Source organism: Pyrus communis, chromosome 15 (genome assembly GCF_963583255.1).
Source record: "Pyrus communis chromosome 15, drPyrComm1.1, whole genome shotgun sequence".
In the NCBI taxonomy this organism is placed as follows: Eukaryota; Viridiplantae; Streptophyta; class Magnoliopsida; order Rosales; family Rosaceae; genus Pyrus; species Pyrus communis.
This window is the reverse complement of record NC_084817.1, coordinates 15,900,880-15,971,825: the sequence shown is the minus strand read 5'-3', so window position 1 is coordinate 15,971,825 and position 70,946 is coordinate 15,900,880. Positions and strand designations below refer to the sequence as shown.

The 70,946-nt window shown below is 36.9% G+C and overlaps 5 protein-coding genes, 3 long non-coding RNA genes, 2 other non-coding genes and 1 pseudogene across 12 annotated transcripts; 4 read left to right on the top strand and 7 right to left on the bottom strand.

The window, feature by feature from the left end:
• Positions 1-11,628: 11,628 nt before the first annotated feature.
• Positions 11,629-17,177, top strand: LOC137718129 (filament-like plant protein). Of its 2 annotated transcripts, none has more exons than XM_068457634.1 (5): positions 11,629-11,765; positions 12,837-12,999; positions 14,628-14,820; positions 15,066-16,477; positions 16,600-17,177. In XM_068457634.1, the coding sequence occupies exons 2-5, from the start codon at positions 12,892-12,894 to the stop codon at positions 16,996-16,998; spliced, it is 2,112 nt and encodes a 703-aa protein (XP_068313735.1). In that variant the 5' UTR covers positions 11,629-11,765; positions 12,837-12,891; the 3' UTR covers positions 16,999-17,177. The 2 variants fall into 2 exon arrangements, with proteins under 2 accessions (XP_068313735.1, XP_068313734.1); XM_068457633.1 differs by having other exon boundaries at positions 11,638-12,026.
• A 144-nt stretch (positions 17,178-17,321) lies between these two features.
• On the bottom strand, positions 17,322-17,406 carry TRNAM-CAU (transfer RNA methionine (anticodon CAU)). The gene is given in 2 exon segments: positions 17,322-17,357; positions 17,369-17,406. It is a non-coding gene; the product is annotated as a tRNA-Met (tRNA).
• Positions 17,407-17,958: 552 nt separating this feature from the next.
• Positions 17,959-18,030, top strand: TRNAQ-UUG (transfer RNA glutamine (anticodon UUG)). The gene has a single exon. It is a non-coding gene; the product is annotated as a tRNA-Gln (tRNA).
• Positions 18,031-18,299: 269 nt separating this feature from the next.
• Positions 18,300-24,408, bottom strand: LOC137717096 (uncharacterized; annotated as a pseudogene).
• Positions 24,409-26,746: 2,338 nt separating this feature from the next.
• LOC137717720 (chlorophyllide a oxygenase, chloroplastic-like) lies at positions 26,747-30,419 on the top strand. The gene is made up of 9 exons (XM_068457176.1): positions 26,747-26,893; positions 27,369-27,602; positions 27,799-27,903; positions 28,057-28,332; positions 28,573-28,720; positions 28,835-29,019; positions 29,128-29,240; positions 29,385-29,679; positions 29,772-30,419. Exons 1-9 carry the CDS (start codon positions 26,792-26,794, stop codon positions 29,940-29,942), a joined length of 1,629 nt encoding a protein of 542 aa, XP_068313277.1. The 5' UTR covers positions 26,747-26,791; the 3' UTR covers positions 29,943-30,419.
• Positions 30,420-30,999: 580 nt separating this feature from the next.
• On the bottom strand, positions 31,000-31,647 carry LOC137717095 (uncharacterized). Its single transcript, XM_068456405.1, has one exon. The coding sequence runs from the start codon at positions 31,645-31,647 to the stop codon at positions 31,000-31,002; it is 648 nt and encodes a 215-aa protein (XP_068312506.1).
• Positions 31,648-33,812: 2,165 nt separating this feature from the next.
• LOC137717903 (BTB/POZ domain-containing protein At1g21780) lies at positions 33,813-36,447 on the bottom strand. Its single transcript, XM_068457408.1, has 4 exons — positions 36,091-36,447; positions 35,856-36,001; positions 34,969-35,084; positions 33,813-34,683 (listed from the first exon to the last, which is right to left on the bottom strand). Exons 1-4 carry the CDS (start codon positions 36,201-36,203, stop codon positions 34,078-34,080), a joined length of 981 nt encoding a protein of 326 aa, XP_068313509.1. The 5' UTR covers positions 36,204-36,447; the 3' UTR covers positions 33,813-34,077.
• A 9,696-nt stretch (positions 36,448-46,143) lies between these two features.
• Positions 46,144-48,618, top strand: LOC137718040 (V-type proton ATPase 16 kDa proteolipid subunit-like). The gene is made up of 3 exons (XM_068457560.1): positions 46,144-46,416; positions 46,532-46,817; positions 48,279-48,618. The coding sequence occupies exons 1-3, from the start codon at positions 46,335-46,337 to the stop codon at positions 48,409-48,411; spliced, it is 501 nt and encodes a 166-aa protein (XP_068313661.1). The 5' UTR covers positions 46,144-46,334; the 3' UTR covers positions 48,412-48,618.
• A 6,786-nt stretch (positions 48,619-55,404) lies between these two features.
• LOC137718721 (uncharacterized) lies at positions 55,405-57,015 on the bottom strand. Of its 2 annotated transcripts, XR_011065918.1 has the most exons (4): positions 56,907-57,015; positions 56,555-56,740; positions 56,027-56,237; positions 55,405-55,773 (listed from the first exon to the last, which is right to left on the bottom strand). It is a non-coding gene; the product is annotated as an uncharacterized lncRNA (long non-coding RNA). The 2 variants fall into 2 exon arrangements; XR_011065917.1 differs by having other exon boundaries at positions 56,027-56,740.
• Positions 57,016-57,105: 90 nt separating this feature from the next.
• Positions 57,106-57,750, bottom strand: LOC137718723 (uncharacterized). The gene is made up of 3 exons (XR_011065920.1): positions 57,730-57,750; positions 57,521-57,581; positions 57,106-57,159 (listed from the first exon to the last, which is right to left on the bottom strand). It is a non-coding gene; the product is annotated as an uncharacterized lncRNA (long non-coding RNA).
• A 4,819-nt stretch (positions 57,751-62,569) lies between these two features.
• Positions 62,570-63,669, bottom strand: LOC137718722 (uncharacterized). The gene is made up of 3 exons (XR_011065919.1): positions 63,580-63,669; positions 63,364-63,476; positions 62,570-62,635 (listed from the first exon to the last, which is right to left on the bottom strand). It is a non-coding gene; the product is annotated as an uncharacterized lncRNA (long non-coding RNA).
• Between the last annotated feature and the right edge of the window lie 7,277 nt (positions 63,670-70,946).

The window sequence follows — 70,946 nt, the reverse complement described above, 5'->3', positions numbered from 1 at the left end:
TAGTATACTATAAAAATAAAGGAACTTTAACGAAAAACTTGCGGTACTATTCACTTTACCCTTTATTTTGTCCTTATCATTAAAACTTAAATTTTTTCGTTTTATTTACGTATCATGTTAACAGATCGTGTTAGAAATTGACAGGTCTAGATTTCATGATTGAATGTTTGGCAGATGGTACCATAACTTGTTGGCAGGGCGCTTCTCTTATTGGGCTTTTTATGTGTGCCACTGTTTTTAGTCAATCAAATAGGTGTTTGGAGTACTTGTCTTCAGCTCAATGTGGAAATGAGTCACTGAGATATAAGTAAATTTGTTTGTGGATTAAACAAATTGGCTTGTTAATTATAATATATTGAAAATATAGATAGTTTCGATTATCACACTACAATACATGAGTAACACTTTTTGGGTGATGATCCTTTGATTTTATATCTTCCTTCTCTACTCTCCTTACTAGAAATTTATATTTTCTACTAAAAATAAAAAAATAAAAAAATAAAAATAAAAATAAAAAGTATCCAACCATTCATTTCTTTAGTTGAGAAACTATTTCTTACTAGCCTTCATGCATGGACGTGCAAAAGGTATTTTTTGAATCATGGCGAGTTACACGTGAATTACACGTTTTAAATGTATTTATATGCAGGAAATTGACAAAAGGAAAGTCAAATATTTGAAGTAAATGAATAATCTTAGATCATGCTAGAAGAAACTCCTTATAAACTAATTAAAGCAGCTGAATCCACATAATAAAATCGGTCTCTATAGAATTTACATCAAAAATAAAGAAAATAATATTTAATGAATTGTTGATTGAATCACATTATTGCTAACTTATTGTGAGGTACTAATTAAAAAAAACTGTACAAAAAATTAATTATTAAAAAAACACTGTTAAAATGACGAAAATACTTCTGCCACATTTGATGCATTATTTTGGGTTGCTTTTGAAGTTTTTTGTTTGAGGGACATTTTTGTCCATTTATTTTGGTGAAGCTTGTGACACCAAAAAACACTATTCATTGGGCTTGTTGGCTTTATATATAAGAAAAGGTAAATGAATAATCTTAGATCATGCTAAAAGAAACCCCTCATAAACCAATTAAAGCAGCTAAATTCACATAATAAAATCAGTCTATATATAATTTACATTAAGAATAGAGAAAATATTATTTAATAAACAGCTGATTGAATCACATTATTGCTAGTCTATTGTTAGGTACTAAAAAAAAAATTGTACAAAAAAAAAATAATTATTCAAAATCACTGTTAAAATGACAAAAATACCCCTACCACTTTTGATGCATTATTTTGGGTTGCTTTTGAAGTTTTGATTTGAGGGGCATTTTTGTCCAATTCTTTTTTTTTTTTTTGTGAAGCTTGTGACACCAAAAAAACTTATTAATTGGGCTTGTTGGCTTTATCTATAAGAAGATGTTTACTGTTGTTCTTCAATTTTTCTTTAATTTATTTAGTCCAATAGCCATAATTAGAGAGGATGTGTAGGAGAAAAAATGGAGTGTGATAATCACTTTGAAATATGAGAAATTCTTTTATTCTGAACTAAAATTCTATATCGTTAAAGAAAAAAGATCAAACTAGTGTTTAGTGTTGCACCCCGATCCCGAGATACGTCCATAATCAACACGTGATGTCACCATGTATCTATTCATCTATCATCCCTCGCCTTCAAAGCATGACCAAAAACCTTTGTGTTAGACTGCCTACATACCCTAAGATGAGATCAAGTCATTTGTAGTACTTTCTAGCATTTCTCATGGCTACATCTAATTCTTGTGTTAGACTCGCCGTATGATAAACTCTGACATTTCTTATAGTACTTTATAGCAAAAAAGCATAGAGTTCCAGAATCACTCAATAGAACTCGACTAACATGAATCATTAGATTCCAAACTACATGACAAAACCATTTGCCAACCAGGATTTGTCATTTTGTCATTTATATATATCACAATGTTTTAAGCACAATTCTGCAATCACAACAAATAAGCGATTCCATGAATTAAGGATGCATAATATTAATATTTAACTACACTGATCAATGAACAAGATCAAATATCACTTCACTAATTTAATAAAGCCAACTTTATAAAGTTTGCCATATTTCTCTACTTGAAATCCAATTATCCAACATTGTAACTCTAAGTTAAAACCATAAGCTAAACTTGTCCAACTTCTATGCACAAGAACCTGATGTAATGGACCAACTCAACAGAATCATCCCTAGAGTGCGTATGTTTCCCCAATGTGGATTAACCAAACAACGTTACCCCTATAATGTGTATGGACACCCAATGCCTGTTAACCAAGCAAAACCATATACATGCATCAAATGGTGTGGACCCTCAATGTAGATTAACCAAGTAGGACTACCCATATACCACACTGCTACATAGTTCAATTATATCATCACACATCATACATCATACACCATGCATCATACATAATACATTAATTCACCATGAATCACAATTGTAAGCATACAAATTATTGATTCCACATGACTAACAAATCTTAAATCACATAGACGTACAAGTTTTACGAAATAGTTTTAATATGGTCCCCGACCTATCTCTTCATGCTAGTAGTTGCACGTTGTCATTACTGTCATTTAGAAGCTGTTTGGACTCGATTTTACACTATCAGCTTGTGCAATTAAGGCCGTTGATGAACATAGCTCTTAACAGTTGGATGGCAGAATAGTTAAGATAATTATTATCAAATGATATATTGTGGTTTTAACCATGATATTATCTTTTAATAATATATCAATTGATCTAGACTGAATATGATCAATATCCTGGCGTTTGTTTGGAAATGGGTTTCTCTGCATAGGATAATATTAAAGAAGAATGGTTATATTATAACCAATGGTCAGGAAAAGAATTGCAATTCTCTAGTCGGCACATGCATAGATGTGGAGGGTTGGAATATGTGATCGAGTCGGTTTTTTGAAAATGCATGATTGCACTGGACAGATTTGGTGGAAAGATTAAGAGTTAAACTTGCATTCGAATTACTAGTGGCAATGCCCCCTTTATTGTCGAGTCCCACATGAATGCATGGCTAGGGGATAAACTTGCATATTGATTATTTGCAAGCCTTGGTTCCAGCACCATGAGGTCATCAGATAGGTTGTTGCATGCTAATTATTTGCATGAAATAAGGAGATAATGATGGCATCTAAAAGATAGGTTGTTGGTGTTGGAAGTATGCCCACAAAGCCACTCATTTGATGTAATAGCTTTTTGGAATACTTATTGTGTTAAACTTTTATATGTTTAATAGAGGGCAAAGCTTATTGTTAATCACTATTTATAGTATCTTGTGTTTAAGCAATAAGGGAATCCAAGGAATGTATTTGATCTAAGAGACAAGTGATTTAAGTTAGTTAAATTAACGGGAATCCAAGGAATGTATTTGATCTAAGAGACAAGTGATTTAATTGCCATAGGATTGCCAATTGGGCATTGACAATCCGCTAAGGTTAGTATGTGTTATGTCGACTCAAGCATGAGTATGAACTAGTCTCAAGTCATTTGGTGTTGGACACTAAGGCAAACACATATGTGCTCGAAAGAGTAATCGAGTACACTGAACAACGATCAAACGAGAGTTCGAACATACATGTCATGTGAGAACTCAATAGTTGCAATATGCAAAGTAGTCCTTTGACCTGAGGCATCATTGATGTCTAATGGTTAGGTCCTTGATCTTTGATTATGTCAACGACATTCCATTGGAGTGTCCACGGCATTGTTGGGGTCAAGCTATCTAGTCATGTAGGCATATGAATGCACAACAAGGGATCTCTAACCTTCCATGGTGGAAGGAGAATACTCTAAGATATGATTCGAGAGTCTTTGGCCAAAGCATATGAATATGACTAAGGAAGCTTGTTCCAAATCTTATTCAATTGAATCATATAGAGAAGTATCACATTGGATAGTAGACATGAAACAAACTATCACTTAAACAATGTGATTAAGAGTATTGTATTAGAGAAGGACCGTATTGCATTGTAGTTGTAACTGGATAGGTTCTCCAACCACTTCTACTTAGCTTAGGTAACCATGACATGCTGCTAGGCGTCACCCATGGTTTGTGGAAGCCCTAAAGATTAGCAAACACTAATTTTAAGGGAGAATTGAAATGTGGTTTCAATTCACAATCGATCGTTAAGAGTAACATCGCCCACTACCTCGCTAATTGGAACCTAATGGATCGTACACCGAGTAAGGATATAAGTGAAGAAATTATATGAAATGGATAAGCAATTAAATGGTTTAATTGAAGAATGGTCAAGATTAATTAAATAGTTAATTAATTATACGAAACGTTCTTATTGGGCGTTTAAGTTAGTTTTGGGCTTCGGGGCACAAAAACGTTTTGGTCCACAAGGCCCATTATGTTTAAGTTGTATGACAACTAAAACAAAATGGGCAATTAAGCCCAATAACAACATATGGCCATAAGGGTGAGGGGTAGCAAACTTGTATTAATTACAAGTTTGCCACTCACATGAAATGAAGTGTAAAATCAACATTATAGCTTGGTTTACACATTAAGGGGTTTTCTAATAGAATTTGGGTGAAACATATTCTCTCATTTTTCTACATAGAGGCCGGCCACTTAGGGGAGGAACATCTAGCAATCTTCTTCTTCCCTAAGTCATCCATTTCATCTTCACACTACATCTTTGGTGTGGAGACTTAGAGACACCAAACCTTTGGTGTTTTTGGAGAACAAATCCTCAAATCCTCAAAGAAGAAAAGGAGCACTAAAAGGGAGGAAATCACAAGGAAGATCCGAGGAGCAAGGAGGTGACTTGAAGGCCCTCCACTTGGGTGAATCCCTTGTGTAATCAAGGATGAGCTTCAAGGGTAAAGAATCTCTAAATTCTTATTCTCTTTAATATTGTTAAAGAGTCTTATGGTTCACCATATACTAGGCTTTGAAAGTCATGGGTTTTATGAATTGTTTTTGAATGCATGCCTACTTTAAAGTGTTATTAGTATGCCTATGTATTCAAATATTCTTACATGTTCTTAGCTAGGACAAAATTTTTCCTTCAGTTGGTTACCTTGAGAAGTCTTTCACTGGGACCCTAGCTGATGAGTCTTTAACAGTGCTAAAACTATGAAGTTCATATGATATATCAAGATTCCAATTTAGCTCCACTTAGCCGATTGGACGAATTCCTAGTTCAACTTGATGTGGAACAGATCCTTAAAGCATGTGAAGAAAGGAAAAAATCTTTATCTCAAATGATAAAGGTGAAAGTTCATCACAACTTACAAGATCAATGGTTAAATGAAGATAGGGCTCGATTTAATGCCTAGCTAAATAAAGAACGTTTTCCTTACGTTTCTGACTACCAATCAACTCCCTTTGAAAAATGGTTAAATCTAAAAGCCGGGGGGCAATTTTCCACTTCGGCCACAATCAAAATTTGTCCGAAGAAAATTGTCAAGACGGCTGAAGAAATGCCTAGGCCACCTGTTGTCTCGGTCGAGACTGAAAGTGTGGTAGGCCTAGAAGAAAAAGGTTCAAGTTTCTGAGCAAAAAATCAACTTAAAAAATGATTCATCAGAGGAGTGTTCCAATGACGAACAGGACCGATACACGACTTTAGATGAAAAAACCACATCAATTGATATGGTCATCGGAGACATAGGCCTAGTCGAAAAAACCACGCCAATCAATATGATTATCGGTGATAAAGCCGATATGGAGAAATCCCGTTCGGCTAAGTTGTTCAAGTTAAAAGCCGAAATTGATGAAATTATTATGCCCAGGGGGCTTCATAATTGTTCAATGCATTCGGCGGCTGAGAATAAAAAATATTTTGCCAAGTCAAAAGTATTTGGAAGTGATTCTTTATTCAGCCAAAAGCGAAATCAAATCGAAAATTTTAATGCAAAAAGATCTCGCCTCGGAATAAAGCATCGTTAGCCTCCTCCTCATGGTTTGGCCACTTTTATTTCCGTTTGCTAAAAATAAATAAATAAATAGCGAAGGGATGAATAAATTATTTTCTTACCCATTTGGCCTTTCAGGCCGATGCATAAGAAAGTAGGGGGGCAAACATTATTAGTAGACGTAGGCCATTCTTTGCTCCAATTATTGACTTCGATCGGTGCTAGGTCGAGCTACCAAGAAGCTGCTAAGAATGGTTTGTTTCCCAACCTTGGCCTAAATTTTTCTCGACCTCCAAATTTTTTCTTAACCTCGGCAGTTGAGAGTTACGGCAGCTCTCTCATTTTCTACATTAAATAGAATGCCACCCATGTTGTAGTAGGTCTCCACGTGGCCTAGCCTATTCACCTTGTAATGGGCATTCAATAGGACAAAGAGGGCATTTGGTGGTTAATATCTACAGTGATTTTTCGATTTTATTGTCCTCGACCATATAGCTCGACCGAATCTCACATACGACCAAGTCTTATTGTTTCAATCCTTAATTATTGGTGGTCATTGAGCATTTAGATGGATTGCATTCGGCTGAATCCAGAACAACATTTTGCCGAGTGAATTTTTATTCGGCGATGGATGGTAATGTTTCCTCGACCATATATTTCTAGGTGTCACTCGGAGGTGCTCAATGGTTAGGGAATGTACGATTACTGGTTTTAGTTTTTTCGAACTGACGGTCGTTGAATGCACAGGAGAGTCATCTGCTTCACCGAATCACTTCATTTTCGGTGATATGGGGGATTCTTTAACTGCTCTAATTTCCTTAACCATTTGGCTTACGAGCAATCAAGGTCGTTGATGAACATAGCTCTCAACCGTTGGATGATAGAATAGTTAAGATAATTATTATCGAAGGATATATTGTGGTTTTAACCATGATATTATCTTTTAATAATATATCAATTGATCTAGACTGAATATGATCAATATCCTAGCGTTTGTTTGGAAATGGGTTTCTCTGCATGGGATAATATTAAAGAAGAATGATTATACTATAACCAATGGTCAGGAAAAGAATTGCAATTCATTTGCAATTCTCTAGTCGGCACATGCATAGACGTGGAGGGCTAGAATTTGTGATCGAATCGGTTTTTTGAAAATGCATAATTGCACTGGATAGATATGGTGGAAAGATTAAGAGTTAAAAATTTCATTCGAATTACTAAAGGCAGTGCCCCTTTTATTGCCGAGTCCTGCGAGAATGTATGGCTAGGGGATAAACTTGCATGCTGATTATTTGCATGCCTTGGTTCCAGCACTGTGGAGGTCATCAGATAGGCTGTTGCAATCTAATTATTTGCATGAAACAAGGAGATAATGATGGCATTTAAAAGATAGGTTGTTGCTTACCTTGAGAAGTCTTTGACTGGGACCCTAGCTGAAGAGTTTAAATAGAAATCTAATCCTACACTAGTGTGAAGCTGCGCCATATAACATTTGCTTCTATAAATACAGTGCCACAGACAACATTCAAGGGCCCCTTCCAATTCAACACACAAACTGCCTTGCGCAAACTCTTGCTCTATGCGAAACCTCTCAACAACCTTGAGATTTTTATTTTTCTGCCAACACATCTTCAGTTTGGATAAATAGTACCATGAAGGCAACCGGTGACACTTTCAATTTCGATAAACAACACTGTTGTTGTAGAATTAGCCATCCACGGAGCACCTTCAGTTTGGATAAACAGCACTGCGTTGAGACCGACTGATTGTTTATCCAAGTCTCTGTCGAGAGAGATTTTCAAATCCTTGTTGGCAGAGGTCATCTCATTAGCCTTCTCGGTGAAGTGAGGTGTTACATGGTACTACATTCGGCACATTGAAAGACGAATTTGATCTTGAACTTCGTAGAACTAGCAGCCTTGTCTTCAGGCTCTAGAACTCGAAGAGCGATACATGTTCCTTCCTCGGCCGCAGTCGCAAGATCAAGAAGTCGGCAGTACGCTTAACGCGGCATCAACACATTTTACTCCTCGGCTGAGCTCGGCCGACGAGTTGGCACGCCCAGCACACAAATGAAGGACGTAGTTAGCTTATTATTTACTCGGGATGCGCGCAACGTATGCTTGGTAGTTTTTAGGTTCAACAGAAGCACACGTCACGTAAATCTCGATAAGGTGCCATTTGCACACTAATTGAAGCATACATCCCTCAGGACGGCTCACTAACAAAGATAGGTCCACTAGGCTCTATTGGATATTTAGTAATGTTAATTTCAATATTGAAGAATGATTCAAAACATTTTGACTAAAAGTCAATCCTTGGTCAACGTGGTCAATGATATAGTCAACAACCTTAGTAATCCAATCTGGAAGATCTATACGTCAGATTTCTGATATGTAAAGTCCTAATAGTATCACACTAATCAAATAACAATGTACTATAACTTCATGACGATCCAACAATCAGATCTCCACCTACCACAAAATTCAAGTGGCGGGCCTTAACGAAACTAAGTTCAAACAATGGAATACATCAAACGGATGTCAAAGGGTATCAAAATTAGTCTAGGGAGACAAAGTCGACTCTGGCCATAGGCCACCGGAATCTAAGCACCGCCGAGACTCGTTTTACATCAAATTGAAGCCTCCGAAGAGATGAGTAAGTTTTATACCTGCCAAGATAGTTGGTTCCATCGAAAAAGGCTTGAAAATGGTGAGGTATAGCTAGAAAACTCAAAACCGTCGAATATTGAATTGTCGTTACTGGAGCTTCAAGGGCTCGAAACCTAGCTAGGTTTTGTTGTTAGGGTTGGGATGAGTTGATTACAAGTGGTGCTCGACGTCGGACTGGTCGAAGTTGGGAGATCACCGACCGTGATACTTGGAAAAACGGCGTGCCTCATCCATCTCGAAACAGTGCACAAGCTTACTCGAGTTTGGGTGGAAAATGAAGTTGGAGAAGCACTAAACCGATTGGTGGTGGTGGGTACCCGGTTCATCGTCGTCAAATTTTGCCGGAATTTGCGCTGAAAATTATTGCATGAAATGTGTCAAGAACTAGTATCGCGCGCAGCAAACGGGTTAGTTGCAGACCCATATTTCTAAAACGGGATTTTTCCCCCTTCCACAATCTTCAGATGCTATAAAGCCCAATTTACTAATTTGCCCTCAACTTTATTCGCTCATAATTCCTTTGTTAAAACTCTGTTTCGTGAACGGTTTCCGCCCACGCGTTCGTAGAATCGAACTTATCCAAATATACTAAAAAAGATCCTAACATATCTACGGATTTTTAATGACTAATTACTAAAATATCAAACTCTGTAGCTAGTCAACTAAAAATCAAAACTTAACGAAAATTAAATTAAATTCATAACTATGAAATACGAAACTTGAATAGTGAAATCCAGGGATGGGTTTTATTTATAGTGGTATAAATAATTAACTTGATAAACTATCCAGAAACAAAACAGATGAAGAAGAAAAATACTTTTGGGCTTAATTAACTGTCTGTTGCGTTCATGCTAATCAAATGTTGGTAGTGAAACACTAGAGGCAGTTAGTCAAGTAAATAAATCATGGTGGTGCTTAGAGGGGGAGATAGTGCTAGGTTTACCAGATTTTCTCCCCTGCGTATTTACCAGATTTTCACCCCTGCGTACTTGGGTTCTATGCGCGGGCTGCGCGCGACTTGGCTTAGTTGAATCTCATCCTTTCATTCTTTTAACTAAAAACGAGCGGCTCTGATAAGATTTCAAGCAAAGGGTTGCGACAAAGAATGCAATTATTCTTGTAAAGATAGTTATACAGTGATTCATTCTTTATTGCAGCCAATCTCTTCAAATCTAATCAAAACCGCTTGTTTTCAGGTAAAGGAATGAAAGATTGAGATTTGACAAAGCCAAGTCGTGTGTAGCCCGTGCGTAGAACCCATGTGAGTTGGGGAGAACATCTAAGAACGTATTCTCTCTAAAAAGATAATGACTTACATAGAAAGGTTTACCTTCACTTGGCGTTCCTTATTTAATAAGGCATTTTTATGTATAAGTTTTTCTAAAAGTAAAATGTATGATTGGGTCGGGATGCTAAGTGACAATAAATCAGTTCCATATAAGTTACTATCCTCTAAAAAGGTGGAGCAATTTGTACAACTGCAAACATTTTACAAATCTCAAATTCGATGGTGTAGATTTATCTGAACCCCAAATTTAGTATACCAATTAGACTACTTGATGACTAAGAACCTATTAAAAAATAATCAACATTCTTTTAAACGAATTATTAAATATTTTAAAGTAGTAAACTTAAAAAAAGAAAAATGGCACCATTATCACAAATATGAATTGCTTTTTAGGAGAGAAAGAGTCATGACTTGTCTTAAAATTACTAAAATGCTCGATCATTTGAGTGTCACATGCCTTCTTCATTAACTAAATGAAGGAAAAATGTGATGTGTTCTTGAACTTTATCGTTTGATAAACTACAAGGACTAAAATTGAGAAATTAAAATTACAATCACCAATTAAATTTCAACTAAATTACATGATTTAAAAGTGAGATTTGGCCTTTATTTTACATAATCCTGAAGTCTACGTTTGGTATGCGGAAAAGAGAGCTTGAAAATGGAAAAGTGTTGTCTTTTTCATATTTGGTAAGGCTTGGGAAATGATTTTCTGAGTCATGAGAAAATAGAGGGGAAAGTGAAGCCCTCCGTCCTCACTTTCCTTCCCCTTGGGAAACCGAAAAAAACACCAGTTAACTGTTATCTGTTTATAACAAATATATCCTAACATAAAATGATCATTATATCCCATAAAATGGTATTTCCTGCTTAATTTTGCATCGTTAGTAAACATTGAAAAGGAATTTTGCATTTTCCTTTCTCAAGGAAAAGACATGGGAAGTTAATTTTCATGAATTCCTTTTAGTGTACCAAACACAATCGAAGTAACAAGCACCCGTGAATTTTGATAAGAAAGAAAAAAAATCATTTCCCAAAAAGAGAAAATTCCCCCAAAGTTTTTTTCTCCACCATTGGATCATGAAATGGGAGAAGATGTAGGGCCCGGTTTCATGCTAAAGATTCCTTCACTGTGCCCGTGGCCCACCGACCAATACAAAACAATATAAAAGAGTTTTGAAAAACGAATGAGGATCCTCTTTATGAGAATTAGGACCACCTTCTCTGCAACATAAATTATTGCATAAACAAAAAACAGTTTAATTGCCATTGAAACAATAATTTAGAAAACTAAAAAACAAAAATTTGTCAAATAATAGAATTACTATACTAAATTAACCGTATCCATGTGCCGAACACGAAATACGCTGCTTTAGCTAATTTAGTTAAACCGAGTCTGGAAAAATAAAACTTGCTAGTGAGCTACATTTGCTACAAAATTACAAGTAATGAATCGCCATTATAGGCGGGAATAAGGGCTCAGCTCCATTTCAAAGTCCAAAAGAAAAATGGTACACAAAATTGCCCTTTTGATATTTTTTTTAAGAAACGAAATTATCTACATTAAGGGAGAGAAGGTCGACTAAACCACACAATAAATTAGTAATAATACTATTTAAATTTGTTTTTTACGAGAATCGAACATACCTCTCACTTACAATAAGAGTAACTCTTTTTGAAATTTGAATAAAAAAAGGAAAAAGCTGTAGAAAAACAAAAAGTGGAATTTTGAGGTTTCTGGAGGGGATCCAATTCCCCCTCTCTTCTCTCTCAACCTTCTCAGAGCTTGATATCCACAAAGAAGCACATGCTCTTCTCTTGTTTACTAATATAATAATACTAATGAGAGTACCCAAAAAGGTAAAGTAGAAAACAAGAAATGCAAACCCAACCCAATCCACATTATCCATGCTTCTGCTTTTGGTTGTTCATCTGACATTCTACAGAGATTTTTGCAGCCTTTCTTGTTTATTTATTGCTCTCTATCATTTTTAATTGCTGGCCTGTAAAATCTTCAGTCTCAAGTTTTGAAGTTTGAATCTTTACATTTACTTTATTACTGGCTTGTTGGCTGGCTGGCTTCCAACTAACTCTTGAGGTTGCTGTGGTCTCCAGTCAAAGGTATTTTGATCTGGGTCTTCTTCCTTTTAATCTTTCTTAGTTGAACTTCAGTCCATTAAAATCTTGATTATTATTTGAATTCGAGTTTTTGGGTTGCTCTTCAATTGGAGCTTCTGTGTTGGCCACTTTTGTTTTTTCAATTTTTTTGCTGCTTTTTCTGGTGCAAGCACTGTTCCATTCATCCGTAATTTGGCTTCTGAAACTGGATTTTCTGCAAAACTTCATAAATTTATCAATTGGGTTGTTCTGGTTTGTAATTTCAAGAACTGGGTTGTTCTGGTTTGTAATTTCAAGAACTGGGTTGTTCTTCTTTCGTGATTTCATGAATTGGGCTGTTCTTCTTTTGCGATTTCAGCAATTGGGTCTTCAGTGATTGCACAATTTCATGATATTTTCACTATTTCAAAAGCAATTGATTGAGTTGGATGTGATGCTGCTGGAGTTGCAAATCGTTGAGTCTTCAGAGCGAGCGAGTTTGCAGAGATCCATTTTGTTTTCATTCTTATATAAAGTGATAATATTTTGTTTGGGTTAGATGGTTTTTGGAGTGGATTTGAAGCAAAGCTGAGAGAATGCGATAAGCGAAGTCATTCTTTTTTACTCAAATGCTTTGGATTTGGTGGAAAGAATATTGCTTTCTGATTTTGAAAGGCTTGGCTGTATTGGTTGGAGTTGAGTTGTGCAGCAAAAATTGACAAAGATTTGGGTGTCGGCTATCTATTTTTTGCTTTCTTGTTTTGTTTTCTGCAACTTTGAAGAGGATTCGTGGTGGTTTTTCAATGACACGTCTGTAAACTTGTAATTGGACAGATGAACACATTGTGAAGTGCTAGTTGAGGAGTTGAGAATTGAACAGTAACAATAGATGGAGCGCAAGTGGTTGTGGAAGAAGAAGCCTTTGGAGAAGAGCTCTGGAGAAACTGATAGTTCAGGTTCAGTATCTTCGAACTCGGAGAGGTACTCCGATGAACAGGTGGGTAGCTGAACCCTGATTACCACAATATTTGAGTTCAACTTTACTTCTGCAAAGCTTGTACACATTGTTCTTTTGGCATTTAACTAAGTAACTAACGTATATTGTCCTCAATTTTACATAAACGGCTTTGCTCCCTACCCCTTTAAAGCCTTGCTTTATTGATGAATTTTTATGTCCTTCAGAAGTTGAAGATTGCATTTACAGTGGAAGTTTTCTGTCCATTTCTTTGTTGTCTGGATAGACTCTTAATGATGTGAGGAGACAAATAATGTACCGTAACTACCATTGCTTATCCGCACACTGATTGCTTTAGTTTACTATCCTACATATTTTTCTCATTTCTGAAACATATATCCAAAACATAGTAATATGCACCTATGCTAATCAATTGCCTTCAATGACCGAGTGTTCTAAACAACCATTAGATAGATTAGGCTGTTCTGATTTGGAATTTGTGTTTCGTATTCTTTGTAGCCCTGCACAAGGACTTTCTGCCTGCCCGTGTAACCAAACAATTAGGTTGCATTTCCTGTTTGAGATACCATTATCATATCTAGCTAGTTGGTGTCGTAGAAAGGCTTATGACCTATATGTTTCCTCCCTCTTGCTTGTTTGTTGTCTTCATTGCCTTGAGTGGCAGATACTTGATGCCAACTGAGTTTTATAACGTTTAAAATTTTGGTACTCTTGAAGTTTCATTTTGTTAACAACCGCTTAGAAAACGAAGTTTGGCTGATGAACTTTTAAATTTGTAACCCAAACAGGCTTGGTTGAGTACACAGGGCTGTGGTAGTTGTGAAATGTGGTAGAAAATTTTTGAAATTGTTATCTCAAGTAGGGGGAATTAAAAAATCGAAGTTTTGGTCTAGTTGACTAGGTTTGAGGCATCATGTTGGAGAATAGAGGGTGTAGTTTATAATTTATGGGTCCTACTTTTGGATTTATTACCTACACTGACCCCTCCTATGGTGGCTAAAAACTGAATAATTACTAGTATTACAGGACACCTTGCAGGCTCCAAAGGAAGATAAATGGTAGCTTCTAGTGTGACCACATGTATACAAACTAATAGCAGCCACTTTGATTTAGCCAATTATAGGATGGCTTATTATTAGCTCCGCCCCTTAGAACTTGAATTTAATCTCACTTTGCTCCTTGTAACTCAAAAGTCGCCACTCTACTCCCTGAAACTCAAGGTTCTCTTCACTTTGCCTCCTGGAACTTGATTTTGATTCCATTTTTTCCCTTGAAACTTGAAAGTTGTCTCTATAAAACTCAAAATTTGCTCCACATTGCCTTAAGATCTGTTAAGAGAGAGAGTCCACAAGTCAAAGTGGAACGAATTTTGAGTTTCAGGGAGTAAAGTGGTGACTTTTGAGTTACCGGGGGCAAAGTGAGATCAAAATGGAGTTCCAGGAACATAGCTAAAAATAAGCCCTTAAGTTTTCAGACTGTTTCATATCACTCTAAGAGACCGGCAATATTTCCTTTCCTGTTCTTACAATAAGCCTTTTGGTGCATTTACAACGCTCTCAATTAGGTGCTTTTTGTTGTTTGTGCAATCCGAACTATGATTTTATGCATGTTTAACTATGGTCGAATATCTTATGATATCATTCTAGCAGGATGCACAAAAGGCATCTCCGAATCATGATGCTCAATCACCTGAAGTCACATCAAAAGCAGCATCCAGTGCTGACCATGTTAATTATAGTCTGAAGAGTCTAACGGAGAGATTATCAGCTGCTCTTGTGAATGTTAGCGCCAAAGAAGACTTGGTGAAGCAGCATGCCAAAGTTGCTGAAGAAGCTGTCGCAGGTAATAGTCATATAACATGGTAATTCTGCTAATTTCTCTTTACACAGATATTTTATCTACATAATGATGGCGATGAATTTTAAAGATTTGTGAAATTCCTAACGGCAATGGATAATCTTTCCAAATAGAAGAGAACAATACGTTTATCAAATCTCAACCATGATCTATAGTTTTGTTTTCCAAGGATTTTATATAATTGTCATGTTTTTCTATCTTAAACCATTCTGTTTTTTATGTTATTATAGGCTGGGAAAAGGCTGAAAATGAGGCTGCGGTTTTTAAGTCAGAACTTGAAGTTACAGTTCAACAAAACTCGGCTTTGGAAGATCGTGTAAGCCATCTAGATGGGGCCCTCAAGGAATGCGTTAGACAGCTTAGACAAGCGAGAGAGGAGCAGGAACAAACCATACAGGAAGCTGTGCTGAAGAAAACCCGTGACTGGGAGTCCACCAAGTTGAAGCTTGAAAGTCGGATTATTGAGCTACAGAGAAAAGCAGAAGTGAATAGATCTGAAGCTTCTGCTTTTGTCGATCCTCATCTTTCTCATAAGCTGCAATCTTTAGAAAAAGAAAACTCGGCCCTAAAGCATGAGCTACTGACTCAAGCAGAGGAGTTGGAAATCATGACAATTGAAAGGGACTTAAGTACTCAAGCAGCTGAAACGGCCAGTAAGCAACATTTAGAGAGTATAAAAAAGGTTGCAAGGCTTGAATCCGAGTGCCGGAGGCTAAAAGCTTTGGGTAGTAAAATACCTACTGTCATTGATCACAAGTCCAGTGCTGCTTCTTCAATGTACGTGGAGTCTTGCATGGATAGTCAATCGGACAGTGGAGAGCGGCTAAACATGATGGAGATAGATTCTCAAAAGATGAATGGCTCAGAGGCAAACAAGCGTGACCTGACTTTCTCTGACTGTTGGGCTTCGGCCCTGGTTGCTGAGCTTGATCAATTCAAGAATGAAAAGGCTGTAAGCAGAAATTTGCCTGCCCCTTCCATTGATGTTGATCTCATGGACGATTTCCTAGAGATGGAACGACTTGCTTCGTTGCCACAGACTGAGAATGAAGCTAGTTATCTGGAATCCGAAGCCATAGTTAATCAAACCAATAATGAAGAACGTGCCTTGAGAGCTGAACTTGAAGCCATGAGTCATCGGATGGCCGAACTTGAGGACAAGTTAGAAAAGCTTGAAGTAGAGAAAGAAAAGTTAGAGGTAGAGAATGCTGAAATTGAAGCTATGAGTCATCGGGCAGCCGAATTAGAAGACATGTTAGAAAAGAAGGAAGTCGAGAGAGAAAATTTGGAAGTAGAGAAAGCTAAAATAAAAACCGCTTTAGCCAAAAGTCAAGAATGTTATGCGGCAGCAGAGTTTCAGCTTAAAGAAGCAGAAATGAAGTTGGAGGAGTTACAAAAGGAGCTAAGTATTGCAAATGAATCAAGGCAGACTATTGAGTCTCAGCTCATTAGCATGGAAGCAGAGGCGCGGACCATGTCTGCTAAGGTTGATTCTTTGGAAGCAGAGGTTCAAAGGGAGAAGGCTTTGTCAACAGAAATTGCCATCAGATGTCAGGATTTAGAGGAGGAGCTATCAAGAAAAAACGAAGAATTCAAGCTTCAGAAAACTGCTTGCTCGAACAGTGAATTGAAGAGAAAGCAGGTTGGTGATCAAGGACTTACCCATCTACATTACGTCTTTTGGTATTCGATTATTCAAGCCATTTACCTAGTTAAAACAAATGAATATGCCGTAATTTAATGTTGTGGTGACTAATTTTCCAGGAAGACCTAGCTGTAGCAGCTGGAAAGCTTGCTGAGTGCCAGAAGACAATAGCATCGCTAGGAAATCAACTCAAATCTCTAGCGACACTAGAAGATTTCCTGATAGACTCCGAAAGCCTCCCAGGGTTCACTGGTGTTGCGCCGCAGATTCCTCAGGCTGATGAACAGTGGAAGTTGCATTCCAATGTGACATTTTCACCTAAACGAGATTCTGTATCAAAACCAGCCGATGAGAGTTGTGGTCCTTCAACAAATAGAAATGAGGACAACTCCCCACCATCTTCGTCTGCATCAACCTCATCCACTGTGTTGTCGACTCATGTCAGCTCTGAGAAGAATCGAAATGGGTTTGCGAAGTTCTTCTCCCGAACCAAGAGTGGGATACGACTAGAAATTTAGGCGAGGTTAATTCTTTAGTAGAGAAAACAAGAACATAATTGGTTTGTGGGGTTTGTATTACAGCAGGGAAGTTAGTGCTTCAGTTTATTTGCAAGAGATTCTCAGCTCTTATAATTTTATCCTTTTTGGGGCATATCAGATGCGTTCTTGTGAGATTATGTAAAGATGAGCAAACTAAGGAACCGAGTCGAGTTGTTATGGTCATGGAATGTCGCGACTCAACGGCCACACAGCTAGAAAAATGGAAACTCCTCCAGGATGGTAAACAGTGGTGCAAAGAGAGATTTTACCCTAAAAAGAGAGTAAAAAAAATGAAAAGCTTTTGGGGCGAGAGAGGCTCGAACTCTCGACCTCAGGATCACTCAGATGCTATGAGACCTACGCGCTAGCCAACTGCGCCACCGCCCCTGGGTGAACACTTGTCGAATAAATGATACCTATCGTGAATCCATTTGAATTTTAAATTACTAAAAAGCTCCCGGTACTGCTTATCTTAACGAAAAATCACATTTTTACACTAAAAAATCAATCTTGGTACCATTCATTTTACCCTTTATTTTGTCCCTATCCTTAAAACTCAAAATTTTCAAGTCATTTTCATTAGTTTTCCTCTTTAAATTTTGTGTTCAAATGTTAAGCGTAGCATGATCAACATTTGTTAATTGAACCACACTTCTAGCTGATGTGGATCCCATCCGGATCCTCACATCCTATCCATTGCTTCTAAAAATCGTTATGAAAATTTTAATTTAAAATTAAAAACAAATAGTACCTAACAAAAATGAGCTGTACAATGTACGATAAACGGGTATAATGTCTGATCCTCACAAAGAGGATCCGGAGAGAATTCTCATCCATCTCTAGCAGCGCCAAACGACACAGCATTGGCCCTAAAGGATTCATATTTAATTGGGTTAGCTTACCCTTTTATTTCATCTGGTGTAATGATCAAGCAAATTGGGTTCTATGGTGTAGTGGTTAGCACTCTGGACTTTGAATCCAGCGACCTGGGTTCGACTCCCGGTAGGACCTCTTTTCAATTTGTCCTGATTTTTTTTTTTTTTTCATCTCTTAGGACCCAAATAAACTAAATGATTTGATACCAAAACATAAAAAATAATAATAAAAAAAATAAAACTTAGATGGAAACAAACCATATTTTTCGTATAATCACATAATTTACATTGTTTATTTTCTCAAAGAAACGACGATGATTTCATGTGCAAAATCAAATAAATTAAACAACAGAAACCAAAATTATTTGCAACTCTTTGTTTCGGCCTTGTCATTCATGATGAGCATTAGCATGCTGAGAATTCCTCTCTCTTGAAGGCATGGAAGAGGTCAATGCCAAGAGAAGCATTCAGAAAGTTCATTCCGAACATCCCAAACAGCGCAAGCGGCAGCTCTATACCCTTTTCCGAATTTTGGAGCATCGCAGAAGAGCTTGGCTGTAATGAGAAGGTGAGCTGCCGTCCTTGCGAAAGTGAAGGTTACCCAATTAAGAACCCACTCTGCCTTTACAAGTTTGCTTCTAGCGTCACGAATGCCAGCCATCCGCCGTGCTTTCCTCACCTGCAGAAAGATAGAATGCAGCTGTTGAAAGAAACAGAAATATCATAACCAATTTCATGTTGTGTAGAATTCACATTATGAGTCTAAATCCCTCTTAAGATTTTAAATTCTTAGCATTTATTTGAAGTTACCATGTTTTACATATTATTATTTCAACATCGAAATATTTCATTTCGAGGTTGTAGTTACTTTAACTAGATAAATCTTAGTGAAGGAATAATCAAGACAATTCTTTTACAAGGGAAAATAACTTAGAAACCCAGTAAACCTGAGCACCTCAATGAGAAATAAATTAAACGAGACTTTCCATCCCTCGTTCAAACAAAATCAGGAGACAAAAAAAAGAAAGAGGTTGCTGACATTTTCGTTATCTCCTACCATTATGCAATATGTTACGAAATAATCACAACATAACAGTACTTTCGCATGAGGACACAACGATGGATTCAAATCGTCTTTGGGTCCAATTGGCTCACAGTTCAACCGAGCAGTTTACACTTTGGATGAATTTTCTTTACACTAAGAAATATTATCTGAAGAAGAAACGGAAAGCCTAAGGAAAAGAAAGCTTTTAAGTGCTAATTAGAGCTTATCTTTGGGGCTTAATTTTCTGATATCAGAGTGATTTACAAGGAAAGAAATAAACATCAAATAACCTAATTACAATCTGATTATAAGGACTCAAAAAAAAGGTAACTAAACTAATTACAAAAGTCAACTCACCAACACTCCCCCTCAAGTTGGTGCATAAATGTCGTTCATACCCAACTTGATAAGAGAGTTGTAGAACGCTTGACTTGCAATAGCTTTAGTTAAGATATCCGCTAATTGATCCTGACTTTACAAACGGGAATTGAATAATATTCCCATCCAACTTCTCCTTAATGAAGTGTCTGTCAACTTCCACGTGTTTTGTGCGATCATGTTGAATTGGGTTGTGTGAGATATCGATAGCTGCTTTATTATCACAAAATAAATCTGAGGCTGAATTCGAAGGATACCCAAGTTCACCAAGTAACCTCTGAAGCCATAATAGTTCACATACTCCTTTTGCCATACCCTTGTATTCCGCCTCTGCACTTGATAAAACAACCATTTCTGTTTCTTACTCTGCCAAGTCACTAAGTTTCCTCCCATAAATGTAAAGTAACCAGATGTGGACCGACGATCGGTAATGTTGCCTGCCCAATCTGCATCAGTGTAACCCTCTATTCGGCAATGATCATTCTTGGAAAACATGATACCTCTACCTGGTGAGGACTTCAGGTATCGTAGGATGCGCTCAACTGCACCCATATGTGCCTCACTCGGAGAATGCATAAATTGACTAACAACACTTATTGCGTATGCAATATCAAGCCTGGTGTGAGATAAATAAATTAACCTCCCAACTAACCTTTGATAATGATCTCTGTTAATGGGAACTTGATCAAGGTGCATGGCAAGATGGTGATTTTGGACTATAGGGGTGTCAGCTGGTTTACAATCAAGCATTTCGGTTTCAACTAACAAGTCAAGAACATATTTTCTTTGAGATAGAAATATACCCTGTTTAGATCAAGCTACTTCTATACCCAAGAAATATTTCAATCCACCAAGATCTTTCATCTCGAACTCAGTTGCTAAGTAATCTTTCAGCCTTGAGATTTCCTCTTTATCATCACCTGTAACAATTATATCATCCACATAAATAATAAGTGTCATCAATTTACCCATTCAACATTTCAAGAAAAGTGTATGATCGAAATTGCTCTACCTAAACCCATACTTCCTCATAGTTGTTCATAACCTACCAAACCATGCCCGAGGTGATTGTTTCAATCTATACAATGCTTTATTCAACTTACACACCAGTCTGGGTTGTGAAACCAATGCATAACCAGGTGGAATATCCATATACACTTATTCTTTAACATTACCATGTAAGAAAGCATTTTTCACATCAAATTGCTGTAATGGCCAATCCAAGTTAGCCGCCAATGAAAGTAACACTCTTACCGTATTAATCTTTGCTACCGGAGCAAATGTTTCTGTATAATGAACACCATACATCTGAGTGTATCCTTTGGCCACCAATCATGCTTTGTATCGTTCAATCGACCCATCAGCTTTGTACTTGATGGTGTACACCCATCGATATCCCACTCTCTTTTTTCCTTGGAGTAGCAGAACTAAATCCCATGTTTGATTTTTCTGAAGTGCATCCATTTCTTCCTCCATTGCCTTGGTTCATCGATCATCAGATAGTGCCTCCTTCAATGAACTTGGTGTGCTATCATTGGATATTTGTTGTACAAAAGCTTTGTCGGGTTCTGATAATTTATGTGATGACACATAGTTGGCAATGGGATATTTAGAGCCTTTCGTTGTTTCTGATGAATATCGATTGGGTGGCTTTCCCTGGTTGTGCCTGAAAGGTAACTGATAATTCGGAACATCGGATACTTCAATAAGGATAGTAGATCTTACCTCAGGAATATTCTCTGGAATATGGTCATCTGGTGGTACTATATTTTGAGACGAGGGGGAGTGGTATCAATAGAAGTCTCAAGATCGGTAAGTGGCAACACTGTTGCCGTGGGTGAGCACGGCACTGCAGTGTCTGCCGCTAGTTCTGTGGGCAGCGATGCTACTTCTATTGGCTAGGCTGGCAATGCAGCCAATGCGGGCTCGGCTAACAGTGGCAATGAAAGATCAGTGGTAGCAGCAGCCATGGTCCAAACCTGCTTGTCAGTGTCTCCCCCTGAAGATGAGGGTTAGAAGAAGCCGAAGAGTAATACATCTCAGACTCAAAAAAAGTAACATCCATGGTAGTATACATCCGACATGAAGAAGGGTGGTAGCATGGTACCCTTTCTGATGTAATCCATACCCCATGAAAACACACCAGAGAGCACATGGGTCAAGTTTTGTCCGTTGATTTTTATGTAGATGAACAAAGGCAACACATCCAAAAACTCGCAGTGCGAGCACCAAAATAGACGGTAGAGGCACGAATGTAGCAAGAACTTGCAAAGGTGTCAGAAAATTCAATACTTTGGATAACATACGATTGATAAGGTAAGTGGCAGTCTAAAGAGAAACATCCCAAGATGAGCGGGGAACATCCGTCCCAATCAATAGCAATCGAGCTGTTTCTAATAGATGGCAATTTTAGCGCTCAGCCACCCCATTCTGTTGAGGAGGCTGAGGACAAGTAGTCTTGTGGCAGATTCCGTGATTAATTAAATAATGTGTAAAATCATTATTAACATATTCACCACCATTATCAGAATGCAAAATCCAAATTTTAGTAGAAAACTGTGGCTAAATCATGGTGTGGAATGTCTTAAATGCCAGCAACACATCACTTTTATGCTTAAGAAGGTATAACCATGTCATCCATGTGCAATCATCTATGAACGTTACAAACCACCTAATACCAGATGAAGTAGTAATCGGAGATGGTCCCCAAACATCTGAATGAACAAGACCAAAAGGAATATCACTTTTATTATAATTCAACGAATAAGAGACACGGTGACTCTTGGCAAGTACGCAAGTGTCACATTTAAAGTCTGAAACCGAACAACCAACAAATAAATTCGGAAACATATGCTGTAAATAACTGAAAGACGGATGACCCAAACGATGATGCCATAACCATATCTGACGCCGTTTGTGATCAACGGCTCTTTGGGCGAGATTGACCCTTCCTGTACTGACATCGTCCACAAAATAGAGATCCCCCCTCTTAGTACCACGACCAATTATCTAATTCGTGAGAATATCTTGAATAAGACAAAACTTTAGATACAATAGTACACAACAATTCAATTGCTTAGGAGCTTGGCTAGGAGACATTAATTTATGCTTTAGTGAAGGTACAAGTAGTGTATGCAGCAAAGAGAGGGTAGGCGTGAGGCGTACAGTGCCAGCACCAGTTACCGGTGAGGTGACACCATTAGCATTAGTAATATTTCGTCGAAGTGGAACAGTATCACAAGATAAATCAGTGGGGTTATAGGTCATATGATATGTGGCACCGGAGTCAATAATCCAATCGGACTGAGTATCACAATTATTCATATTAAAAGCATAACCATAGTTACCTGAGGACTCCGGAGGCATGTCGAAAGAACTCAAAACAGGAGGATTCATGGTAGGGTCAGTTAGGGTAGTAGTGTTTAGTATAGGGGTAGGATCGGTTAGGATAAATTGTTTCCACTGTGAAGTGGTGGTAGGTTCTTCATGGGAAGGCTGAGTTTGCTTGAGGGAACGAGCAGAGCAAAAATCCTAGGATCTCTGCTCTGATACCATGCTAATTAGAGCTTATCTTTGGGGCTTAATTTTCCAATATCATTCTTCTCACCAATGAGGAAAATATATAATGTACAAGAGTGATTTACAAGGAAAGAAATAAACATCAAATAACCTAATTACAATCTGATTATAAGGACTAAAAAAAAAAGGTAACTAAACTAAGTACAAAAGTCAACTCTCCAACATTAAGAAGATAGTTCAACGTACCTCACAAATGAGAGTCAGAATTGATGGTGACATTCTAATACAAAGCAAGAGTAAGGTAAATGAGGAGAACCAGATGATGCATCAAGATGGAAGGGATCCAACCACTATATAACCCATAATGCAGCATATCCCACTGATCATATGCAAAGTAACCGCATGAGAAGCACAAAGCTGGGTATGCCCATGGCCAAGTACATCCAACCAACTTCGAGTGCTCAAACATTCCAACCGAACCATTTCTTAAACACTGATTAACCAAAATGAATACCACTGCAAAAATAAACACACTTAACTTACCATCCAATATAATAGGAATGAAGAAAGATACACTCACGCTAGTTACAAAAAGAAGTTAAAAAACTCGTTTGGAAATGTATTGTAGGGGACTTGAAAATTTAATTGATCATACAAATGTCGAAAGCTAAGTACCTTGATTTTGAAACTTCAACTCAAAATGTTCTTCAATTTAGCTATTGCAAGTTCTTATCTTTATCCTATATGCAGGCACCTATTTCGTCCGTTGCCCAAAAATCTATAACATTGCAGTTAAGTACTCATACTATAAAATTCTACTTTTACAAATATTACAGGGAATAGTTTCTCTACACCCTGGGTTGCCACCATGGCCTTCGGACCAATGACACAATGCCATTGGTCCGGGGGACCAGAAAGCCATGGTGGCATTTCAGGGTTGTAGTGAAGTCTCTCCGTGCTGCCACCATAGCCTTTGGGCCAGTGATACAATGCCATTGGTCCGGGGAACCAGAAGGCCATGGTGGCATCTCGGGTTGTAGCGAAGTCTCTCTGTGCTCAGAGACCCCATCATATCCAATCTAATCAAAGAAACAATGGCTTCCAAACCAGCCTCAATCATAAGACGACAAAAATCTAGGCACATAGGCAACCTTGATACCAAGTTACAACCTGCTAACCTGCTAGTGATGAACTGGGTTTTGAGTTAACAAAGTTCAAATGTTAATTTCAGTACAAAGATTCCATCTTTTGTTAAACTACGGAGCATACTCTATAGCCCATCAGACATTTTCAAAACGCAAAAGTTAGAGAGAGAGAGAGACCTGAAGCGGAAGTTATGGAGGAGTGGAGGAGAGAAACGGAGGTGTTGACAAAGAAAGGGTCACGAGAGACGAAACTGCAAACAACCCAGTTGGCCAATTGGTAAAAGAAGTAGCCGGCAACAATGGCGAGCAGCTCCGATCGCCGGTGGAAGAGTATTTCGAACAGGACCGAGACGAACCAAAGCAACAGAGTGGCCAAGAAGAAAGGTCCCGCCTTGTCCTCTTTCGGACCTCTCGTTGTTTTGCTCATTATATTCTCTCTCCCTCGCTCTACTTTCTCTCTCTACAGTAACTCCATTAAAAGTTAAAACGGGATGGCAAAGATATTTTAGAGGTTGTTCGTACTCGTAGTAGTTGAAAAAAAAAATTAATGAAAAGAACTCGAGAAATGTTTGTCTGATTGTCTGTCTGATTGGAGGTTGCTTGCTTCTTTTACCAGCAATCTAATGTTGGGCACCGAGCTGTGACTGTCGGTTTAGATATTGTTTCATTTATTTTGTTTTGGACAGGATTATTTACATAATCGTTTTTATTTTTATATACCCTTGTTAATTTATAGACATTGATTTTTTTTAAAGTTATTTAATCTAAGGATCAAATTGAGAAAGAGTGTGAGAAATAAAAATAATGTGTAAATAACACTATTCTAACATTATTTTTATTTTGTGCCAATATTACATTCAACCATAGTTGCACTGTTTGCACTTTGTTGTCCAATTAACTCTGATAATCGTACCAATGTCAATGTAAGAGTTTCTCTATTTCTTATTCATCATTTAAGGAATGTCTTAGTAGAATATCAATCACTTTGATGATTATCATCCATATGTGTCAAACTAATGATACTTCATCATAAGAATGTAAATTGTTACTATACTTATCAATTTGTTCTATGCATAAAGATAACTTACCAAGTTCCTATTAATTAATGATTTAAGCAGATAAGCCTGAATTTTGAAATTTATACAATTAAAGTACGTTATTCACACATGAGTGAACAAGAAGCACACCCGTAAGGTGGATGCAAATTTGTCCTTCACTTTGAGTTGCCTACTTACTCTATCTCATCCTCCTCCCTCCGTTCACCACCTTCTCTCTTCACCTCTTCCTCTTTTTTTTGTCTTCACCTTTGCTTCTCTTGCAATCTTTTTATCTTCTCCTCTATTCTCCAAACCAAACAAAATCGATCTGACTTTAGCCAAAACCAAACCAAATTCATAGACTTTCTAGAAGTAATTCCCAAAAAAGCGCATAGAATGTGCTTATGTAAAAAGCACTAAAAATATTTTCTACCAAATTTTCTCTTAAGAGCTTTTAGTATCTAAAAGAACAAACAACACGAATTGTAACACTTTTCTCATTGGATAATGCTTGTTCCCCCATGGCCAGACTTACTTTGCCCTTTACTTATGATTAACGAATCTTTATTGTATTAATTAAAATTGGAACTATTCAATCTCTTTATCATCATCTAAAGATCATATTTGTAGAAAAATCATTCAATGGAGATCATTTAGTTATTCATAGTGTAAAACCCAATCAACAATTTTCGTAACATATAGCAACTTGTGACTGTCTATTTGTTTTATGCATATGAATGGTTGAATGAACTAGAAATTGGATAATTTTTTGCATGTCTGATCTTTAAATGATAATAAAATGAATGAACAATTTCAATTATAATGGTGGGACGGTAAAAGTTTGTTAGTGGCAAGTGGGAGGACAAGTAAGTCTCCCCATAAAAGAGACAAATATTATCCTTTTGCATCCCATCCCACAAGGCATAACAACGATCAAACCATTTCAGCGAGCAAATGCTCGGCCCAAAGTTGACGCTGTACCGACCCGACCGCGAAATTGAGCCCAACCCATTAAGCATGTCAAAGCACATACTCTCTCTTTTCAAATTTTTAATTGACTTGAAAATAAGATGCTACACACTAAGCACCCATCACAATTCACAACCATCAACATCTTTGATCACAAACAATCACCCCTTGCCAATCAATTTATCATTTTTTTTTTTTTTTAAAAGGGGACATATGATGGCAAGTTTCGATTATTTAGTCATTTTAGGTACAATTATGGGGAATTTCACTATATCCGTGAGCCATGGTCACAGTTAAGCAGAAGAACATCGAACCCGGAACCTCCCACATTTAAAAAATTAGCATATGACCCTTTACTACAGTGATGAAAATAACTTAAACCCTTGCATGATGACGTGGGTTTGAAGTTCATCGGTAACTAATCTAACAAATTTATCATTTAATACAAAAATAAAATAAAATTAGAGGTGAAGCACCCACCGACTTCGAAACCCAACCCACTTGAAAAATCGAAGTGCCTAAATACACTAAACGGGGTGGGTAGATAAAGATATCTTGGTCATCCGAGCTGGCAAGATATATGGGCCCCACTTCTGCCAGATACTCCTCGACACAAGCAAAAAGCATGTGGAACTAGAGCTTGCCACGTGTGATGAACTGCATCCACGTGGCGCGTCGTGGGAGGAGAACTGAGATCGCGGGCTACAGGAGCCACTTATCAACAAAACTTTCCAACAATAAATTTGAAACACCAATATCTCTTACGTTTCTCTCTCTCTCTCTCTCTCTCTCTCTATCTATGCCATGAGTCTGTCAGCTTCAAACGCCATGACCATTGTAGCCACAGCTGCAGCTCTATCTCTGCCAATATCTTTTTGCAGAACAACCAAGCTTAGCACCAGGAAGGTACGAATTCATACTTCACTTATCAAATCTGAGAGACTTGTACGTTGAAATGTGGAATAATGCATGTTAGGGGCCTTTTTTCGAAAGCGATTTTAGATAATCAAAAGCGCTTATGATAATTTTTGGTATGACAGATTAAAAGTGTTCATGTATTGCAAAAGCGACTTTTAGGGTTTTTATTTGAAGTTTCGGTCGTTCTTCAAAGTTCAAACTGCTTATGTGGATAAGTGTTTTCTGAATAAGCATTTCCAAACAAGCCCATAATCTAGTGTGTTTGTTAAGTGCTTAAAAGTAAACAAATTTGGATAGGTTTCACCTTTATTTAAGTGGGCACAAGCTAATTTTAAAGGGGAATTTAGTTGGTTTGTTGGTTAATTGAGTTGTCGATTGAAACTAGTGCTTATGATCTTTATCTAATGAATATAGACCAAATTATCATGTAGTGGCTTAGGTGGTTGGGTTTGTTAAATTTCAGGGTGTGAAAGGAGGATTTCGAGTATTTGCTGTATTCGGAGAGCAGTCAGAGATAGAGAAGAAGAATGCTTGGAGCACACTCTTTGATGTGGAGGATCCGAGGTCGAAATTTCCACAATCTAAAGGCAAGTTTCTGGATGCAAACCAGGCCTTGGAAGTTGCTAGATTTGATATACAGTATTGTGATTGGCGAGCTCGACAAGATGTGCTCGCAATCATGCTCCTCCATGAAAAGGTCAGAGTGCTAAGATGAGTAACTTCTATCTGGATTCTAGACGATATATCAAGTTCGAATCTCAAAATCTTGAAAAATTCTAGTGATGCGCATTGAGCATTGATTCATGGGGGGAAACTATTGTTTAGTTAGTAATTATCTTTTTAGCTTTTGAAAATTTCCGTTGGGATTCTTACACTCGAGTATGGCTGCTCAGGTTGTGGACGTTCTAAATCCTCTAGCCCGAGAATATAAGTCTATAGGTACTGTCAAAAAGGAGCTCGCGGAGTTGCAAGAAGAACTAGGAAAGGCTCATAGACAGGTACATAATTTTTTAACACCTGAAGATATAAAACCTTGTAACTTGCAAATAACTTGAAATTTCCTTCCATTTATCCGCCTTGAAAATTGAGTAGCACTTACGAAGATTAAACTATTCAGCTGATCAGATACTATTGAAATTGAATTACAACAGGTTCATATATCGGAAGCAAGGGTTTCCACAGCGTTGGATAAATTGGCTTACATGGAAGAATTAGTGAATGATAAGCTGTTACAAGATAGAGCAACTACATCTTCCGAGGAAGCATCCCCTTCTCCCAGCACTTCTACGCAATCTCTAGATTCTGTAAAAAGGAAGCCTCCTCGAAAATGCTTGAACGTTTCAGGTCCAGTTCAATCCTACCATCCCCGATTGAAGAATTTTTGGTATCCTGTTGCCTTCACCACTGACCTGAAAGATGATACCATGGTAGGCTAGTTCTTCGAATTTGTCATTCATTATTTGTGCATTAGCTACATTAGCATTAACAACAACAACAAAAAACATAGTTAGTTCAGCGGCATAGGTTTTCGTTGCTATATTATAGTTTGAACATTATGGAGTTTGATATTATCTATCGGTTACACTTCTTCTGCGGAGTTAATCTTTTGAAGAACTTGTTATCTAGCATGTCTTATAGCAAAAGTCTCGTCGGTTTTCTTTTTTCAGGTTCCACTTGATTGTTTTGAGGAACCATGGGTTCTCTTTCGTGGAAAAGATGGGAAACCTGGATGTGTGCAGAATACTTGTGCGCACAGAGCTTGCCCTCTTGACCTCGGCTCAGTAAATGAGGGCCGTATCACGTGCCCTTACCATGGTTAGTGACATCTTTAAACGGCATTGCCATTTGCGCTTATTTAGGTCATAACAATGGACATTTTATGATTCTAGGACTCAACATTTTGACAGCATTGTGATGGATAAATTTCAGGGTGGGAGTATTCAACCGATGGAACATGTGAAAAAATGCCATCTACGCGATTACACAAAGTGAAGATTAAGTCATTGCCATGTTTCGAGAAAGATGGAATGCTGTGGATTTGGCCCGGTGCTGATCCTCCGTCAGCCACTCTTCCTTCTTTACAACCTCCTGCAGGATTTCAAATCCATGCCGAGGTATGCTACAGATAAAATTCTTATCCTTTTAGCTCTTCTAAAACAAGGTTTAGTGATTGTTTCTATACGTGGACGAGTGTTGTAACATTTTTCTACTGTTCTTGGCAGCTCGTCATAGAACTCCCAGTGGAACATGGGCTGCTTCTTGATAACCTTTTAGATCTCGCTCATGCTCCTTTCACTCACACGTCCACCTTTGCGAAGGGATGGAGTGTTCCTAGGTTTGTTTTAGGTTTGTTTCTTTTTTCTTTTTCGAAGAATCGAAGATCTATCCATCAGTGTGGAATTGCTTCTGTTGTAGCGCGTTGTTTCACAACAAATCCTTTCCATCAGGATTTAATGTGGTGAATGATCTGAATTTTCAGCTTCGTGAAATTCTTGACGCCTGCGTCTGGCCTCCAAGGATATTGGGACCCTTACCCTATAGATATGGAATTTCGACCACCTTGTATGGTAAATTCAACCATCGGGATCTCAAAACCGGGAAAACTGCAAGGACAGAGTGCTAAACAGTGTTCCACACATCTTCATCAACTCCATGTATGCTTACCTTCTTCGAGAGGTAAGACAAGATTATTATACAGAATGTCGCTGGATTTTGCGCCCGTGCTGAAGCACGTTCCCTTCATGAACTTTATGTGGAGGCATTTTGCCCAACAGGTAAACAAAATTGTTTGCGACGTACTTTACTTTTCACATAACCATTGTTTCTCGCATTCCTGCTTACAAAATTTGTTGTGTTCAATCCACAGGTTTTGAATGAGGATCTAAGGCTCGTCCTAGGTCAACAAGAGCGAATGAACAACGGGGCAAATGTATGGAATTCGCCGGTGACCTATGACAAGCTAGGAGTGAGGTACAGGCAATGGAGAGACGCCTTGGAACGAGGAGATAAACAACTACCCTTCACCAAATCAACTTAAACCCGAATCCAAAACAACAAATCCCTCTTTGCGATGAAAAACTCTGGAACCAACCTGCTTGCTTGAATGGTCTCCTCCGGCACAAACTTGCAAATAACATGATCATCCAGTAACTGGCTGACAAGCCCTTGCAGTTTGGTACTCCTTGGCTCAAATAAACCAATCCAAGAGCGACGCGGCGGGAACTTTAAACTGATCTGAGGCAAAGAAGAAAATAGTATCTGCATAGAAACACCCTTGTACAATTGAAGAGAAGAAGCTGTGCACTACTTTTTTTTTTTTTTTTTTTTTTTTTTTTGCTTTCTTTTTTGTGTACAGTGTTAATATCTTTTTCCTTTTTCTCCTTAAATGCCTTCGATTTGTAACGTAAGCAACGCGTTCGTTCATGGTAAAGAGGACAAAAATCTTTTAGCATTGTCGATAACGAATACAATGAGATTCGTCTTTGCCAAGACTCAAGAAACTACTCTTACATTACACATTGCATATCAACTTCTGCTGCATTTTCTATTTACCTTAAAACTATCAACGCCGAAATTTATCTATTTAGCCTTCGTGCACCTAGCTCAGATACTCATAGCAGCTGGCTAATGCATCAAGTCCCCTGCACTTCAGTACCAAGCACAACACCGGAAACTTTCCATAAGACTCCCTCCATTGTCGGTAACATAGCAGAAAGCTGAATGGCTCAACGCAATCAATTAAATCATTAGTTCCTTCGTGTTGGTTAGAAACATGGATTGACCTTTGGTTAAAAGTGATATACAAATCAACAATTGCTATGGATTTATATGAATGATCACATATCAACACACAAACACACAAAATTTATACAGAAGCGGCCATACCAAGACAAGAACCTTGCCATCAACTATCAAACACCGCGATTTCGACCATAATCTCGTTAGGCCAATGTGATCAAGCCAGCAGGTGTGGCAACTGAGAAACACCAACAGGTTGATAATAATCACGTCAATCACTAATCCAATCCAATACAAGATATCCCAAATTCAAGTCCAAGAATTTACCTTTCGCAATCCAATCCAATCCAGTGCAATCAAGTGGGCATCTTGAAGCGGCAATAGGGGCACATGTGACTTCTCTTCAGCCATTCAACAATGCAATCTTTATGATACAGATGATTGCAGGGCATGAGCACAACCTCCAATCCGGTCGAAAGCTCCTCCAAACAGATGCTACATTCCTTGCTCACACCCAAATTCTCAATGTTTACAGTCTTTAGTCCGGCACCCAATGACTTGGCGCCCGGGACAGGATTATAAACCCGCCCAGATTCCACAATAGCCCTCTCAATCTGTTCCCGGTCATCAAAAGGGGTCACAGCAAGGACATCCAAATCCAGCGGGACTACTATCGGCTCAGCATATTCAGAGTCCCGGGTAATCTCCACAGCCAAAGCATAAACTTCCGGCACCAGAGTCTCCACAAAGTCCATGGAAACTCCAGTCCCGGATAGAATGGTCTGGATTGTTTCTCGGGTCTGTGAGAAAAACACATGAAAGGGGACAAGGAACGATTGTTGGATTGAATTGAGTGGGACAATCAGGTCCTGGGGGAAGAACAGTTGCAGTTGGTGGGTGAAGTTGAAGCGGAAGATGAAACAGTCGCAGGATAGGAGGTGGTGGGTGTTTGGTAGGACTTGGTTTTGCTGAGTGATTGAGTATTGGTAGAGGGTGGAAGCCATTGGAGAGCTCAAAGAAACAAACTGTGCGGAAGGGGAAGTAGCGAAGGGGTTCGTTCTAAAAGTTTTGGGAAAATTCTTTTGGTCTGTAATTTGATCGAGATCGTCGAAAAAGTATCGAATTGTGTGAATTTATGTGTTACTTACTTAGTCCAGTCGGTTTGCTGGGCTACCCAGGTTCCAAGTAACATTACCAATTGGCGAAGAAAAAAGTGTGAATTGCCGATTTTCCCCTAAAGTTTCACTTAATTTTTTATTTATCTCTAAATTTTTAAAGAGGCTTTTAGATCCAGGTCCAAAAATGTAGAATGTTTTTAGGAGTAAGTCCAGTTATCTAATTATATGTTTTTATTTCTTTTATACTCATTTTATATTTTCTAAAAATATTAAAAATCAATTAAAATCTTCTAATATTATGTATTTTCCAACTCCAAAAGAATATATTTAATATCTTATAACAAAAAAACTAATATACTAACATAAATTTATCTGCAAAACATTCTACCCTAACTCAAGTAACAAATATATGAATGTATATAATACCTATACGTGAGATATGAAACCTAATTAAAAGGTAGGAAAAAACATAACATACCTACAAGCAAGACACATTAATCTGTGACAGGTTGATTATAAAAAAAGAATGTGTTATATAGGTAAACAAATATAATTAACCTGTGATATAGGTTGATTATAAAAATTAAAAATAAAATCTATAAATGGGGTTTAAAGTAGGAGGAAGGACGAGAAATAACAAAAAGATAAATAAAAAGAAATAAGCAAAGAGATAATTGGGAAGAAATTTGATTTTTGTAATAAATCTTATCATTGAACAGATAACTATTGATAATTAAATAATTAAATACAACAAATTGGACTTATTTTAATAAATTGGACTATTCCTACTATTGGCTCAAAAAATTGGACTTATATCAAGTTTCCCCATTTTTAAATTGGAAAATCATGGATTTGAACTAATTTTTCTGACCAATTTCTCCTGCTGTTAGTTTTTTTATTCATTCCATCTAAATTTATGTTAAATGAAAATATGTGCACAATGTATGAGAGTAGTTTGATCGCTTCATTCTTTGAAATAATTGAAAACCCTAGATTTCTAAAGTGTTGACTTGTGCAAATATGTGTGAATCTCTAAAGGTCTAGTGAAGTATCGTTTTTATTTTCAAATGAGAGTCACGTGGTGTGCACAAGATAAGAGTTAACGTTAATTTGGATGAAATCTATGGAAAACTAACAGTAAGGGAGAAATGGTAAAACAATATCTACTTACTAGATATCCTCTAAGATTCTCCTGGCTTAGAACGAGGATTCTATCGTGAAAAAAAAAAAAAAAAAAAAAATCTCTCTCAAGGTATAAATACACCCATCTAGAGTTCATGTACGGTAAAACAATCTACCCACTTGAATTCTCTGGCCCATTGCTTGACTCAAATCATTCACTAACTTGACTGTCGGAGAGCATTTGGCCAGCACACCTCTGGTCTAAGGTTTGCTTACGGTTGTTTTAATGTTTTGCAGGTTGCTCAGGTTTACTCGGTTTTGTGCTCAATCACCGCTCATAGATGTGCGCAAATTTGGTTCCAACAATCATCAACTAAATATGTTTATAATTTCATTTGCTTGTACACGTTCTGGATATAGTTAAGAGATCAACATCGAAAATTTTTCACTCTTCATAGTACACATACCAAGTCCCCACATACTCCCTTCTTCGCCATTCTATAATGTGGTTCATTCATTGAAATTGTTCATTCTTAATGTACCTTGTAAATAATTGTTCTTGAAAAATAATCAGACGTCGAAAATTGTTTGATGATTAAAAATGTTCATACAGGCACAATACATCATATAAATATAAAATATCATTAAAAATGTTCATACATGTACAATACATCACATAAATATAAAATGACACCGACAAAATTCAATTTGAGTGAATGTTTGAGGAGCGGTACAATAGAATGAAAACCTAAAGGATAGATTATTTTGATAATAGATCTCAATTCATCATAATATATATATTTTTTCCTTCTTTTTTAAAAAAAAAAAAAAAAAAAGGAAGACAACTGTAGCAAACCACAATTATCCACCCATTTTAACCCCCGAGAGGCCATGAGAAATTTCACCCTGCCTGTGACCACAATCAAGTAGAAATAAAATGGTTATCCAACAACCCTTAGCTTTTAAAGCTTTCAAAACAGAAATACGCAGATTCATTACAAGATTCAATATTGGCTTCAACAACATACATTATCTCACTCAAACAACAATTGAGAGCCAAAACTAAACTTCAAACTAACAACTCTCTTATGAGATCACAACATCCTCATATATGCATATAACCAAAGGACTCACAAATGTATATACATGTATCTTTCACCTGATTTCATATGACACTAAGAATACCATGGTAACCTACACAGGCTTCCAAACAGTAAGCACCTCCTGAAACATTTCCGTCATCAATTCTCGGTCTGCATGCCTGAAAAAGTTACTTACTTCTTCTCTCACGTCATATATTTTTCCAAAATCAAACAAGTACATCAAGCATCCTTTCTTAAGCTTATTCAGCTGGTACAACCAGGCGTCTTGCAGCCTCTCAAGGACATTCGTCGAGTTAATATCTTCCAAAAGGCTTTCCTCACAAGCATCTTTTAAGTCTGCAATGTCGTACTTGTTTGCCGCACCTAGAAGTGCCAACCGGTGCTTCCAGAAATCTTCTTGTTTAATGGTTCCATAGAGGTAACTTAGAAGAGCCATGCAAGATTCCAGGGACATGTCTACTATGTGGATTATGGAGGACTCTTTTTCCTTAAGGTCGTGACTGAACATGCTTTGGAACACGGGAGAAGTTGCAGAAAGAATTGCTTTGTGAGCTCTTAAACTGCCATCAGCAGTGTTGATAGTAACATCAGCATGGATGCCCTCATAAAGCATGCGAGAGAGGCACCGGAGAGTGCTTTGGGTTGACAGAGATTGCATCAATCCATCAGCAGGCCATACAGGACTAGCTTCCCCGCCCTGATTTCATAAAATAACTGACCACTCTTAAAGGATGCATACATAGTTGAACTAAAATACAATTGCAAGAAATGATGTGCTCCAGACACCGGTACTGAACTACATGTTAGTTAATCTAGGTAAAACAAGCTAAAAACAGAATAATTGTTTCCACAGTTAAATGATGGTTTGCCTCCCATGGTCCACCAGTGAGGAGATAACCAACAATAATGGAAATCCATTTGGTGTGATACAACAAATTTTATAAAGAAACTAACACACAGATAATTATGCTATGGAACTTACATTTAAAGGGCATATCTTCAAGTCAAGAAACTCAACATCAATGATGAAGCGACCAAGGAAGGTGGAATCAACAGGCCAGACAAAGTCTTCACTTGTACGAAGCAGTCTTTCATGAACTGTAACAAGAGGCAGAACAACATCACAGGAACAGAATTACTGCTTAATGCATTCTGGATTAAAAGGAAAAGAAAAGGCCATAAAAAAGGAGATTTCTAAAACAAATATATGTGAGGTAAAAATTTCTGATGACATTTAAAATTTCCAGAGTTCCAGCGAGCGACGGGAATTTTGCTGTCTGAATTTGTTGTGTCTAGTTACATATTAATTTATACCATGTTTTGACGAGCACACTGAAACACAGGTATATGATATATTTGACAAGGGACATGTGAAGATCCTCTATCAGTGCTGCCTCAAAATATCACTGGAGAATTCATACAAAACATATCTAAGAAAACAACAAAAACAACCATTTCGCTAAGCACTACTACAGTATCGATTTTGTTTTCATTTCCTCTGTAGTCTAATTATGTACTACTTCCAATAACTCGACTCAGCTATTGCCAACTTACGAACATTTCAATCACTCATATACTAACTTCCAAAAAAGTATAGAAACCATATCAAACCCATATGAACAATGGAAGAGATTGATCCATATTCGGCTAAGAATTACCCCTTCGATTGAAAGAGAAACACCCTTTAGCATTTGAAGTTGCATTTTACACAATTTTGAGCTGATGGGCACCCAAGCAACCCTAATAAAATCCAATTTAACCACATTCCCAAAGGTGACAAATCCACAGCAATCATCGTCATCAATCAATCACAAACCACCCCAAAAAGTTCAAGAATTTGAATTGAAAGCGCAAGAGAAAGAGAAATACCAGGAGAGATGTAAGGCTTACGGCCGGGGCCGGGGCTAGAGACTCTGAGAACAAAGCGAGCAAGGGGAGGCTGTTCTTTCGACACCCGCGACGGCTCTGGAAACAGACGAATGTAGAGGTACCGATTCTTCTCTATCGAAAAATGCCTAATTTCCCAACCAAAAAAGATCATCAAATTTCATAACCCACATAAACAGATGAATCAAAGTAAAAAAATGGGGATTGCGGGCAGTACCAATTCCAGATTCCGAGCCGGAAAGGGTCGGACTTTTTGTAAGAGCAAGGTCCGAAGTTCTCGATCCTCCATTGGGCTAATCGGGAGATTGTCTCCACTTTGGAATCGGCCATGTTTTGAGCTTTGAGCTTTCTGTCTCTCTCTCTCCAGAGCTCCGCCAGCAGCAGTACCAGCTGGGTTTGAAGTTTTGGAGGTTGTCTCTCTCAGTCAGACCATGAGTCTGAGAGTCTCAGAGAACCCATTGACATTGTGTGTTGCTTGTTGAGTGATGAATTGTTTGTTGACGCGGTCCTCGGATGCTAGTTCATACACAAACTTCCAAATACGTCGTCTCGTCGATTTCTTTCTTTCTATATCGAACACTGTTTATATTTTTCATAGAATATTAAAGGAATATCGACCTCAAAGCCATGCGTATAAAAATACTTTTAAAATATCTAAAAGTATTTTTTATGAGAATATTTTTAGAATAATTTTTAGTAAAAATATAAGTAAATCCTGAAAAAAGCATTTAAAATAAATAGCTGGTGCTTCTTGCAGAATGCACTTCAAGTGTTTTTGAAACCCAAAAATAATTTCTCTAAAAGCTCCTTAAATAATTTTAAAAGCACATCTAAACAAGTTATATTTTATGAAAAACTCAAAAATCTAAAATTTTATATATTAAACCTTTTTATTATCCTTCTAATAATTGTATTACCTTTGTTATTAAATTTTGTTTTGCTCTTGTTTAATGTTCTTTTATGACGTCGAGCGTGGACTTGTAATTAAGTAGAGCGTTAAGTTGATTGGTTGTATTATGATACTGTTTGGGCTCAAAATAATATTGTTGGGCCGAGTGTAGGTTTGTGTTCGGCCCAAAGATGTGTCAAAATGCTATAGGCTGCTTGATGATTCCGGGCCATTTAGCAGGGATGGTCGAGTCCTATCGCAAGAAGGAGTAGTCCAGATAAGCAAAGAGGGTCGAGGAAGTCTTGGTGCAACTAGGATTCTCGACCAGCAATGAATAAAGCCCCGAATGGGGGTGAGTTCAAAGTCCTAATGGGAGTAGGGTTGTTTGAAGCAAAGTTGGAACGGAGCAAGGACTCCTAATCCAGATAGGGGTTTAATTCGATCTCAAGGAGTTAGTGCTATAAATACAAGAAATCATGCAACAATGAGGGACCTTCAATTCAACATACAATTGCCCTGCGCAAAACCTCTCAAACATCTTGAGATTTTTCCTTTTCTTTTTTCCGCCGACACACCTTCAGTTTGGATAAATAGCACTGTGGAGGCAACCGACGAACACCTTCAGTTTGGATAAACAGCACTGTTGTCGTAGAAGCAGCCGACCGAGGAGCACCTTCAGTTTGGATAAACAGCATTGCGTCGAGGCCGACTGGTTACCTATCCAAGTCTCGGCCGAGAAGGGTTTTCAAATCTTTATTGGCAGGGGTCATCTTATCAACCCTCTCGGCGAAGTAAGGTGTTACGAGTTACGACATTCGACGTACCGGACGCTGAGTGATTTTATGATTGGATATTCACAAGTGAGTTTTAGAGTTCGGCATTCTGACAGCCGAACCACGTTCACCATCAAGACATACATCACCTTTGAATATTTGTGTCTGTATAGTCTGGTGTCGATTCGACGTGCTTATACTCTTACGAATATAGTCACGGTGACCGAATCGAGCGCCGACGATTTGTGAAATTCGCAGAACCAGCAGCCTTGTCTTCAGGCTCTAGAACCCAAAGATCGAGAGTGTTCCTTCCTCGGTCACAGTCGCAAGATAAAGAAGTCAGCAACGCGCTCAATGCAACAACAACGAATTTTACTCCTCGGCCGACGAGTTGGCACGCCCCGCATTCAACTGAAAGACGTAGTTAGCTTATTAGTTACTCGGTCTGCGCGCCACGTAGGTTTTGTAATTTTTAGAGTCAACAGATACAAAGTCAAATCCGAAGCCTTGAAGGTCATATAAAGGGACCCTCCCAACTATGGATAGATGGCAAATCACTATCAACAATTGAGATGAATTAAGCTTGCACAAAGATGTAATGCATGAAAGGTAATAAGGGAAAGGGATCCTTCCTTCCTCCTAATCTACCAAATCAATGGATCCTGACCATTGAAATTTGATCCAACGATTAATTCCACATAAAAATAATAAAAAATAAAAATAAAAAACTGTAAAAGGTATTTTAAAGTAGTAGAAAGTTTCCACTTCCACATGAAAGTAACATTTTCTTTGTTGTGATGAATTATCAATCTTGCCGAGGAAGTAAAGGTGTCCATATCCACCCAAATGGAACCATCTATAGTGGGACATGACAGGACATTATTAATAATTATTAAAGCAGAAAACAACGGCCATGAAATGGATTAAAAACAAAAACAACTTAACAAACAAAGCCCCATGATAATAAGATTAAATGATATATGATTAAAAATATTACCAGGATTTATCTGATAACGTTTGAAAATGAAATGGTAAAGATAAATAATCTTTATATATAAAGCCAACAATTTTTTTTAGAGTCACAAGCTTTACCAAAAATTTTTGAACAAAAATATCCCCAAAACAAAAAAAATTCAAAAGCAACCCAAAATAATGCAATGGTATTTTTGTCATTTTAACAGTATTTTTTTAATAATGAATTCTTTTTGTACAGTTTTTTTTTTAAATTTTTATATATAATTAGTACATCACAATAGGTTAGCAATAATATGATTCAAATAGTTGTTCATTAAATATTATTTTCTCTATTTGTAAACATGTTCATAACATCTTAAAAAGCGTATAATGCCAGTTATAAAAAAAGTCTTTCGTACACATAATAATGTATTAAATTAGTTGTCAAATGATTTTTTTTTTTTTAACAAACGATATTATCTACACTAAGGGGGAATGGGTGCGCTTAACCTTACAATGGGCTAACAATAATGTGATTCAATTAGTTGTTGATTAAATATTATTTTCTCTATTCTTAATGTAAAATCAATAGAATGTAGATGAAAATTGAAAGACCGATTTTATTATGTGACTTCAGCTACTTTGATTGGTTTGTGAGGGTTTTTTCTAGCATGATCTAAGATTATTCATTTATTTCAAATATTTGACTTTCCTTTTGTTAATTCACGTATATAAATACATTTAAAACGTGTAAGTCGTGTGTCACATCCCAGCCTGGAACCCGAAGTCAGTGAGCTTCCAAAAGACCTCGTGCTAATTGGAGGTGGGAATCTACATATAAGGCTTACAGGATCCTCACTCCTGGGCGATGTGGGATCTTACATCTCGCGTGGCACGCCATGATTCAAAAAATATCTTTTGTATGTGCGTGAGCGCATGCATGAAGGCTAGTGTGTATAATGTTCTGATTGAGAAAGAAGATTGTCCCTAGAACAATTGGGGTTAGCCTAGGGTTGGACTAAAAGTGTCCAATTCCTACTCTTTATCCACAACTTTAGGTCATCTCCAACCGAAAAGGCTAAACATGGTTCTGCAAAAAATTATTTTTAAATGAACAGTGACATACAATACTCATATATCATCTCCAATCGAAGGGGCTAAACATAGTCCCTCAATAATTTGTTAGTTTTAAATTTTATACTTTAAATTTATTGGTTAATAATAAAACTGCTGTTGAATTTTTTCAAATCTAGCCATTAAATTTGAATCAATTATCGCAATTGAGGAGTTGAGTGCCAAAAAAAGGCTAAGAGAAGGGCTACATTTGGCCAACTTGATACCCCTTTGGCCAAATAATAGCCAAGTGGGCTCCATAGAAGTATAGTCCAACTATCGGTTGAAGATGATTTTTTGGGCAAATCATGCAATATTTTGGCTTTTGGACCTATAACCTTCCATTAGAGATGACCGTACTTGCAAAGTATGGCCCGATGAACTTCTACAAGGGTTGAGAAGTGGGTTCCAGCCTGAAGAATGCAATGTTTTGTCTTTCACGCAAGGATTTGTGACTTTGAGCTATTATTAATGAATGTGAATCGGTCTCACAGTGCATCAAGAGAAAGATTCACATTCATTAGCAACTCACAATCATTCACACGCATATTAAAGCTACTAATATGTAGATATTGGTTTATAAGTTGGGAAAGAGATTACACACTTTCACCTTTTCATTTAGCACTTAAACTTTTATTTTTGTCCTTTTATTTGTGTTGGGAAGGAAATTTACTCAATCATAAGGCTAGACAAAGACAAAGGAGTGCAAGAGTGAAAGAAGAGTGCAAAAATTTAGTAAAAACTATAAACAAACACTTCAATCGAAAATGAACATTTGGACTCGTTTGGAAGTACTTCTAAAGTGATTGAAAGTGCTTTTGGTAAAAGTTTTTTTGAGTTCCAAGAACACTTGAAGTGCATTTTGGAAGAAGCACCAATTATGTGCTTCTTGCAGGAAGCACTTTAAGTGCTTTTGTAGAATTCACTTGCATTGTTACTAAGAATTGGTTCTGATAAAAAGGGTCTAATTACGTTTTACACCTTGGCTTAAGATGGTTTTCAAATGGGCTGTGAAGTTTCAACTTTTTTCACATTGCACCTTGAGGTTTTGAAATTGTATCAGTTTCTATCTTTTGTTTGTTTGAACATCTAATCTTGCATTAAATTGATTTTTTTGTTAATCATGTGCCAATATTTCCTACACATCAATCTATATATGAGCCTTATGCTCACCATGTCATCAATTAAAGAAAGAACCAAACAGTCAGTCAAACCGAAAACATACATACTAATTGACTTATTTTCTTAGATTTAGTAGTTAGTACTAATCAAATGTCCATCTCTTTAGAAAATGCCACAAATTATTTGGAACATGTTTTTGTGAGACTAAGGTCCAGTTTGGTATTGATCTTTTTCACAAAAAACTGCTTCATTTTAAAGTTAAGCAGTAAAAAAAGTGCTTGGTAGAAATAAAATATACTGCTTATTTTAAAAACAATGGCCTCTAGACAGCAGCTTTTAAAAGCAGCCTATAATTTGCTTTTAAAAACTGCTTTAATAAAAAGCGAAGTTAAGCCTTTAGAATAATTTCAATACCTATAATAAGCTCATTAGTTTTAAACAATAACACTATTTATCCTTCTAGACACTGCTTTTACATTGTTTTTCATAGTCAGAACACTTTTAAAAATACAATTTATCAAACGCTCAACTGTTTTATTTTGCAGTTGATCATTATTTTTTTTGTAGCTGATTATTCTTAATGCACAACATAAGCAATTTATTAAAAAAAACACAGCAATTCCAAACTGGCCCTAAGTGTATTCAATTGGAATTTTGAGGGAGTTATATTTTTTTTTTTTAATTTTACAAACTAAGGGGTGTTAAATCAGGGTTTTAAGTGATTCGCTAAAAGTTTAGAGAATGTGTAGTCAAATTAGGATTTAGGAGGATTTTAAAAGATTTTTTAGGTGGTAGATTTCATACGGTTTGTAGAATTCAAATGGACTTTTAAGAATTGTGTGGATTTCTTTTGAGAGTTCTGGTGGATGTCTTTTGTTTTCTATTGGATTTTCTGAGACTATTGTCATTTATTCAGATAAACTTCTTCTATAATTTTTTTTTCCACGCAAAAAAAAAAAAGTCCAAATGCCAAATCCGAATGTATTCAGTTAGAATTCAGGTACATTCAATTGGGAATTGGTTTTAAAAGATTTAATAAAATTAAAGAATTAAAAGGGATTAGAGAAATTTCGTAATTAAAATTTTATATAAAATATCTACAATTAGTTAAATTTACTTTGAGAATTTGAAGAAATTTACTCAAAATTTTGAAATATCTACAATTAATTAAACTCCATCAAAATTCATCAAATATTTTTTTAATTAAATAAAAATTTATCCAAACTACACCAGTTGTTAACGAAAACCCAATGAAATTAAAAATATAACCTTAATACATAACTGAAAAAATATTAGGAAAAAAAAATATGGGTATTAAAGTAATTTTGCACAAACAAATTTTTACTAATTTTTTTTTTGAACCTCACAGTGATGTGAAAATTAACTTGACACACAAATTAAACCCTATTTGTGACAATTGTAGTATATATGCAAGTAGGGATCGTTCTAGACCGGGGATTAACTAGGAATACTAATCAACACAAATAAGACTTAAAAACACTAATTTAGACTCTATAGACTCAAAACTAACTTAAAACACTTAAAACAACAACAAACACTCAAAAAGACTCAATTCTAGACCTAACAAGTGGTTTTGACGAAAATAAAACTTAACTCGACTCAAAAGAATAAAAGAAAACAGATTTTGACTCAAATAACAAGACTAAATGAAAGGGGGATTGTTTTTTACGAATTTTAAACTTAAAAACAGAAACTTTATGTAAAACATTTTGTAAAAACGACTAAAAGGCTAGTTAGATGGTCCTTCTCCACACATGATATATGCATATAAACCAATTTTCAGTTATTATTCCTTTGGACTATGAATGACAACGCCCCAAGTTAGTTGCATCGCACAACTAACCATCAGATTTTCCTTATTTCATTGAATTAGATGGAATACGCATCTAAATCAAAATATCTTTCTCAAGTTCCCTATATGAAACGCATGATAGAGATACATGCCAAAAGTCATTAAGTTCTATGAAAATCATAAGCATTGACAAGGCATTTATCACTATGAAACGCATGAGACTCATACCAAGGATTTACTTAACACGATTGTGACTAGCAACCTCCACTACTTGTGAATATAAGTGAATAACTATTACGTGAAACTCCCTTATACTCTAGCATCAAATTCATGCATGCAAATTAAGTGTCAACCCTCAACCAACACACATAAACAAGTTTTAATAACTTAGATAAGCAAATCACATTCAAGGCTTAAGAAACAATAACTGGATATAATCAATTCATATAAAACATATAATCATGGCTTCGAATTCACCTCTAACTAAAAAGAAATTAGTTCCACATGTTCATCATAATTGAAAACCAAATTAATATAAACATTGAACTAAAACTAAGGATAGAATACACCTAGAAACACTCCACACTCCAATGGCATGCACGACACTCCCTTGGATGGCAGATTGCATAAGTCTTCTTCTCCTTCCTTCCTTGCTTGCGGCACTAGGGTGATGTGGTGTGAATTATGGTGTTTGATGGTTGAATGTATGAATGAATGAATGAGTGAATGGATGGATAAAACCTACGGCAAAGGCTTGTATTTATAGGCTAAGTCTTGCACAATTTCTAAAGGAAAAGGATTACACAATCCAATGGGAAAAGGACTAGGGTTTTGGACCGTCTAGAAATCTGAAAACCAAAGGGAATATGGATAGGGTGCGGCACCTTTGTATTCTGGAAGATAGGACTTCTAGAAAGAATGTTTTAGAACAGATTTCTGGACCTAAAGGGATAAGGACATATGATATAGGTGTAGGATATGAATTACAACTCCTAAACCTCAAAGGAATGACCTATATGCGGCACACAAGGAATTAGGCTTCTAGAATCTGAGTTTAAGTGTTTAAATGTATAACTAATCTCTTCTAAATAACTAGATTTAAGGCACAAACTGATTTGGATAAAATAGGATAAGATAAGAGAAGGTTGGTTAGGATAGGATAAGATAATGTTGGATAATGTTCCTTATTTCTTGCTCTTTCCTTATCTTCTTTGTATTTGAACTTCTTTCTCCATATTTGTAGCCTTTCCTAGCCTCTCTTGACTTCAATTTCGTCCTTCCACTTTGCTTCATAGTTAAGTTATCAAATCCATGCCCAATATTGCTCCAAATAGCTCCAAAATGCACTTTCTTGCTCCTTTTGCCATTAGGACCTAAAAACATATGAAAATAGCTTAAAAGACTATAATAAGTAGTAGTTAACTAACTAAATGCAAAGAAACAACATAGCTAAGTAGCATAAATATGCTCCTATCACACAATCATGTCACCCAAAGTCCACATCAGCAATATCGGTTAAAAAAGATATCACTATTGTTTTTCAAACGAAATGTCATTTCCTATGTGGCATGACATGAAATGGCATCAGAGGAAATTGATATCAAATTTGACAGCAACTTCAAATATATTTTTGGTAATTAATAAATTCTTTTCATAATTTATATTCATATCTTTTGTTTTAAAACACTAATTACAACTATAAAATAATGTAATAAAATAATAATTTAAATTTGACAATATGTGCCTCAAATTTAAAATTTATTTTACAATTCCTACCATTCAGTATGATGTTCTGGTGGTATTCCTCTTTACTTGTAAATGAGGGGTCTTAGATTCGAATCTCGTGGACGACGAATTCGATACCAAATTAGATTGCCCGTTGTGTGGTTTAGCCGAACTCCCTCTTTTTTCCTAAATGTAAAATATATTGTTGTATTAAAAATAAAAAATTAAAATTTGAGGAGACCGTCTTACCCTCTAAACTCTCTCTCTCTAGCCAAACTCCCTCTTTTTTCCTAAATGTAAAATATATTGTTGTATTAAAAATAAAAAATTAAAATTTGAGGAGACCGTCTTACCCTCTAAACTCTCTCTCTCTCTCTCTCTCTCTCTCTCTCCCTCTCCTTCTCTCTCCTTAACTGCCAACCCCTTTTTTCCGAATGCCTACCAACCCCGATAAAAACAAATAATTCCTTCTCTCTCTCTCTCTCTCTCTCTCTCTCTCTCTCCCCTCTTAACTGCCAACCCCTTTTTTCCGAATGCCTACCAACTCCGTTAAAAACAAATAATTCCTTCTATAAAAAATTGAAAAACAATATTTAAAAAAAATTATATTTCTCACGCATAGGTTGTGTGGCCTTCGCTATTAAAATTTTCAAAATATTAATGGAATTCAACTATTTTTGAATGATAATGTTAGGGAGACTAAAATTTTAAAGTCAAATGATGTGATTGTAGATGATTTGATTATTTATTAAGTGTCACTCAATATGCGAATTTGATTTAAAAATTAGATCTCCCTACTATTATTATTATTATTATTATTATTATTATTATTATTATTATTCTTTTTTATTTTTTATTTTTTATTTTAAAGGGAATAACTGATGACAAGTCGCAGTTATCCACTACTTTTGAGTGTAGATAAACTAAGGGGGGTGTATTCAATTGGGAATTTGAGATATTTTATAGGGATGTATTCAATTGAGATTTTGAGAGATTTTAATTCTTTTAATGAATTTAAGTGTATTCAATCAGGATTTTAAGATAGTTTATTAAAATCCTTAAAAATCCAGGTGTATTCAATTAGAATTTTAAAGAAGTTTATAACATTCCAAGTGTATTCAATTAAAATTAGAATTTAAAGAATTTGGAAAAGTTAAGGAATTAGAGGCAATTGGAGAGATTTTGTAGTGTATTTTAAGCATCTGCAAATATCACATCTTCCCATGAGATTTCGAGGGAATTGAATCAAAATTTTATATAGAATCTCTACAAATCAGTTAAACTCCGTAAAAATTCATGGATTTATAAATCCATTAAAATCTCTCAAATTTCCAATTGAATACACCCCCTTAATAGATTTATAAATCCATGAATTTTTATGGAGTTTAACTGATTTGTAGAGATTCCATGTAAAATTTTGATTCAATTCCCTTAAAATCTCATGGGGAGAGGTAAGATTTGTGAATGCTTAAAATACATTATAAAATCTCTCAAATTCCCTCAAATTCCTCAACTTTTCTAAATTCTTTAAATTCAAATTCTAATTGAATACATCTGGAATGTTATAAACTTTTTTAAAATTCTAGTTGAATACATCCGGATTTCTAAGGATTTTAATAAACTATCTTAAAATTCTGATTGAATGCACATTAAATTTTAAAGAATCACTTAAAATTCCAATTAAATACTCCTAGATTTGTTAAAAGAATTAAAATCTCTTAAAATTCCGATTGGATACACCAATCAGGAACTTCACTCTGTCAGTAATCAGAGTAAAACAGACGCACCAACTCAGACCCTCGAACCAGACCTCCCATTTTATCCTGACTTTGAATTAGTTGCAAACTTGCAACGATAATTTACCGCGAGCGGCGAGCCACTCAAATCAAAATCAACCGTCCTCCCCGATTCAACTCTCTCTCTCTCTCTCTCTCTCAAATCCCCAAAGACGAATTCGATTCATTATTGAACTACTAAAAACAGAGCTTCTTCGTCTTCATCCAAACCCCCAGATTCGCTCACGCCCCCCAATCCCCGCAACCATACACCCCCACTCACACACACAGCGATACATGGCTTCTTCTACCTTCAGCGGCGACGAAACCGCTCCCTTCTTCGGCTTCCTCGGCGCCGCCGCAGCCCTCGTCTTCTCCTGTAAAACTCCTTTCCCCCTCGCTTTTCAATCTCTTTTTTTCCCTCAAAGTTTTTCAATTTCGTTCAATTTTCTCAAATTCTGATCTTTCGACTCTTAATTTTCATGATTTCGCAGGCATGGGCGCCGCCTATGGTACGGCCAAGAGCGGCGTGGGCGTGGCCTCCATGGGAGTGATGCGGCCGGAGCTCGTGATGAAATCGATCGTTCCGGTGGTTATGGCGGGAGTGCTCGGGATCTATGGGCTTATTATAGCTGTTATTATTAGTACCGGGATTAACCCGAAGGCCAAATCTTATTATCTGTTTGATGGGTATGCTCACTTGTCATCTGGCCTTGCTTGCGGTCTGGCCGGACTCTCCGCCGGAATGGCGATTGGGATTGTCGGTGACGCCGGTGTCCGGTAACACCTCTAACTCTTACCTCTTAATTCATAATAATTTCGTAGTTTTAGCTGAATTTGACCAAAACCCATTTGTTTTGTTGGTCTTATTACTTAGAACTTGTATGATTGTGTAGGAAGATGTTGTAGTTTATATGTAGATGTAACAGAGCTGTGAATTAGTATCCTATTGACAATCATCACATTGATATGTAAGGTTCTAAAAGGCGTTAGGCAATAGTTGGGCCGCGGGTTAGCGCCTAGACGGCTAGACGGATTTACGTAAATTTATTATATATCATATAAAGAAGCGCCTATTTAATACATAATTTCATTGGGATACATAAATTACAAAATAAAATGATATATAAATTATAAAGTATTAAAACATATTGAAAACATGGGAATAAACATATAATGAGTGTTTATTTGAATATTCAACTAAGTTTCTACATTGTATTGAAAAAATAAATGCAGAATGAAGGTTGTCTATTTTCTATAAGTCAGAGTCGTGACATAGGCAGGTCTACGCATGCTAGATAGACACCTAGGCATGCTAGGTGCCCTTTCTTGATTTTCAAATGCCTAGGGATTAATCGGGGCGGTGGCCAGCCACCTAGCGCCTAGGTGGGGATTTTTAGAACAGTGGACATGAATTAATTTGGAGTGGCAACAGAGCTTTTGAATAGTGAAACCGTTGTTGACAGCGTTTGGGTGAAATAAGCTAAACGTCTCGATGAGACCTGCTAGATGAATACCCGCCACTCGGGAAGCATTTGGATTTGTAATCAAAGTTCTTATGTGTTTCCAACAATAAGCTATTAACCGAGATACAATACTTTATAAGGGGACGGGGATATATGATATATCGTTTGTATGCCAAATTGCCAGTAGTTTTAACAATGTTGGTTTTTAGTTGTATGGCTAATGTGGAATGCAGATATTCTGTACTGATGTAGAATTACATTTCCTATTAGGTATTGGTTAACGGGTATATGCTTTGATAAGATTCAACCTTGTCACATTCAGTTCCAAGGAAATAGGTGAAAGCAGTTTGGGTTACATATGAGTGTCATTTGTGCCTTTTATTTTTGTGTTTCCGATTAAGTGTAAGATTGGCTAGTTACAGGCTTTCATCCTTTGATAACCAGGGTTTATGCGATGTGATTGCTATAGTTTGAATTATAATCCTAGTGTCAAAAAACTCAAAACTATAGCAACATCACCAGCGGGGATTTGAAACACTTGATCAAGAATCTCCTGGTTGTTTTTTCTTAAAATGTGGATCATTGTTTGGATTTGGTGGAATCAAAAGCTCCATTCCTTTTTGGTTCAGTTGTTTTTGCACTTGATTGAATTTCGTATGCTTTCTTCCACGTGAGATTGTACATTGGTAAATAGGGCACTACTTGCACTCTTCTATCGAAGACATAACACGTGGGTTTGATATTTAACCAATTGTTCGTTTTGGATTAATCTCAGAGCTAATGCACAGCAGCCCAAGCTCTTTGTTGGTATGATTCTCATCCTCATCTTTGCTGAAGCTCTTGCCTTGTATGGTCTCATCGTGGGGATCATCCTCTCATCCCGATCAGGGCAATCTCGCGCAGATTAAGGGAGTCAAGTATGTCGTTTCTCTAGATCATTTGAAGGTCGTATTGTTTTGATTTCTTTATGATGGTGCTATCACTATAAAACTTGGTTAATTTTTCGTTATAAGTATATTATTTAAAGTTTAAACTGCACCATGCTTGTAGTTATGAAGAAACAATTGTTTCGAATGTTATTTTTCTCCTTCCCCAAATAAGAACAGATTAGTTAAGAACAGATTATTCTACTATGCTCCGGTATATAGTATTCTTGCAGCATTGGATGCAGTCAATGATCCATCCATTGGCCAAGGATCCTGCGGTGCATACTAGAAAATCCCGAGCTCTTAGGAGAGATGAAACGCTACTGAGATGAAGGTGGTCGATTTTGTCGTGTGTCTCGACTGTAAAATTATTGGTCTGCGCATGTTCCGCAGGTTGTAGAAACTCATTGAGGCTTGCATATCAAATTTGGGATCCTAAACCCATAGGATGGGTGAGTCATTTAGCGATATCTTGTTCGTCGGGATCTTACTTAATCTTTTGACTGCACGAGTTTTTGTGTGCATCAAATGCATTTCGTCCGAGACTAATAGCACACGGTTGCAGAAATTAGTATCGAATGCAATGTATTCGTAACGTATCTAAAATATTTCAGTTGATATCTCAACTACCCCACCGTAACAAAAAGAATTTCAAGTTCCTATTCATTACCGTTAACAAAAAGAAAATATTTGTCTTTCACTTATAAGTGGGACGTTTTTAAGCAAGGTTTTAAAAGACGCTAGGCGCTAGCCGGGTAACAGATTAGGGCCTAACTCCTAGGTGCGGACTAGGTGGATTTAAATAAAGTTATTATATATTGTATAAATAAGTTTCTATCTATACTTAATAAACACAAATAATTATTTTGGGATACATAAATTACAAATTAAAATGACATTTAAATTATAAAGTATTAGGACATTGAAAATATGGGAAACAAGCATACATAATGAGTGTATTCAACAAGTCTTTTACATTTTATTGAATAATTAAAACGCAAAATGAAAGTTTTCTAATTTTTTGTCTAAGTGAGAGTTGCAACCTAGGCGGGTTTAGTCAGGCTAGGCAAAAGCCCAAGCAGGTATAAGGCACTTTCTTAATTTTCAAACGCCTAGGCATTAATTGGGGCAGTGACTAGCCGCCTAGTGCCTAGATGGGGCCAAGGCTCCGCTAGACGGGGATTTTTATAACATTGTTTTAAGGTTCAACTTTTGTGGATGGAAATTTTAATATAACATTACTATTGCATGGGTAAGTTAGTTCAAATCCCCACTTGTTAGTATAAATATCGATTTTTATCAATACTACGTAGCATTGAATGATCCAAAAAATGAATGATTGAGACTGCAAATAGAAGAACTAAACAATTGTGGAAATCAAAATTAACAATTAAAACACTCGTAACATTTAATGATAAGTAGCATTAAAGCCACACTTGGTAAATATCATTTATATCATTGTACACAACGTAGGCCAAAGAAGTTATTTTCTTTTCAACAAGTGTTACTCATGTGCCAGTTACCAAAATTAATAAAAAGGCGTCAATCACGTGCCAACCGTGTGTAGAGTTTTGAGAAATTTGGAAAAATAACCAAAACTTGTAAACCATATAGAATTAAAATGACACTTGGGCCATGTGGTTCGCTGCCTTGAAGAAGAGCATAAGCTGCTTAAGTGGAGGGTTGGGAATGCCTTGGTGCTCGTTTTCAGGTACACGGCGGAGAGGATTAAGGGATTTTTGTGAGGATTGTGGTTAGTGGGTGTTCAGGTGATTGTGAATGCGGTTTGATTGGTATTGCAGAGTTGTTTTACTAGTTTCTCAAATTGACACCCTATACTAGGCCTGGCAAACGGGTCGTGTCTATCGTGTTTGTGTCGTTTTCATGTAACACCTGTTATCTTAACGGGTCGTGTCGTGTCACACCCGTTATCTTAACGGGTCCTTAACAGGTCGTGTCACTTTACCCAACGGGTAAAGTGACCCGACCCGTTATGACCCGTTAAGAAAAATATATTTTTTTTTAAAATTTGCACATACCACACATTGCCACATAAATATTACTTCAAAACATTAAAACATTTCTCGTTCAAGTACTATATCTACACTCGAAAATAAAAGCCAAATAAAAAAAATAATACATACACTACTAATCTATTACAAATATTAAATGTGCAAGGATAAAGAGTTTTTGTTTTTAAGATTGTAAGTCTTTCTTAAAAGTTTACACCTCCATTTACAAAATCTTCAATCTTCAATTTACATCGATCATCATGAAATTGTATTGGAACTTTGGCTTGATCTATTGCCTTCAAGAGTTATGTTGAAGATGTTTTCAGTAAGATTTTCCACGTCAGAACTCTTTTCCGCATAAACTAAGTATAGAAAAAGCAAACATTAAAAATCATTCAATTATGAAAAGTTAAACAAAATAATTATGAAAAGAAATAAAATAATAATACTATACCATATAAAAATATATTACCTCCTTTTCCAAATAGCCAATCTCGTGTGCACAACAAAGCTTGAACTGTTTCTGGTAATAATGAACTACGATACTGATCTAGTACTCTACCCCCAATACTAAATGCAGATTCTGATGCAACAGTTGAAATGGGAATCGTTAACACATCTCGTGCTAACTGAGAAAGTATCGGATAATGAAAACGCTCCATTTGCCACCAAGAAAGAACATCTATGTCTACTTTTCTATCTATTCTTTTATCCTCCAATTACTTCTGCAATTCATTTTTTTCAATCGAACTTGAACCATCATAATTATTATCAAAATCCTACATCATAAAAAAGCATGCATCATGTCAATTTCAAATATAATTTCAACACTTATTATAGTACTAATACTACAATCTACAAATATATAAAGTAAATAAAAACAAACTTAGGTTACCTCAAAGATAACATCCACAGATTATGTTTGATGAATAGGCACTGAATTCACTGCAGTATTTGAATTATCAAGATGTGAAAGTTTTTCCAAGTACACACCAAAGAGATCATTCAATTTGTCATCAACCTTTGTAAATTCAACCGAATTCACACCATGAAGCTTTGTGTAAGCCCAATCCACAAAATGCAATTTATAACGAGGGTCTAAGATGATTGCAATTGCCAAAATCAAACTATACTCAGACCAATACTTCTCAAACTTCATATACATGTAAGTCCCCATCTTCTTCATGAAGCTTTCAGAGTCATTCATGGCTGCCTTAATTTGAAGTTGGATTACAAAGACCTTAGGGAAGAACAAATTTGATGTGGGGTACTTTGTCCCAGAGAATAAGCAAGTAACCTCATAAAAGTACCCCCAAAACTTGGAAATCTTCATTATTTTATCCCACTCTTCAGAAGATAGACAACTAGTAAAATTGGAATCACTTATGACTTCCCTCATTTCCCACTCCGAAAAGGGTAAGTCCTAATTCAGAAACATGAATTTCAAAATCCCTAATTCAGAAACATGAATTTCAGAAATTTCGAATTCCAAAAGACCAAATTCAGAGTCCCTATTCAAAATCCCTAATTCATAAACTTCAATTTCAAAAATTCCTAATTCCAAAAGCCCCAATTTAGAAACCCTAATTTAAGAAATTTCGAATTCCAAAAGCCCAAATTCAAAGTCCCTATTCAAAATCCCTAATTCAGAAACTTCAATTTCAGAAATTCCTAATTCCAAAAGCCCCAATTTAGAAACCCTAATTTAAGAAATTCCTAATTCGACAAGCCCTAATTCAGAAACCCTTGAGTTTATTGTAGGAATTTCTTACCTTGTTGTGCAGTGAGGAGGAGGGCAGATTGAGGAGTGAGTGAGGAGGGTGACAGAGTGGGTGAACCGGTGAGGAGTGAGGGACAGAGTGACTGAGTGAGGAGGAGGGTGACAGTCTGGGACCTGGGTGAGGTCGAGACTCGAGGACGACGAGGAGAGTGAGGTCACTGATCTGAGACTGAGGTGAGGTGAGAGGGCCCGTGAGGCGCCGCGTCCGCATGACGGCGTGAGGTCTCGGAGAGTCGAAGACGAAGTCGATCGAGGATTCGAGTCTTTCGAGAGAGAGAGACAGACAGAGACTGAGTGTTTGATTGAGCTGAGTTAATGAGAGTGTTGATTACCTACACAATGGACGACTGAGATTAAATCTCAGCCGATCCAATGGTTATCAATTTTTTAAATTTAATAAAATATATATATAATTATGAAATGGACGGCTGAGATTTAATCTCAGCCGATCCAATGGTCATCAATTTTTAAATTTAATTTAATATATATAATTATTATAGTTTTTACTTTTTAGGGATATAAAATTATTAAATTAATGTATATAATTATTAATATTATAGTTGATTCATACTTTTATTAAGTATATAAATTATAACATAAGATTTGGGATATCCACATCCACTAGTGTAAATATTTTAAATTGAAGATCAAATTCATTCTTTGTATTCATATAGGGTCAAGGAGTGTAGCTGTAAAAATTCATCAAAATCAGAGTTAAAATAACCGTTAAATCTTGATTTTTCTTTTATAACCGTCGAAAAGCTTTGTCCCGTTACTTGATCTCTGAATGTTTTTTTTTTGTGATTTTTTGCTGATGTGATCTCCAAGCATATACAAACAATTTTGACGGTTTGGATCGTTGAAATTAGTTTTGGAGAATTCGTAAAACGATAGATTGACTAACACTTAGAGTTTATTTATACTTTCATTAAGTATAACATAAGATTTTGTGGTATCCACTTGTGTAAATATTTTAAATTGAAGATCGAATTCATTCATTGTATTCATATAGGGTCAAGGAGTGTAGTTATAAAAAATCATCAAAATCGGAGTTAAAATAACCGTTAAATCATGATTTTTCGTTTATAACCGTTGAAAAGCTTTGTCCCGTTACTTGATCTCTGAATGTTTTTTTTTTGTGATTTTTTGCTGATGTGATCTCCAAGCATATACAAACAATTTTGACGGTTTGGATCGTTGAAATTAGTTTTGGAGAATTCGTAAAACGATAGATTGACTAACACTTAGAGTTTATTTATACTTTTATTAAGTATAACATAAGATTTTGTGGTATCCACTTGTGTAAATATTTTAAATTGAAGATTGAATTCATTCATTGTATTCATATAGGGTCAAGGAGTGTAGTTATAAAAAATCATCAAAATCGGAGTTAAAATAACCGTTAAATCGTGATTTTTCGTTTATAACCGTTGAAAAGCTTTGTACCGTTACTTGATCTTTGAATGTTTTTTTTTTTGTGATTTTTCGCTGATGTGATCTCCAAGCATATACAAACAATTTTGACGGTTTGGATCGTTGAAATTAGTTTTGGAGAATTCGTAAAACGATAGATTAACTAACACTTAGAATTTATTTATACTTTCATTAAGTATAACATAAGATTTTGTGGTATCCACTTGTGTAAATATTTTAAATTGAAGATCGAATTCATTCATTGTATTCATACAGGGTCAATGAGTGTAGTTATAAAAAATCATCAAAATCAGAGTTAAAATAACCGTTAAATCGTGATTTTTCGTTTATAACCGTTGAAAAGCTTTGTCCCGTTACTTGATCTTTGAATGTTTTTTTTTTTGTGATTTTTTGCTGATGTGATCTCCAAGCATATACAAACAATTTTGACGGTTTGGATCGTTGAAATTAGTTTGGGAGAATTCGTAAAACGATAGATTGACTAACACTTAGAGTTTATTTATACTTTTATTAAGTATAACATAAGATTTTGTGGTATCCACTTGTGTAAATATTTTAAATTGAAGATCGAATTCATTCATTGTATTCATATAGGGTCAAGGAGTGTAGTTATAAAAAATCATCAAAATCGGAGTTAAAATAACCGTTAAATCGTGATTTTTCGTTTATAACCGTTGAAAAGCTTTGTCCCGTTACTTGATCTCTGAATGTTTATTTTTTATGATTTTTTGTTGATGTGATCTCAAAGCATATACAAACAAGTTTGACGGTTGGGATCGTTGAAATTAGTTTTGGAGAATTCGTATGCCATCAATCAAGTTCCGTGTGTGTGTGTATATATATATATTTATTAAGTAGATTTAAATCTATTTATTTTGTACGTATAAATTATAATTGATTGGTACACGGAATAGTACATACATCACGTGTCACGTGTGTCATTATAAAAATAGTGAGATATGTCATGACAGTCATGTGTGTGATAAAAAGTTAATAACTTAAAAAAAAAAAAAAAAATTTCTCACCACTTCTATTAATTTTCATTTTTCCCTCTCTTTTTTGTTTCCTTTTCAACTTTTTCTTATCATTTTCACTTTTCCCTCCAACATCTTTCCCTAATTCCCTCACTTTTTTGTTTTATTTTCAACTTTTCTTAACATTTTCATTTTCCCTCCATTTTTTTTCTTTCAAAAAGGGCGGCAAGTTGGCAATGGCAAGAAATTGATTATTGAAATTTGAATGGAAACAAATCACATCAAATTTCAATGGATGCAAAATCATGCAATGCATGATCATGCATATTAAATTATTAATTAATAATTATTATAGTTTTTATAAAATTTAATATATATATATATATATAATTATTATAGATAGACTTAATATTTTGGGGGTATAATTATTATAGTATATATAATTATTATAATTATTATAAATTTTATAGTTAATTTAATATATATATATATATATATATTTATTATAATTTTTAGGGGTATAAAATTGTAAAATTAATGTATATAATTATTACAGTATTTTTTTAGGGTTATAAAATTATAAAAATAATATTCTGCTTATCGTGTATCGTGTTACCCACGTGTATACCCGAACCAACCCGTTATCTTAACAGGTGCTTATCGGGTTACCCGATAACGACCCGATTCGTTATCGTGTCGACCCAAACACCTGTTAATTTCGTGTAGTATCGTGTCTTGTTATCGGGTCGTGTCAGAAATTACCAGGCCTACCCTATACTCTTCATGCTGTGGTTCAATTAACCATCACAAAAGCACATACCAAATGTTCAACATTCAATTAACTGTAAGTGCTTCCGGATTTTAAAACTCACAAGTGAACGCCAGAAGTGAAATCAAGATTACAACTCACATTCCACGTAACTTTATATTTTGGTACATAAAATTCCAGCAAGACAGTGAATTCCAGAAGCAAAAACAAGAGCACGCACTGGGAACATGTTTGATGCCGTCGTGGCTTCAATTCAACATTTAAGCTTATGACTGTACAATGTATTTACATAGCGGAGACTCTCTTGTTACGGTATAAGCCTGGTACAAAATAATCCATCTTCTCCACCGGCAGATTCAGAAACGATGCTTCTACCTACACCACAAAGAAAGCAAACACGAAACATTTGGCAGAAAAAGTGAGAAATCAAAACAACATATCTTGTTGACCTTTCCTCTCTTTCAGCAGGGGAATCATATAAACTTTTCTTGATCGGACAAGAAGAAAATAGACTCAACTATTGTAAGGAAACACCAAACGTTGAACCGCAACAATTATTCACAGAAGCCTTTACATGAAGAGGGACTTGGTTGCTGAAAGTAAAGTGAAAAGGAAGAAATACATGTACCTCCTCAAAGGGGGCAAAGACAAAAGGTGTTAGACCCCTCTTGTGCGAGACAGCCGCCACATCTGGGTTGTGAGTCTCGTCATCCTGCCACCCTTCAACCACCCCAAGGATATCCTCATCAGGGCCGCTAACCTCATTATTGTTTACACCACTTGTAACAAGTGAAAGCAAATCCATCCTATTGTTTGCCCCTGTTATTGTTCCTCTTAACCTATACGAGAAGCAGATAAGCACCAATGACATTCCAATTAGAAACTACGCATAAAACAAATGACTCCCTCTCCGCCCCATTTCAAAGTCTTATCTTCCCACAAGGACTGCAAAAACAGAATCTTGCAGACGTTATTTAATACGAAAAACATGCCTTCGTTAGCTTAATTTCTCTTCTTCACAACTCAGATTAGAGGTGTAACTGACTTTAAATCACATTCTAACTTGAGCAAATAATTGTTGGATGTCCGCGTTAGAATATTTGATCACTCAGCACTTAACTACACAGTGCACCTTAAACTAATTTATTTAAATTACCAGCTTGCATTTTCCTATCACGTAAATCATAAGTGGCATAATAGACAGTCCTCCGTGTTCATAACAATATCTTAGAATCTTCACAAAGGATATTGCGACCATGCAAGCTGTTGCAATGCCTCAGTCGGATTCTCAACACAGTAGGAGTGTAGGATGCATTCCTGGATACAGAACTGCAGCTTCAACCTACAACGAAAGAGAGAAGAAAAAAATTTAAGATGCAAACTAAACAAGGTAGAGTAGTCGAATATCTGTGCTCAGTAAACACTCCACTAAATCAATAACTGATTGAATTGAATTAAATCCAAAACTTAAAAAATACTTTAACTGATCTAAAGAAACATAACCTGACCTTATCATCTGACAAAGTGTAATGGCCACTGAAAACATAGTCTGCCCTGGCTCCACGGAAGTTCATGTACTTCGCTACATCCTTGAGTTTTTGAGATGAATTCTGATAGTGCAGAGAAGAGAACAAATTAGGGCCAATCAGATCCATATAATTATCGTTAATTAAAAAAATCAGTTAAGAAAATCTTCAGATATTCCAACTTGTAGAGAAATCGGCCAGAAGGAAACAATCTCATGTAACGGTAATAGCACACCTGCAAAAGCAAAACAATGATTCAAAACTGCTGGAAATAATTACATAAAAAGACTACTTTGCAACTACTTTTTGTTTGACTATACGATTTCCCTATCAACGCATGATAACATTAAGGCAGCTACACTTCCGTAGTCTCAACTAGGCTTCAAGTACTAGAATGACATATACGCATCCCCAATGGGAATCATTTTCAAGGACCTAGGCTAGGATCAAAGTCATGCCTTTACAAGTGAGTGGAGTTGGGGTATTTGGAATGAGAAAGTGAAAACTCCCAATCTAACTTTGTAGCATTGTAAGCCACAGGTCTAATACTAATAGGCCTCTGATAAATGGTAAACCTAAAAACAAACTATGCATACCAAGTGAACTCCCAATCTGCAATTCCGGTACGGATATAGGTATTCCTGCTCACATACAGACCTGAGATGTGAAAAACAGATAAATCCTATTGAGAGGAATCTCACGTTGAAGAAATAGCATCATTGGGTACATGGTCTAGATCTAAATACAGATTGTGATGAAATTTTAAGCAAAGAAGAAAGGGAGGCAGGAAACAAATGCATCTTACCATCAGTGCGAACCCTTGGTCCACATTTTCCTCCATGAAGTGTCGTACTCATGGTTTTCCACCACTCCAGAGAGCTTAAGAAAAAAATGTCCCAGTTTAGAATCCAATATATACATGGTGCAACATTTAAACAGGACAAACTTTAAAACCAACAGCATTATACCTGCCAAGCCTTAAGCATGCATTACGCCAAAACACAGGGTTACGGATAGTGTATCTGTTAGACAAATAAGGAATATGGCTGGAGTCCTTGTGTAATTGTATATAATATTATTATTGGAAGAATAAGCCGTCCTACAGCCGTCAAGCCGTCCTACAGCCGTCCTACCTTGTCCTACCTACACACTAGCCGTCCTACAGCCGTCAAGCCGTCCTACAGCCGTCCTACCTTGTCCTACCTACACACTAGGACAGCTACCTTGTCCTCTACAGCCGTCCTACCTTGTCCTACCTACACACTAGGACGGCTACCTTGTCCTACCTACACATTTGTATCATGTATATATATCCTTGTAATCTTGTAGAGAAAGATAATGAAAAATTAAGCATTCTCTTCCATTTGCATTCTCTTCCATTTTTCCACATTCATGTATCAATAACAAATATAATTTTTAGCCTACATACCTTTTTCTACATGGTATACAGAGCAGGTTTATAACTCTAGCCCTAATTTTTTTTTTCGGCAGCTTTCTCTGCCGTTCCCATGGCTATTCGTGGCCCGTCCCGTCCCTCCTCTGCTCGTCCTCCCCTCCACTGCACCTACTGCAATTTTGATTATCATACCCGAGACACCTGCCATCAACTTCATGGCTATCCCGTTGGCCATCCCCTCCATGGCCAACCGTGGTGACCACCGCGCCGTGCCACTGCTTCCAGTTCTTCCCGCAGCCATGCACCTTCCAGTCCTCCTCGGCAGCCACGGTTTTCTGCTTCCCGGCCCCATAATTTCACCCAGGCCCATCACGTGCAAGGCGCCCAGGCCCCCACCTCCTCTTCTACTCCAACGATCCACCAAGTGCATGGGACCCAGCCCACTTTGCATGACTTGCAGCTTGCCATGCCTGACCTCTCTGCCGAGCAGCACTCCCGTGTTCTAGCTGCTCTACGTGACACCACCACCCCTCCTCAGGCCAATGCCGTGCTCACTACTGATTTTGCCCAAGGTTTGTTACCTGTCACCTCTCGTCATGGTCAATGGATTCTTGACAGTGGTGCTACGGATCATATTACTTCTTCCGCTTCATGTTTGGTTAATCGTTCTCCTTCACATTTGCCGCCTGTTTCTTTGCCTAGTGGTGCTTCCGCTCCCATTACTTTTACCGGCACTCTTCCTTTAAATTCCTCAGTTACTTTGAAGGATGTTTTATGTGTCCCTAATTTCCGAGTGGACCTTTTATCGGTTGGTAAACTTACAGATGGATTATCGTGTTCCATAACCTTCTTTCCTTCTTGGTGTGTTTTGCAGGACTTGGTTTCGAAGGCGATGATTGGTGTGGGTAAGCGACGTGGCGATCTGTATTACCTTGTGGCCCTTACCTCTTCTCTCCCCACCCGTCAACCTCTCTGCAACATCATTACCATCCCCTCCTCCCTCTGGCATAGGCGTCTTGGTCACCCCTCCTCCACTCGTTTGCAAGCTTTAGCATCTAGCTCTCTTAATTGCACTTTTGATTCTAGTCATATTTGTGATGTTTGTCCGTTGGCAAAACAAACTCGTCAACCTTTTCTTTTGAGTTCAATTTCATCAACTTTCCCTTTTGCTTTAATTCATTGTGATATTTGGGGCCCGAATCGTCAATCTTCTCTTTCTGGTGCTAATTATTTCTTAACCATTGTGGATGATTTTTCTCGCTTTACGTGGGTCTTCCTCATGAAACATAAATCCGACACTCAACAATTAATTAAGGATTTTTTTGCTTATGTCACTACCCAATTCCGCACTACCATCCAATGCATTCGTACTGACAATGGTGGTGAATTTTTATCTCTTCGTAGTTTTTTCTCTGATCATGGGGTGCTTTTACAAACTTCTTGTGTTTATACCCCCCAACAAAATGACGTTGTTGAAAGAAAACATCGTCATCTTCTTGAAACCGCTCGCGCCCTTCGTTTTCAATCCCATCTTCCTATCAAGTTTTGGGGGGAATGTGTTCTTACCGCTACTTATCTCATCAATCGTCTCCCTACCCGTCTTCTCCATCATAAATCCCCATTTGAGGTTCTTTTTTCGAAAACCCCATCTTATGACCACTTCCGCGTCTTTGGTTGTCTGGCATATGCCACCTCTGTCACTCCCACCACCAAATTTTCCCCTCGGGCTCATCGTTGCATTTTTCTCGGTTTTCCTCATGGACAAAAGGCCTATACCCTTTACGATCTCGACAATCACCGCATTTTCACTAGTCGAGACGTCATCTTTCACGAAAGTACTTTCCCTTATGCCGTTTCTCACCCTCCTATCCCATCCTCTTCGCCTACCCTACCCATCCCACCCCCTCTGGACTTTACATATAACCCACCCCTTCCTGCCCCGACGCCTCACCCTCATCCACCTTCATCCCCTTCCACGCCTCCCACAGATTCCCTTGCTGCCCCATTACCCGTTCCTCCCCATGCCCCTGCCCTCTCGGCATCCCCTCATTCCCCCCCTGCTACTTCCTTACCTTTCACCCTTTTACCCACGGACATCCCTACCCCCCCATTACCTACCAATCCTCCCCTTCCCCGCACCTCTTCCCGTGCCCATAAACCTCCATCCTATTTAAAAGACTACGTTTGCTCGCAGGTGATTCTTCCATCCCACCCATCTTCGACTTCGCAACCCGATTCTACACAAGGTACGCGATATCCACTTTGTAATTTTCTCTCTTATCACCGTTACTCTCCCAGGCATTTTTCTTACATTAACTCTGTCTGTCGGACTGTGGAGCCTTCCTCCTTTGCCGAGGCTGCCACTGACCCCAATTGGCAACATGCTATGACTGAGGAGCTTCAAGCTTTACATGCTAATGGTACTTGGACTTTAACTTCCTAGCCCCCTGGCAAAATTCCCATTGGTTGTAAGTGTGTGTACAAACTCAAGCACAATTTCGACGGCTCTATTGACCGCTACAAAGCTCGTTTGGTTGCTAAAGGCTTCACTCAGGCTGAAGGTATTGATTATCATGACACTTTTTCTCCTACTGCTAAGATGATTACGGTGCGTTGTCTTCTTGCTCTTGCTGCTAGTCAGTCTTGGTCTCTTCATCAGCTTGATGTTAATAATGCTTTCTTACATGGTGACTTACATGAAGAAATCTATATGTCTCCTCCTCCTGGTCTTCGGCGACAGGGGGAGAATCTTGTGTGTTGCCTTCACAAGTCACTTTATGGTCTTAAGCAGGCTTCTCGCCAATGGTTTGCCAAATTCACTAGTGCCATCATTTCTGCCGGTTTTCAACAATCCAAAGCTGACTATTCATTGTTCACTAAAAAGTCTGGTATTTCTTTCACAGCTTTGCTCATTTATGTAGATGATATTGTGATTACAGGCAATGATGCTAGTGCCATTAATTCTCTGAAGTCTTTTCTCCGTGATCATTTTCGGATAAAAGACCTTGGTGATTTAAAATATTTTTTGGGTATTGAGGTTTCTCGTTCCAAACAAGGGATTTATATTTCTCAACGCAAGTATGCATTAGAGATTCTCAAGGACTATGGTTTTTTGGGAGCACGACCCATTGCTTTTCCTATGGATGACACAAAATTATCTGATAAAGGAGAACTTCTCAAGGATCCTGAAAAGTATCGACGATTAGTAGGTCGGTTAATATATCTCACTATCACTCGGCCGGATATCACCTATTCTGTGCATGTTCTAAGCCGTTTTATGCACGAGCCAAGGATATCTCATATAGATGCTGCGCTTCGTATTGTTCGTTATTTGAAGGCTACTCCAGGTCAAGGTTTATTATTTCGTTCTGACAACCAGACCAAGTTAACTGCGTTTTGTGATTCTGATTGGGCAGGTTGCCCTATCACTCGCCGTTCGACTACTGGGTATTGTGTATTCTTGGGCGGTTCTTTGATTTCTTGGCGGACGAAACGATAGAAAACCGTTTCGCTCTCTTCAGCAGAGGCGGAATATAGGGCCATGGCAGGTGCTTGTTGCGAGATAGTTTGGCTTCGTTTTTTGTTGAAGGATTTGAACATTCCTTTGGATGGTCCTTCCATTTTATTTTGTGATAATCAAGCAGCGTTACATATAGCTGCCAATCCCGTTTTTCATGAACGAATTCGTCACATTGAGATGGATTGTCACTTTATACGAGATAAGATTGTAGATGGCACAATAGAGACCAAGCATGTGGGTACGGCACAACAGTTGGCAGACTTGTTTACCAAACCTCTTGGGAAAGAAAAGTTTTCGGGTATGTTACGCAAGTTGGGAGTTCTTGACATCCACTCTCCAACTTGAGGGGGAGTGTTAGACAAATAAGGAATATGGTTGGAGTCCTTGTGTAATTGTATATAATATTATTATTGGAAGAATAAGCCGTCCTACAGCCGTCCTACCTTGTCCTACCTACACACTAGCCGTCCTACAGCCGTCAAGCCGTCCTACAGCCGTCCTACCTTGTCCTACCTACACACTAGGACGGCTACCTTGTCCTACCTACACATTTGTATCATGTATATATATCCTTGTAATCTTGTAGAGAAAGATAATGAAAAATTAAGCATTCTCTTCCATTTGCATTCTCTTCCATAAGCATTCTCTTCCATTTGCATTCTCTTCCATTTTTCCACATTCATGTATCAATAACAAATATAATTTTTAGCCTACATACCTTTTTCTACAGTATCTCCATTTTCAACAAACACAAGCTGCCCTTCCCAAGTCATATGGAGTCATTCATGCAAAAACCTGCATGTAAATATTCTCACTTTATAACCAAAATAAGGAATGTCAACATGTTACCACACATGCTCAATCTCCAATTCCAGTTATACCCACAACGATTCAGAATCCACAAAACATATAAAATACTCTTTAAATAAGCACGCTTCAGTACCAAGAATTTATACTTCGAAGTAAAACAATTATATATATAGATATCGCACAATTACATTTAGACCCTTATATGATACCTATTATCGAGCTGGCATATTTTTTTTCTTTTCTTTTCCCAATCATTACAGTAGGGTGCGGAGCACCTCATTAGGGATTCCATTTCATTCTAATTTATATCTGTAGTTTGAGCCTCTTTGAAAGCTATGAGAAGTTTGAAAGCACTTTTATCTTTGATTTCTTAATTGCATTTACTTCTTGCTTAATTTTCTTGGAAAGATCGTACCAATTTGGTACCGGAGCCAGGTTATATATATAATCAATATCTATAGGGAAAAGATAATTTGAAACATCGCTCAGTCATGCTCAGAATAGTCAGTTCAAATCAGAGATTCTTCAGTTACCTCAAGGATGTAAAAATTCCTACATCTTTTATCATTCCATCAAAAAAATTTTCTCAAAACCAAACTGAAGATAATGGATGAAGAATGTAAAAGAATACTGTAATTTCATCATTGCTACCAATGTTTTTATATTAAAGACTTGATCAAAATTTTGACCAGCCATTCATCCACGGATGATACCTCAAAGAGCAGCTCATCCGGCAAGCAACGGTGTAAAATAGATGAATCAACTTGTACTTTTCTACTCGAACTTCCAATCGGTGCAATGGGTCTCACATTGATTCCATAACGATCTGAAACAGAAAAGCAGAGAATAATAAGATATCATAGAAAATCCATATACATAACTAAATTTATACCAAAACCGGGGTGAAAGTAATGGACGCCAGTATTTACCAAGCCACGGCCTCTTGGTTATATAGTTCTGAGCCGCATTCAACCGCAAAGCCGACTCAAGTTCAGCTGGAACTTTAAGAGCAAAATCTGCAAGAGATAACCATTCATTGACATCAGCTAAATCAGCTCAAATATTACTTGGTCAAATCAAACTTTGTTTACATGTCAAATTCAATATTCTGCAAAATTTAAGCAAAATTAAACTCCTCGGCGACATACGAATACGACCGTTATTTTTAACCGACTTTGGAAATTTTACACAGCAACTAATTGGGCCCAGAATTCGGCCCAATAATACGAATTGTACCCAATTTGGGTGTTGTTCCTTCTTAAGTGATTTACCACAACAAGCTCTATTATATCATCTGATTAATTTCTATTTGTTATTTTTTTTTTGGTTAAATGATAGATTTGTTAGATTAGAGAATCGAATTTGACTACAATGTGAAGGTGTAAGCTCTAAACCAGTCCAGTTACAAGCCTTTGCAAGGAATGTAACCAATACTAAAATCTGAATTGAATAAGAGAATCGACTTAGTTTGGTTTAAGGTTGAGCGCATTTAATTCACGTTTTGAGCTTGTCCCATGATCATTCCAAGCTTAAGCTTAAAACTCATCTTCCCCACAAGAATCCATCAACAAACTCAAAGAGAAACACCAAAACGAGTGGGGACGGTGTTACATGTGTTGATGAATATTACGAGATTGTGAGGGAGATAATGAGGTTGAGATGGTAATGGAGATGAGGTTTGGGATCATGATTATCTGGACCTAAGACATGTGGTATCTTAGGTGGCAAGAAAGACCTGAATGCCCATAGCATGTGATATTTAGGTGAATAAGCTGAGAGGCTTGATGTGGATAAAAATAGGTTACTTTTATAGTCAGAGAGGACTAACCTTAGTCAGACTCGAAGTAACCCTTGTCATATTTAGAGTAGCCCTAGTCAAATTCGAAGTAGCCTTAGTCAGATTCAGAGTAACCCTAGTTAGACTCGGACTAGCCTTAGTAAGATGAAGTCAGAATAACAAGTGAAGTCAGTTAGTTGTAGCTAGATAGACTAGGCCTAAGCTCATTGACGATATTACTTGTCTTCGAAGTAAGGAAACCGTAATTAAAGTCAAATTAAGATATGTTAGGGGATTAGGCAACATAATTAAGATTCTAGAAAGATTGGGTATCTTATCCTATTCCTCCTAGATAGTCTCTCAATTTGATGGAGATTACTTTCCCTACAAGGACTCGATCCATATAAACACACTAGCCTACGTATTTATTGAGGTACGATCACTTTATTCTTTACAAGACTACCATAGACAAATACATCTCCCTTTACTTATCTTTTTCTTAGATACATACACACTTATTCTATCCATGCCTAATGTAAGCCCTTATGCCGCCTTCTACTCATAGACACGTCCATGGAGAACTCATCTCTCAATGCCTCATCATAGGCTATTCGCCAATGATGGTTTACTCCATTCTTTCATAGAGCTACACCCATGGTTTGATTCTCCTTCCCAAAGATATGTAGGCAGTTATTTCTGGATTCAACCATACCCCCAATCAACCTCATTCTCCTCGCCGCTGATCATAGGCAATTCCGACTTGGTTCTTGCCTCCGTCTGCAGATGTGTGTGAATTTGGTTCCAACAATTGGTGCTTTCATTGAGAGTGAATTTATATTCCCTCGTCCAAATCACTCTATCGACATGTGAATCTACCTTGGGCAAAAAGGCATCCAAGGAGGACTTTTGGAGTAATTTTAGTTAGAGTGGAATTGTGAGTCTTAAAAGATAATTGAGTCAAAATTTTATAATTTAATTTCAAGTCGTTTGATCATGGCGAAGAAAAGAAGGCCATCACACAGCTTTTTCAGATTGACATTTCCAAACGTTTTGGGTAATTTGAAGATCAAGATGACATATTTCAAGGAAGGTTCCTTCTAAAGATTTGTTGAGGACGTCTTAAGCTTTAAAAAGAGACCTTTTTTTTTTTTTGGACCAAATCAAAGTTGATTTGATGGTAAAAATCCTATCTGTGAGTGACAACAAAAACAAGGACGACGGTCACAGACTCACAATTACTTCATGATGGATTGAAGAATCATGAACCCTAACTCTATATGATGTGAGGAAGAGTCTTATTGCAAGGCCCAGATTTTCCCGGAAGAACACCAAAAAAGGGGGGGGGGGGGGGGTTCTAATACCTTTATGTATTATGTTCTAGTATCTTATTGCTTTGAAAAGTTTAAATCACTTAACCATAAAACAAAGAACACAATTTGACTATTTGTTATCGTTTTGCGAAAGGGTGATAGGATTTTTACCACACACACAAAAAAGGGTTAAAACACCTATAATACTTGTAAGAGTAACAAGGTTATTGTAGTATATATGGCTTTAGTAAGGTCGTTCTCTACATGGATTATTAAAACAATTCGTATTAAACCAAAATATCAATTAGTTATTTTAAAAACAAAGTTTTGGAAAGATTGATTTATGACCTAAATTAATAAAAATGAATTTCACTAAAAAGATTAGAAAAATCTTCAATATTAAAGAAAAGGAAAATCAGTTTTTGAAAATCAAAGTAAGGAAATACTGGGGTTCCGCTATCACCTTAACAATTTAACGTAGTTTTACCAATTTTTTTATTTATTTTTTATTTATAAATTATGCATATTCTCCTTGTGATATTCAAGCAAGAATGTATATCAAACATGAAATCCATCTATAATATTCATATCAAATATGAACATACAAGACTCATTAAGTTTTGTGAAAACCCTTTGAAAAGCCATGCAACCTCTAAGACGTGATATTCATCCTAAGTGAAATTACAATTATTCACCACAAGAAGCAATACTCAAATCCACTAGTGATATTCCAACTGAAGTTCATCAAATTACTTATCTAAGCATCCTAATAGTCGCGAATTACTAAGATAGAAAGACAGTTTGAACATAGTGATTAATAATTCAAAGTATGCATGTATAATTTCATAAGTTATTAAATAAAAGACTACATATTCATGTTAAGGCTTATGACTTCGCCCTAGCAAAAGAAAGTTGGTTACGCATGATCTTAATTATAATCAAAAGGAATTTTATTGAAATAGAAAAAGATTGAAAACACCTTGAATGTAAAAGTCTAAAATCTCTAAGCTTTGGCCGAATTCCACTCTCAAAAATTGCATAGAGAAGAACAATAGGGCCATCCAAAGGCTTTATTTATATTACATAGAATATCAAATCCTTCATAGAAAAGGTCTTAGAATAAAACTAGGAAACCAATAAATTAAAATAAATTAGGAAACATAATCCTTTGTTGACAAAGAAAATCAGCCACTTGAGAAAACAACCACTTTTGGACCCTTGATAGCTCCAAAACAAGCCCAATATAACTCTTCTTGAAGCTTAGTTGTCCCAACCACATTCCAAGGAAGGTCCTTCATCAAAAGACACCTTTTTGGACACAAAAAAAGGCCAATTAATCCCAAAAACATAATTTTGGTTGCACTACATGCTAGACCTTTATTTTGTCGCCATAAAATTGATTGTTCGGTAGAAAAATCTGAAAGTTTGACACGTTGAGAGACTCATGAACATCCTCCAATTGGAATCACTCCAAAATTCATCCGTTTGATCGTTTTTTGCTCAAGAGGAAGTTGCATGTCCTACATTGATAATATATAATAAGGTACCAAAATTTCACCAAAATAATTACTAAAACATACTAAGATTAGGGTAAATTAATAATATAAAATTGACTCATTAAAGGGGATATGTGCTGATTGCACATCCCTTTTTTCTTTTAGATCCTGTGACATTTGACTAACTCAGTCCAACACCATCTCAATGGAGCTAGTAACTACGACAACGATGAAATCTCCTTGAAGAGCATGTTAGAATCTCAACACAAGGAGAAGTACACTAAGGGCAAGTCACCCTTAGAAAAGACGTAAAAGTTCAACTGTTCTACAATGCAACATGGTGATCATGCTCCAGCACAAGGGCAAGTTTGGCCTTGTGCGGACCAACACCCCATCACAAGTTTGATTTGTAGATCTCTCATCTGAAGTCTATACGCAACTCAATTCAAGTCCATCAACACTCTGATAGGAGGAAAGTGTTCGCATAAAGCTTTGGGGCAATGTAATTATGCCTAAAACCCATTATGCGCACTCAAATGATTTTCAACAAAAAGTTGACTTCTCAGATGAATTTCAACAAAAGGCCAGTTGGAGACAAAGACTAAGATGCTTAAGATCGTTGTATCAAAGTTTCATAATTTTCTACAAAGCCAATCTTTTCAGTTTTACGTATGAAGTCAATCGAAGCTGGATTCTTGTTAGAATTGCACATCTAAGGCAGAATGAAGATTTCAAGGCCTTCCTGATTTTCCCCCATGACATGCCATATATTACTAGAAGTCGAGCTACAATATTCTTATTTTTCTAGAATTTTCAAAAGAAAGAATAGTCTCAAATCTGGCACACAAAGTAGTTGAACAACAAGCCAACGTAAACAACACGTCGCAGCAGCATATACAATTTCCCATATTACACTGTACTTGTTTGGAGCAAAATGGATTTTGCACCATATATCATCGTGAAGATACATAAGTCAAATTTCTGTAGAATTTTGCAGAACTCAATTTTGAGTTACATGGGAGATGTTATTGCCGTTTTACCACTCATAGCACATGTTGGAATTTTTTGTAGGATCCTTCAAGTTCTTCCTTTGAATTCATATCAAATGATGTACAATGTGCCGGAACGACCTAAAACGCACACAACCTATGAGTTCAAGATGCACATAGTCATGATCAAGTCAATGGTCAACCTAAAGGTTCCAACCAATTCAAGTCTGCTCTGATGAGCTAAAACCGTTGGGCGCCCGCTAAGCATTGGGCGACAACTCCACATTTATCCTCCTCCACTACTAGCTTGTAAGGAAAAAGGTCATGGGGCATACTGTATGGAGTAAGAAGAAAAATGTCATGAATCTGAATGAACTGTATGAAGTAAGAAGAAAAATTTCATGAATCTGAATGAATTCTACACCACATGGTGGTTATAGATCCAGATTCCCACACATGAAGAAAGGCCATCATGGGTGAACAACCTTGGTCTAAACCATGGTAGCGCTTCAAAAGATAAGTACTCTTAATTATTTAATTATATACATGATTAAATACATGCACAAGACAGAAGATCTAAAACTGGGAATAGTCTCTTCAGATCCTCATGTGACATCATTTGTTATTTCTTACACATTTCATGCGGTACATGGAATACCCTAAGTATGACTACTTCTATCCCAGACCAGTGTACTAAGACAAGTACGTTCTGCAACACCTTGTGTTAAGCAAGTCCAAAGGAGGCATCCAGACTAGGAAATCCTCAAGGGGAATTTTATTCCAATAAAGCTCAGATATGCGAATGTGCCTTACTCAAGCCAGCTAAGTGTGGCTTGATCGGAAACGCTTTGGTCTTATGTATAGGGTCTGACAAAAGGATTCAAAACCGACCCACTTACAGGTGACCAAGTCTGTAACGAACTTTCGTTTAAGATTCACTAAGGGTGAATCATCAATTCAGACTAAGAATGAGTTCTCTTCTTAGTTATATGTGGCATCATTGAAATCCTCTGACCTAGAATGGGGGAAAGGTGAAAGAACAAAAGGAAACAACAAGTAAAGATAGCTCAAACATGTTAGACTGACATTTAAATTTGGAGGCCATTTTGGGTATGATCTGACACTTTCCCATCCTTAATCCTGTTAATCTGTTATCATAAGTCTGGGGCAAAAGGTTTTTCATAGGTTTAATATTTAATACCTGGTATCGAAATAAAGTGGTACTTTGAATATTGTGATGGGAATCTTTATAAATACTAAGTTTGGGAGGTGACATTTTTCTGAATCAACGTCACCGAGGAGGGCTTTTGAGCTTTATCCCGGGCTTACAAGTTTAGTCGCGTTTTGCCTCAATATTTCTTATTTCTAAATTATCTTACTTCAGAAAGATAGACGGATTAGAAGGCCAAGGATGCAAATTTCCAAGTGTTTTACTCTAATAGGCTTAATGACTTGAGTAAAATATGCTTAGCAGTATATTCCAGCTAAACACGAACTAATTTATTTTGGGATCAACAAATCTAATGGTTAAACATCAGTGAAGAGAATCAAAGGTAATTTCTTATTTTCATGCACACACCCAACAAACACAAAGTTTCATCATTACATACTCTGCAAGCATCAGATCACCACAAGAAGAAAGAAGACTAAATAGTAAATATTCCAGCCTACTCCAAAAGGCATGGTCTTTGGATAACTGTTCATCCTCAAAGAGAACAGGTTGCCTTTTAGATACATAATTAAGGGCGATTGTGAGGCCATGATTTTCTAGGGTTGGAATAAGGGTGATTTGAATACACTTACCTTAAAAGTCCAATCATGGACTCAATCGCTCCGGGTAGAGCTGGATCAAACAGAGCAGAGGTGCCACCGTCACCCTATTATGGGGCAATAAGTGAAGTTTGAGCAGTTTCGCTAGAATGACCATGCTTGTTTTGTAAGATACGCAGTTTGATCTGGATATGGACACAATCAGATCCTTTAAGTCTTGTAGTTCTTACAATCTAGGAATTAGAGTGCGCCGTAAGTAATCGAAACTCCTAAGAGGGTACAATATCTATTTTTTGATATCTTCTAAGATTCTCCCAGACTAGAACGAGGATTCTATCCTAAGAAGATTAAACCTTTAAAGACACAACAATCTAGACTAGCCAAATTTTGTTAGCTCTGAATCATGTAAACAGTTCAAAGACCACCCCAAAAAAGTTATTTTGAGATAATCCACTCATGGTCCATTGGTAGCTATCCATCTTCGAAGTAGAACACATTCTCAGAAGCATAGTTAGGGGGCAATTGTGGGACCATGATTGTCTAGACCCAAGACATGTAGTAACTTAGATGGCAAGAAAGAATGAAATGCCCATACCACGTGATATTTAGGTGAAAAAGTTGAGAGGATTGATGTGGATCGGAACAAGTTACTTTTATAGTTAGAGAGGACTAGCCTTAGTGAAACTCGGAGTAGCCTTTGTCTAATTGGAGTAGCCCTAGTTAAATTCAGAGTCACTCTAGTTAGATTCGAAGTAGGCCTAGTCAAATTCGGAGTACCCTTAGTTAGACTTCAACCAGCCTTAGTTAAACGAAGTCAGAATACCAAGTAAAGTCAGACAACCGTAGGCAGACAGACTAGGCCTAAGTTTATCGAAGATATTACTTGTCTCCTAAGTAAGGAAGCCCTAATTAAAGTCAAATTAGGTTATGTTAGGTATTAGGCAACATAATTAA

Coding starts and splice junctions, on each gene's coding strand:
- LOC137717095 (XM_068456405.1), bottom strand. CDS start 31,647: ATGGCTTCCACCCTCTACCAATACTCAATCACTCAGCAAAACCAAGTC.
- LOC137718040 (XM_068457560.1), top strand. CDS start 46,335: ATGGCTTCTTCTACCTTCAGCGGCGACGAAACCGCTCCCTTCTTCGGC. Junction 46,417..46,531: donor CGCAGCCCTCGTCTTCTCCT/GTAAAACTCCTT, acceptor ATGATTTCGCAG/GCATGGGCGCCGCCTATGGT. Junction 46,818..48,278: donor GTCGGTGACGCCGGTGTCCG/GTAACACCTCTA, acceptor GATTAATCTCAG/AGCTAATGCACAGCAGCCCA.
- LOC137717903 (XM_068457408.1), bottom strand. CDS start 36,203: ATGGCCGATTCCAAAGTGGAGACAATCTCCCGATTAGCCCAATGGAGG. Junction 36,002..36,090: donor CGGCTCGGAATCTGGAATTG/GTACTGCCCGCA, acceptor TTGGGAAATTAG/GCATTTTTCGATAGAGAAGA. Junction 35,085..35,855: donor TAAGCCTTACATCTCTCCTG/GTATTTCTCTTT, acceptor CTCTTGTTACAG/TTCATGAAAGACTGCTTCGT.
- LOC137718129 (XM_068457634.1), top strand. CDS start 12,892: ATGGAGCGCAAGTGGTTGTGGAAGAAGAAGCCTTTGGAGAAGAGCTCT. Junction 13,000..14,627: donor AGAGGTACTCCGATGAACAG/GTGGGTAGCTGA, acceptor TCATTCTAGCAG/GATGCACAAAAGGCATCTCC. Junction 16,478..16,599: donor GTGAATTGAAGAGAAAGCAG/GTTGGTGATCAA, acceptor CTAATTTTCCAG/GAAGACCTAGCTGTAGCAGC.
- LOC137717720 (XM_068457176.1), top strand. CDS start 26,792: ATGAGTCTGTCAGCTTCAAACGCCATGACCATTGTAGCCACAGCTGCA. Junction 27,904..28,056: donor TAGGAAAGGCTCATAGACAG/GTACATAATTTT, acceptor GAATTACAACAG/GTTCATATATCGGAAGCAAG. Junction 28,333..28,572: donor ACCTGAAAGATGATACCATG/GTAGGCTAGTTC, acceptor TTCTTTTTTCAG/GTTCCACTTGATTGTTTTGA.